This window comes from Zingiber officinale, chromosome 7A, assembly GCF_018446385.1.
Source record: "Zingiber officinale cultivar Zhangliang chromosome 7A, Zo_v1.1, whole genome shotgun sequence".
Taxonomy (NCBI): domain Eukaryota; kingdom Viridiplantae; phylum Streptophyta; class Magnoliopsida; order Zingiberales; family Zingiberaceae; genus Zingiber; species Zingiber officinale.
Window position 1 is genome coordinate 123,965,086 of NC_055998.1, and position 72,089 is coordinate 124,037,174.

At 38.6% G+C, this 72,089-nt stretch overlaps 3 protein-coding genes and 1 long non-coding RNA gene across 9 annotated transcripts; 3 read left to right on the plus strand and 1 right to left on the minus strand.

Moving 5' to 3' along the window:
- Positions 1–5,361: 5,361 nt before the first annotated feature.
- LOC122002360 (cysteine synthase-like) lies at positions 5,362–15,417 on the plus strand. The gene is made up of 10 exons (XM_042557502.1): positions 5,362–5,683; positions 6,367–6,476; positions 6,547–6,604; positions 8,059–8,322; positions 8,409–8,546; positions 8,644–8,695; positions 8,776–8,855; positions 9,728–9,787; positions 14,693–14,773; positions 15,160–15,417. The coding sequence occupies exons 1-10, from the start codon at positions 5,432–5,434 to the stop codon at positions 15,250–15,252; spliced, it is 1,188 nt and encodes a 395-aa protein (XP_042413436.1). The 5' UTR covers positions 5,362–5,431; the 3' UTR covers positions 15,253–15,417.
- Positions 15,418–31,830: 16,413 nt separating this feature from the next.
- LOC121999688 (two-component response regulator ORR41-like) lies at positions 31,831–32,493 on the plus strand. The gene is made up of 4 exons (XM_042554334.1): positions 31,831–31,899; positions 31,993–32,139; positions 32,220–32,339; positions 32,419–32,493. Exons 1-4 carry the CDS (start codon positions 31,831–31,833, stop codon positions 32,491–32,493), a joined length of 411 nt encoding a protein of 136 aa, XP_042410268.1.
- An 803-nt stretch (positions 32,494–33,296) lies between these two features.
- Positions 33,297–36,174, minus strand: LOC122002361. 5 transcript variants are annotated; one of them, XM_042557506.1, is made up of 4 exons: positions 36,088–36,157; positions 35,893–35,923; positions 35,031–35,126; positions 33,297–34,946 (listed from the first exon to the last, which is right to left on the minus strand). In XM_042557506.1, exon 4 carries the CDS (start codon positions 34,921–34,923, stop codon positions 33,712–33,714), a length of 1,212 nt encoding a protein of 403 aa, XP_042413440.1. In that variant the 5' UTR covers positions 34,924–34,946; positions 35,031–35,126; positions 35,893–35,923; positions 36,088–36,157; the 3' UTR covers positions 33,297–33,711. The 5 variants fall into 5 exon arrangements, with proteins under 5 accessions (XP_042413440.1, XP_042413437.1, XP_042413438.1 ...); XM_042557503.1 differs by lacking the exon at positions 35,031–35,126 and having other exon boundaries at positions 36,088–36,166; XM_042557504.1 differs by having other exon boundaries at positions 33,297–35,923; positions 36,088–36,174.
- Positions 36,175–60,455: 24,281 nt separating this feature from the next.
- LOC122002362 lies at positions 60,456–62,713 on the plus strand. 2 transcript variants are annotated; one of them, XR_006117637.1, is made up of 4 exons: positions 60,456–61,028; positions 61,119–61,229; positions 61,420–61,482; positions 62,491–62,713. It is a non-coding gene; the product is annotated as an uncharacterized LOC122002362 (long non-coding RNA). The 2 variants fall into 2 exon arrangements; XR_006117636.1 differs by lacking the exon at positions 61,420–61,482 and having other exon boundaries at positions 60,457–61,028.
- Positions 62,714–72,089: the final 9,376 nt, after the last annotated feature.

The following is a 72,089-nucleotide window of genomic DNA, read 5'->3' on the forward strand; positions in this document are numbered from 1 at the left end:
TTCCACCACCATCATTGTGTCCCAATCCGTCTCAAGGAAGTTCTTCATCTTCACCATCCAAAAGGTGATGTCCCATAAGCTTCCTCCTTCAAACTTCGGCGGTTCAACCAAGCCTGTCATCTTCTTGTATTTGCTCTTCTCAACGATTAGTCCGATGAAGTGCGACCTCAGCTCTGATACACTTGTAAAAGATATCGGTGGCTGGCTTGAAGGGGGGTTGGATAGACGACACCCCCAAATAATTGCTTCCTACACTATTGTTAGCTTGCGCAGCAGAATAATACAAAAACAAACAAGCTAAACACTAAAGGAAAGAAACAAGCAAACCGCTAACACGTTGTTTAACGTGGTTCGGAGATTAGGACTCCTATTCCACGACTGTCCGTAAGGTGGACGATCCTAATCCGTCGGTAGATTAGCCCCCGGCAAACTCTGACTATCTCAAATCGCTTCTTGTGGGTGGAGAAACCTCACCACAACACCAACCAAGACTCTTGAGACTAGTAGACTACTAATTAAGGTTTATCACCACTAATTTTGTCAGGGATAACTAAGGTTCCAAGCCTTGGTTATATAGGTCGCGGGTTGGAAACCTCGCCTACCAGTTAACTGATAAAACCATCAGTCGACTGCCCTCTTGTGGAAATTTGACCGTTACATCCCAACGGCTCAATACCAGTCGACTGGTAAAAGTACTAGTCGACTGCTCCACACTGGTCAAGCGAACAGAAACATTCTGTTCACTCCCAGTCGACTGTACTAATCGACTGGTGAAACTAGTAGTCGACTGGTACTCAAGTACAATCTCTCAACACTCGGACCCTCACCCTTACGACTCATTTGACGCTTCCTTCACAGCCTCGACCTCTTGTCTTCAAACCTACTTCCTTTGGCTCTCGTCCCTCGGATGCATTCAAGCTCGCGGTTCGTCCCCAATGCCATCCTTTGCGTATGCCTCGAAGTCGCTTCCCTCGGTCCTTGTCCTTGCTGCCTTGTCCACGGTCCCTTGGATGCTCCATCCTTCACCGGATCCGAAACCGTTAACCTGAGTCACATGTGTATCCTGCAGACCTGCACACTCACATACACATATCAAATACAAGGGTGAACCTAACTTAAACCCTTTGCCCAAACACCAAAACACATGATCGCACGGACCATTGTGATTGCTCTAACACTGTCCCCCCGAGACCAGGATCTAGTCAAGGTCTCAACTTAGGTTTTCTAAATGGACCTAAGTTGGACCGACGCATACAGTTCCTTTAACTAGGAACACGTTCTCACTAGATCTCTCCTCAGTTGCTTACCTCCACTTACCAACTGCAGTTTCTTGACTTGTCTTTAACCCACCAGGTCTTCCTGCCAGTTGTTAGGATCCTTGGACTCAACTGGACTTCGGTCGGTTGTCAGGTCTCGTGGATCCAACTGGACTTCCAGCCAGATATCAAGTCTCGCGGACCTATTTGAACTTTACACCAACTATCGGGTTCGCAGATCTAGCTGGATTTCAACCTAGTGTTTGGTCTTTCAGACCCATCAACTCCTGCACACTTGGTAAAGTAATTAGACCACAAATACTCTAACTTTAATACACTTGTTATTCATCAAAAGTTGAGTTAGATCATTAGTGTAAATTACACCAACATGTTGATCCTCTCGATCACATACCTCACAATCTTCAAGATTTCGCTTCACCACACCTACACACTGGGTTAAATTTATGACTTGTCTCTGTAAATTCTCAATCCTCAATCATTTTTTATGGTGCTCGGCTTCCCTAATTGAAACTTACCTATTGTTGCAACCACGATTATGACCATGACGACCTTCCATTGAATCTGATACTTGACTTTCTTTATCGAAATCCACCAACTCTGATACCAACTAATGCAGGGCAGGATAGTGATTATTCTGCGACTGATGAGAAGTGGAAATTGAGAAGATAAGAAGAAAATTGTCGTCCTTTAGATTTTCTCGAAAAAATATTATTTAATAATTGAGGATAATTCCTCAAATATCTAAACATATATTATATAGACTCTAGATTCTAAGACTCAAATAAAGAAAAAAAATCCTAATATATAAACTAAGTCCTAACTTATAAAGAAAGGGAATTTTTTTTAAAAGAAAAAATTATTAACATAATCACAATCCTAAAATTCCTAAACCAACTTAAAATACCAAAAAATAAAATAAAAATGACAAAAATGCCTAAAATACAAAAAAATTGAAATTATAAAAAAAACTAAAAATAATAATAAAAATATTCGGATCCTCTTGGATCAATCACCTAAGGTTGAAATAACTCATTCTCAAGTTTAGAATAGTTTTAGGTGGTAGCCAAATGATGAACATATTTGTACTAGAACTAGGACTCTCCCTTCTAGTATGTTGACATTGTATATTAAAAATTTGAAATTTGCTATATCCATTTGTTCAAGATCTTGAGATTTGCTTGACTTTATTTTTTTTTTGTGTTCCATAGCATTAATTTCTTTCTGAAATTGTTCTCTTTAACCTAACTCACAATGATTGATTTTAGTTACCAACCATATATTCACATTTCTGGACAAATTTAATTAGTAAAAAATCTTTGAAATCACTAGTGTAAATCCCATGCAATATCTTGCTTTCAAAGAATGGCGGCGATGCCGGTAATGATAATCACAAGGGTACTCAGGAGGAAGATCTTCTATAATAAATTGAGTACAGCTTGGAAATAGTTGATTCACCTCATCAACTCCGTTATCATTGTAAATTGGTTCGTAAATTTCTTTGGTCTTGCCTTCTAGTTCTTCCTAAGATGGTCTACAATTAGTTGCTTGATATAATTTGATAAAATGTTCAGAATTACCTTGCTGGACAAAACGTGAATTTGGAATGAATAAAGGATCATCATTAAGCACTTCGTTCACTCCATATAATTGTCATATACGACTCGCTAATCACCTCAGTTTCATTTCCAATTTGAGATCGAGATTACTCTTCAATTTCTTCTGGGTCAAATTTCTCATCTAAATCATCTTTGAATCCATCCAGGTCATCTCGAGCGTCGAAGTTATCATCTTCCATGGCGAAACCTAATCATGCCTAGAATGAAGTTTGAATGTACCCAAAAAGAAAAAAGTGATTTTTTTTAATCTTTTTTCTTCATCTTCTCCCCGTTCTTGATATTGGTTTTGCTCTATCTGTCTCATGAGCATAGTAAGTGCTTCCACCATGCCGATGGTCGACCATTGAATTTGATGACAATCAGTTTCACTATGACTATGACCACGACAAGCTTCCATTGGATATGATGCTTGACTTTCTCAATCAAAATCTACCAGCTCTAATACCAATTGACGTCAGATAGGATAATGATTATTCTGCGGCTGATGAGAAGTGGAAATTGAGAAGAAGACAATAAAAGAAAACCGACCTCCTCCAGATTTCCTGAAAAAAAATATTATTTAATAATAAAAAAATAATTCATCAAACACCTAAAGATATATTTATATAGACTACAAATATTAAAACCTAAATAAAAGAAAAAAAATCTTAAAATATGAACTGCAATTAATCCTAATAAAACAAAAAATTATTAATAAAATAATAATCCCAGAATTCCTCTTACAGTTCTTCTTAAATTATATGAAGGGAGATAAATCATATGGTCAACTTATAGCCAACTTCTATTTTTTTTTTTTCAAAAATATACATTGTCAAAAATTAATTTCTTACTTGGTAAATCTCCTACTCTCCAACCAAATGGAATGAATGGACATTCCATGGGGACCTCCGTTATCTTAGGGAGCGTTTGGTTCTCTCCTAGGAATCAGAATGAGAATGAGTATTATAGTATTATGGAATGTGAATGGGTATGAGCTTGAGTATCATTCTTAAAAATGATGTTTGGTTAGTTAAATATTTTCAATCGGAATGAACCTAAATTCCCTTTTTTACCCTTACAGGAAAATAAGAAAAAAAATTAGATGGGAGAGAAAGTTGAATGTGAGAGAAACATATGATGAGAGAGAAAGTGTGATGAGAGAGAATGTATAGAGAGAAAGTATGATGAGAGAAAATGAGGAGAGAGTGCATGATAAGAGAGATTGAGAAGAGAAAAAGTATGATGAGAGAGAAAGTGTGTTGAGAGAGAAAAAGTGATGGGAAAAAATAAAGAGAGAAAAAGTATTATGAGAGAAAATGAAAGAGTGATGAGAGAGAAAGTACAATGAGAGAGAAAATATGTTGAGAGAGAAAGAGTGATGAGAAAAAATGAAGAGTAAAAATATGATGAGAGAAAATGAGAGACTGAGGAGTGAGAAAGTATACTCAGAGAGAAAGAGTGATGGAAAAAATGAAGAAAGAGAAAGTATTATGAGAGAAAATGAAAAAGTGAAGAGAGAGAAAATATGATGAGAGAGAAAGTGAGTTGATAGATAAAGAATGATGGGAAAAAATGAAGAGAGAGAAAGTGTGATGAGAGAAAATGAGAGACCGAGGAGAGAGAAAGTATGATGAGAGAGAAAGTGTGATGAGAAAGAAAGTGTGATTAGAGAAAATAAAGAGAGAGAGCGTGATGAGAGAGAATGAAGAGAGAAACTATGATGAGAGAAAATGAGGAGAGAGAGTATGTTAAGAGAGATTGAGGAGAGAGAAAGTACGATGAGAGATAAAATATGATGAAAAAATAAGAAGAAAGTGTGTAATGGGAGAGAAAGTGTGATGGAAGAGAATGAAGAGAGAGAAAATGAGGAGAGAGAGTGTATGATGAGAGGGAATATAGAGAGAAAATGGTAGAGAATGTGTGATGAGAGAAAATGAGGAGAGAGAAAGTATGTTGAGAGAGAAAGTATGATGATAAAATAAGGAGAGAGAAAATATGATGAGAGAGAACAAAGGAGAGAGAGTGTGAAATTAAAAAAAAATGAACAAATATATTCAGGGTATTTTTGTCTAAAACTTAATTCACATTCCTATTCCATCAAAACCCAAAGGAGGGGGTGTGTTTCATCCATACCCAAGTTTTTGGATTTCATTCCAAAATCTTGATTCCATTCCCATCAACCAAACATAAGATTTAGGAATGAATCCATTCCCTCATTCCCAAACCCATAAATCAAACGCCATCTTGTGCTTGAGGATCAATTCGTTTAGTCTCTTTGGGACGATGCGATGATTAAAATATGGAGTGTTGTTATATGAAATCTTATGCATCAGATTGACTATCTATATTAATAATTAATAATTATTCATAATTTATCTCATTCGTGTTGATATAGAAAAAGATTAGCAGGACGCGGGAGGCGAGGGAATCGCAGCCTTATTTATTCGCAAAATTAATTAATTAATTATTATTACAAAAATCTACTTCATTATCATGAGCGACTTGTACTGAGTTTGATTCGATTTTCTTTGGGCTCCGCCCCTCTCCCTACCCCCCTCCATGGCGTCGGTCTCCAGCCCCATCCCGTCGTCGTTCGCCTCTCACTTACGGACCGCGCACGAATCTCGTCCACTTTCCCAGCCCACCTTCTTAGTGCCCCGATCTTTCTTCGTCAGCCCTGTGTCGGTGTGGAGAAGAAGGATCGCAGTCGCTCCGACCAACCCCCCTCGGCGCCCCTTCGTCTGCGAAGCTGTTTCCGTGAAGCCGCAGACGGAGATCGAAGGTCTCAACATAGCCGAAGATGTGACGCAGGTACTTCGAGATTTATCTTTTTTATTTATTTTATTTTTGGGGGGAGGGATAAGGTCTTTGAGATGGAATCATAAAATAGTTTTCTTTTAAAATTTTCATAGATGGCTTGATATGAATGCAATACTTTTCTGAAAACTTATCACTCTAGTGTAAATCAATTTTTAGAACTGAACATATTTTTAAGTTGAGATTTTGTACAACACTTTTTGATTATTTTTTTTTTCAAATGTTAAACGCTATTTATTTATGGCTATTTTTTATTTTGTTTAGGTTAGTAATTTTGGAGCCTAGCAGCTCTTTTCACAGGAATGCTTGAACGATTTTTTTTTTATGGCTATTGTATTCTAGTTTCCACTTTGCATCAGTTAAGTTGTTTGATATAACTGTATTCATTTGGAGATCTTGTTTAGGCATCACTTCTTGCAATACAATAAGGGAACTAGTTTAACCGGTTAAAGTAAGAAGACACTATTAAATTAAGCAAAATGATTCAAAAGTGTCTCACTAGTAATCTGTAATCGCATTCGTCTCTATTTGGTATTCACAAAGTCATGCTTGTCTGAAATGTTTGTTTATGCTTCTTTTTATATTACAATGTTTTATTGCTTTCTTTTGCAAACCATTAAATTAGAATTTAAATCTTTCTAATCATCCAGCATCTATAATTGGCTGCTTTCTTACAGCTTATAGGTAAGACACCAATGGTGTATCTGAACAATATCATAAAAGGGTGTGTTGCAAACATTGCTGTCAAACTTGAGATAATGGAGCCATGCTGCAGTGTTAAAGATAGGTACGTTTTTTTTAACTGTTAATGTATCTTTAGAACAGGTTATATAATATATTTGCTCCGTTTTTTTCAGGATAGGACACAGTATGATAGCTGATGCTGAACAAAAAGGGCTCATTACACCTGGAAAGGTAATCAAATGGCTTCTTTCACTGTTATTGTTTCCTTCCATTTTTCCATATCAATATATCATAAAATTGTATAGGGGATAGTTTCACTTTGTTCACATAATTTTTTTTCTTTGCAAAATGCCCTTAAACTTTCAAAATCTTAATTCCTTCCTAAGAGAGTTGCTTTTGGTTTAAAGCTCAAGCTAGATTCTGTAATATTATGTAATGGTCAACACCATGTGGCATTCACATAGCAGCTAGGTTGATGCTGCATTTCTAACATATTGGAGATGGTACAAATATTCTATTATAAAGAGAATTTCATTTACTTTTATTTTCCATTTGATTTACTCCTAATGCCTCAACCTGTGACATCTACATGGTGAAAAACTGGATGTGTACGTTGAGCATCTGACACAAAATTCCTTTTATTTTTCTCCTTGGCATGTAGTGCCATATGGCAAGGACATTGACCATTAGTTGACTGAAAACTCGACGTGGTTTTTGTGCACTTGTACAACAAATTGAATGACCTTTGAAAAAGAGATTCTTTGTCTATTGACATCACAGTACATATATGAGGATGATTTGAGGGTTATTCAATAACATTGGCAGTTCCTATTTGTAGGTGTTGAAGTTGAAGAAAGACTTGTAAAGCCAATTCAAATTTAACATTGGTACATATGCTTGATTGTTTTTTTGTTGGGAGTTGTGACATATTTTACAATGTAAAACTTGTGAAATATGTAATTAGAGCCAGAACTTGCCAACACTAGAAATTTGTCTTAACAGGAGTAGATGCTGAACATTGAACAAGGAGATGTAATAAATCTGAAAAAAAATCTAAAAATCCGAAAAGGAAAAAATAAAAGCAAATATTTGTCTACTGATTTATGTCAACTTTGTACAATAATTTTTAAAAAGAAATATACAAAAAAGATATTTGATCTTTGTGAAAGGAAGAACAGAAAAAATACTATAAAAGATCTTTAAAAGTGGATTCATTCATTGAATATTTGCCATAGTTTGACGCTGGCGGGCAACCTAACGCAACCCTCCTCCTTTATCCGGGCTTGGGACCGGCCATGACTGGTCGTCTTGGGCGGAGTTAAAAGATCTTTAAAAGTGAAAACTCAAAAAACTGGATCTAAAACATCCATTGTAATGACAAAAAAGAAACTAATCAATAATGATATACATGAATATAACAGCAATTATTTAGCTAAGTCAATTTAACAATCAAATATAAAATTTAATTGTTGAAATTTTGGTCATGTTGTCTGAAAAAGTGAGTTTCTTGGCTGCTTTAAGTCATAGTAAATGCTTCAATAATGGTGTTAGTTTTTATATAAATATTTGTCTCTTTTGCCCTTTCTGAGGTTTTATTGTACGATCTTATTGTAGTTTACTATATAAATCTTCAATTTCATAGTCATAATTACTTACTAAAAGTTTATTTATTGATGTTTCTAAAGAGTATATTGGTGGAACCAACAAGTGGTAATACGGGGATTGGTCTTGCATTTATTGCTGCTGCCAAAGGCTACAAACTGATTTTGACTATGCCTGCCTCTATGAGCATCGAAAGGCGAGTTCTACTTAAAGCTTTTGGAGCAGAACTTGTCCTTACTGATTCTGCCAAAGGCATGAAGGGAGCAGTTCAAAAGGCAGAAGAAATTGTGAAGAAAACAGCTGGTGCGTACATGCTCCAACAGTTTGACAATCCTGCAAATCCAAAGGTGACATTCTACCAACATAATTCTTCCAAGTTTTCTTGTTCTATTACCAGTGCTATGTTATTCCATCCTATATACTCTTAATGCAGATACACTATGAGACTACTGGTCCTGAAATCTGGGAAGATACTAGAGGGAAGGTTGACATTTTTATTGCTGGAATTGGCACAGGCGGAACTATTTCTGGTGTTGGCCATTATTTAAAGGAAAAGAATCCTAACATTAAGGTTCTTCCTTATGATTCTTCTCCTTATCATTGCCATTTTTTTCTTTTTTCTTTTTTATTTACTGAATTTCAGTCTTGCTATTCTTCCATCACTTCAGGTCATTGGCATTGAGCCTGCTGAAAGCAACATTCTTTCAGGGGGGAAACCTGGTATGAACTGCCATTATATGGTGTTTCTTATTGTGCTTCAACATGCTTTTATCCCCTTAAACAAAATCCTTCACATGTAGGTCCGCACAAGATCCAAGGAATTGGAGCAGGTTTTGTACCCAGGAATTTAGACCTTGAAGTAGTAGACGAGATTTTAGAGGTATGAGCTTGTGAAAATTCTTTGCTTTGGCAGTTTGATTGTGTTATTGATTATTGAATTATTCACTAGTCATCTTCTCATTGCATTTGATGGATAAAGTCTTCTTCATCTGCTAGTAATGCATCTACATAGTACATACCTTTGAGTTTATATCCTATTCAATTATGTTTCTGACCACTTCTCTTTTCAAGTTCTATCTCTCTTGTCAATAGTCTAAAAAATTCGTGCATTTTAAAACTTTACTAAAAATAAAGTTTAAATTGTTCTTCTCTTAAACCTTCATTTTTTGTCAGGTCTGTCTGAATATATGGTTAGCTCAATATTGATGTACACTATCCTTTTCCTACTTTTGATATTCCCACCCTGGATTGTTTAGTTAACTTGGAATGCCATTGTCAATTCCTTTGCCTCCTACTCTTTATGTGTCTCCAGGTGTTGAACAATGTGCCAAATAAATAGGTCTGAATATTCATTATTTAGTGGCAACACCTGCATTTGCAAGTCATGACAATTTTATATGCAACTTAAATTGTGTCAGCTAAGGTACAGCTTCCTAAGGAGAAGACTTTGCATTTTATGTTATATATGGTGAAATTTGATGGCATTGATTTACATAAATGGTGACAACGTTTGCACCTTGTAATCTAATTAGACTGCTTCATTTTTTTTTAAATTTGCTTCTGCAGATTAAACCATTGATGATGCAACAAGATAGATAAATAATTTCATTTTCATTTATGATCTCTGTGGGGGAACTTACTGCAATCTACATTGTATGAATGACATGACAGTTTTTTTTACTACATATGCTGACACATACTGAATCACTCTCGTAATTCACTTTTCATCATCTTCTACTTATTTTGCTGCAGATATCAAGCAATGAAGCTGTTGAAGTTGCAAAACAGTTGGCTCTCCAAGAAGGATTGCTGGTATATATGCCCTCTTTATGACTTTTGGTTTCAAATTTTGCTATCATTGTGTGATATTTTCTTGTCAAATTTACTGAAGAAGAAAACCTAGTTTTTAAGATTTGCCTGTAGTCTTAGTACTTCTAGTTTTTGGAAAAATAACCTGCCCACAGGGCATGTTTCAAACTGATTATTTGCTGTAAAGGTATTCCAAATTTCTTTTGGATGCAAATGCTTTATGAGCTTACCTGCATTACGGTACTAGTCAGTGATGCCTTCCTATGATGTTCTGTTTATTGAATTCTCTGAATTCATAAACTCTTTCTTAATTGTCATTGATTATGTTTAATTCTCTGAATTCATGGACTCTTTCATAATTTTTTGTTGATTATGTTTAATTCCCTGAATTCATGCAACTATTTTGCAATTATATCAATTATCCTTCAATATTGCCATGCGCCCGAGTCAAGCATATCATGATAGATTTCTCTAGATTCTGAGGTTTGGAAAGCATGGTAGTTAATCATCAAAAAAAAGTGTAGGCATCTATTGTTGGTGCAATCAACCTCCAAGGTTTTAATGTCGACAAATATATTTAAGTAAGTTTAATGGAGCTTGATCATGGGAAGTCTTAGTCGTGGCTAGGCAAGGGTGGGGAGTCAACCGAGTGACTAGTCCTAACTGCGATTAAGCAAGGGAAGTCCTAGTTGCATGCTAGGCAAGGAAAATCTCGGTAGATCGTGTTAGATCGAATGGGTGCGATAGAGGGGGGTGAATATCGCGCCTTTTTTAAAACTTCTATTTTTCTTTAAAAGCAGAGTTGTGCATAGCGAAAAGTAAAAGGAAAGACAAGCTTGTTTACTTCGTTCAGAGTCTAGGTCGACTCCTACTCGAAGGCTCGCGATCCTTGATCGCACCGATGGACAATCCACTATAATTCTTCTTTCCGAAATTCTCGGAAAGAAGCAGAACGTACAAAATGAGCAAGATAGTAACAACCTACTATCTTGCTTAAGTTAATTACAATGCAAGCTAATAAAATATACCGACAAGTAATGGAGTTGAAGCTTTGGTTGACACTATCGGACGGAGTGACTTGCAGAGCTGATGAAGACTTGTAGCACGAGCAGCTTGCAGAAGAGAACTTTTGTCAATCAGAAAGTGTTACACAGCCTCAAACCTCGAGCCTCTTTTTATAGGTGTAATGGACGTTCGGTCGACCGATCTCTCTGTTCGGTCGACCGAACCAGCTCCCTTCCTTCCTTCCTGGCTGGAGTCTGACGTTGGCTCGATCTCGGGCATTAATTGCTCATTAAGGGTTCGGTCAACCGATTCCTCTTTTTGGTTGACTGAACAGGCTCCTTCCCTGTTCGTCGAGATTTGCCGTGATCCTCATTTAATGCTGGTTTAATGTTGATTGGTTCGGTCGACCGATCAACCCTTTTTCCTTATCCTTCTGATCGATGCTGGCATTGCTAAGTCATCATGGTTCAGTCGATCGATCTTATTGTTCGGTCGATCGATCAAAGTTTGATCGGGCTCTGATCTGTTATGGTCTGATCTGAACACTGCCTTGATTTCTTCTTGTTCGGTCGACCGATCTAGCCGGACCTACAACACAGTGTTAGACAGAAAAGAATCCTGCAAAACAAATGTTAACACAGTAATAATATTATAATGCATGAGTAATATAAAAGACAGTAGAACTGTCTTGATCTCAACTTTGAAACCTTTTCAGTTTCTTCAGTTGGATCAGCGACCTAAGGTTGTTCCCTTCGGGAATCCGATCTCACTGTCGCTCCTCCAGTTGTTTACCTCAACTTACCTGCCAAACATGGTCCTCCAGACATGTTTGGACTTTGCCTGCTTAGTGTATGATCGCCTGATCCACTAAAACTTTTCCTGCAATACTATATTAGCCAACAACAATAATAGTAATACAGAATATAATGGTAAACCTAATCCTAGATTTATCGAGATCCGCTGGTCCGGTCGATCGCGCGCGGTCGACCGGAAACCATCCGATCAACCTTGCTTGGAGTTCACTCCTCCAAGACTTCTCGTTACGTAAGGTTATCTCTCCCTATGTTTTTCACTACTTGGCTTCACTCACCAAGACACAGTATTCGACTACCCAGGGATCAGGTCCTCCAGACCTATCCTCCTGGCTTCCACGATATACCGAAATTTCCCTTGCCTCAGTATTTGACTACCCAAGGATCAGGTCCTCCAAACCTATCCACCTGGATTCCACGATCTACCGAGATTTCTCTTGCTTAGCTTCCAACTAGGACTTCCCCCTAGCCTACAACTAGGACTTCCCTAGATCAAGCTCCATACTTAAGCATACTTAAACATATTTGTCTAACATTAAAACCTTGGAGGTCGATTGCACCAACAGATCGTGGAAGACAGGTGGATTCGATAGGTCTGGAAGACTTGATCCTTGGGTAGTCGAATACTAAAGCAAGAAAAATCTCAGTAGATTGTGGAAGCCAGGTGGATTCGGTAAGTCTGAAGGACCTGATCCCTGGGTAGTCGAATACTAAGGCAAGGAAAATCTCGGTAGATCCTGGAAGCCAGGTGGATTCGATAGGTCTGGAGGACCTGATCCCTGGGTAGCCGAATAGTGAGTCTTGGCGAGTGAAGCTAGGCGGAGAAAATCCTAGGGGATGGTAACCTTAGGTTCCGGTGAGTGAAGCCAGATGGTGAAAATTCTAGGGGGAGACAACCTTAGGTAGCGAGAAGTCTTGGAGGAGTGAACTCCAAGCAAGGTTGATCGGATGGTTTCCGGTCGACCACGCGCGGTTGATCGGATGGTTTTTGGTCGACCGCGCGCGGTCGACCGGACTAGCGGATCTAGGTAAATCTAAGTTTTGGTTTACTATAGGATTATATATTACTATTATTGATGTTGGCTAATATAGTATTGTCGGAAAAGTCTTAGTGGATCAGGTGATCAGACACTGAGCAGGTAAATTCCAAATAGATCTGGAGGATCAACGTTTGGCAGATAGGTTGAGATACGCAATTAGAGGAGCGATAGTGAAGTCGTGTTCCTGAAAGGAACAACTTAAGGTCGTTGATCCAACTGAAGAAACCTGGAAGGTTTCCAAGCTGAGATCAAGACAGTGGAACTGTCTATTATTATTACTCATGCATTAGATATATTATTACTATGCTAATATTTGTTTTGTAGGATTATTGTGTAACACTGTTTTGCAGGTTCGACTTGATCGGTCGACTGAACCCGATGATCAGTTGACCGAACAAGGTCAACTCAGAGCAGATATCAGTTCAAACCAAAACAGAGCAGGGTCTGATCAAACCTTGATCGGTCGACTGAACCAGAGGATCGGTTGACCGAACCATGATGACTCAGCACAGTTCAGATCGAGCAGAAGCAAAGAAGGAAGAGCGACTGATCGGTCGACCAAATCAGGGGATCGATCGACTGAACAATCATTACTTAATGGCGCATTAATTCCAGATCTCGACGAACAGGGAAGGATCTATGTTCGGTTGACCCAATAAAGGGATCGGTCGATCAAACACTTAATTGTCATTAAATGCTAAAGATCGAATCAATATCAGATCTCAGCAAAGATGGAAGGAAGCTAGTTCGGTCGACCGAACTCAAGGATCGGTTGACCGAACGTCGACGACTCTTATAAGAGTGAGCTCGAGGTCCGAGGTTGGTGAATGAAATCTGATTGGTTCGAAGTTCATCTCTGCGCAAGCTACAAGCTACAAGCTACTGCTCCAAGAAGTGCCGACAAGTTGCATACTCATTCTTAAGTCGGTATAATTTAACTAGCTTGTAATTGTACTTATTTATTAGTAAGATAGTAGGTTGTTACTATCTTACTCATTTGTACACACTGTTTTTTTCCGAGGTTTTCGGAAAGAAGAGGTTCAGTGGATTGTCCATTAGTGCGATCAAGGATCGCGAGTCTTAAAGTAGGAGTCGACCTAGGCTTCGAGAACCAAGTAATCGAATTGTGTTTTCTATTTTCCGCTGCACGATTTTGATTTTAACAAGTAAAAGAATTATTTTTAAAAGCGCCTCTATCACACTCTGTCGATCCTACATCTATCGCTTCTGATGGATGGGAGTGGTTACGTCAAATTTCCTCATAGCTGACTGTAGGAGCCAATTTGCGATATTGCTTTTATGTAAATATGAATAATTGAAGCTACTTAAACCATAATTAATTTCATGCTCCAAATCAACTCTTCTTTTCTGAAACATTAATATCAATAGACTGAAGTATGAAAGCTATGTCAAGTTGAAAAGTAGAAGAGATGATGAAGATTTGGTTCCTATTGTTCATACTTGGGTTCTGTATATTCTTTCTTCTAAAAAATGTCTGACCTTGGCATTGACCAGGTCAACTACCAATGCTTTCTATTTCAACTTTCTAGAAATAGTTGATGTAACTCCTGAAGCTCTTCAAGAGAATTAAATTCATTGAAACATGATTCATACTGCTATTGAATTTTTCCTAGTTAATGCATTCATAGAATTGTAATTACAACTAGAAGTTGATCTGACCTGAAGTCTCTAAATTATCGAAAAAATGAAATAAATGTAAATTTTACACGCATCAAATTTGAATCCTAATTTTAAATATCGAGGTTCCTCTGTTGCTAGGATTTTGATATGAGCATCATATGGTGTGGTTCATTCATTGCAGGATTAAAGTAGGAGGACGGTGGTATTCTATGAATTTTATATTTTTCATAAATATATGATTTGTTATTATTTTTCCATAAACAATAGGAATGTAATTCATTGTATGTGCCACCAAAAACATTAGATGAGATATCAAAGCGTTTTTATCTGTGAGATGCTCCATCTTGCAATGAACTTACAATCAAATTCATTCGGTATGCATGATCCTTAGTATTTTGGATACTCTTCAGGTTGGAATTTCTTCCGGAGCAGCAGCAGCTGCAGCAATAAAGGTTGCAAGTAGACCAGAAAATGCTGGGAAACTTATCGTGGTATGTCACTGCTTACAATTTTTTTTTTCTTTTTTTTATAGACGTTTGTGGAAAATAAAACCAAACTAATAACTTTGTGATCACAATAATATAGCTAGTCAAAGACAAGTACTAACAAAAGAATAAAAATACCTCAACTAATCATACTTGAAATATATGTTCTCTACTAAACTATAAGGAATAGGGAAATATTAGATTCCCTTCTTAGTCGCCTATTCTATAACTGTTTCATGCATCTTTATTGATATTGCATTGTTATATTTTTGTTATTTCTATAGTGTTGATTTTGTTTTTTTTTTTTTTCTTTTTGGTGCTTTCTTTTGAGTTATTTCTTGAGTTCTGCACAAAGCTAAACAAAATTATATAACCGTTTCTTCACTGGTTAGGTTGTGTTCCCTAGCTTTGGTGAGAGATATCTGTCCTCTATCCTTTTCCAATCAATACGAGATGAATGCGAGAAGATGCAACCCGAGCCCTGATGCAAACTTGTAACATCTTCAACTCGTTTTATTCAGCTTGTTGGCAACATCATAAGAATACATGCACAATCTTTTAATGCATAAATTAATTTTGCCATTATCAAAAATATTCTCTGGCTGTTTTGAATAATATTTTAGTTAATGTAAACACGTGGTTTTGTTTTTTTTCTGTGAAAAAAAAGTAAGCAAATGTTGCAAATAACTAATCGCATAGATGATATATTAGTTTCACTTTCTTTGAATATATGTGCTATGCTTTTTTTACTATGCTATGAAACTAAAATGGGGGAAAAAAAATACAAGGTTATTCTTTTGGGCCTTTTCTATTTCCTTTATTTCTTTTTTTTTAAGTAAAAATGCAATTTGAGATTTTAGACAGTGCTAGAAATCTGCACAACGTTTTATTCTACAAGTTTATATTTCTATTATTTGCATAATACAAAAAGTTTAATCTACTCGTTAGTCACCTTTTTGTTTATCTATTCTTTGATTTATCCTTTGTTCAATGCTTTAGAATCCTAGATATTTTATAAGAATTTTTTTGAATACATGTATAGGAGCAATTAATTAATGACATTTGACATTGAGGTTCTAGGAACTCAATCTCATGTATAAGAGGAGTAATGATACACAATCAAATGTGATAATGGTAAGACAGTGAATGCTATTGAAGTTGGATTGCTAATTTGGAGTAATCAAACTATTTTCAACGGTTCATTAATTATAAGAGAGCTTAGTGTTGATAGCTTAATTAGAGGAAGATATCTTTAAATTGAAGTCTATTATTGGATATTTGATGGCCTAGAGAATTAGGTGCTGCCCGCAAACCTTAATCTAATTTCAAGTCCGTTAACAATTTGTTTAAAAGTTTGCAAACAACAACAATATAATCAAGTTTTATCCTATTAAGTGGGGTTGATTCTTCTTCATCACTATTGAACTATCTTTTATATGTATATATAATCTTACTTTATTATTACTAACTAAATTTTTTTAATTTTATTTTGACTCATTTGATATGCATATTTCTTATAATTTTATATTGTCTAATTGAAATATTTATTAGTCGTCTAAGTATATGTCTCGTATTTAAAAAAATATTATTTTTTAAAATTTGCACACAACAAAAGACAACTAAATATTATCCAACTAGGCGGGGTCGATTATATGGATATTTTTACACCATTGAACTCTATCTCCTATTATATCATCCTCTATACTTAAATAAATTTTATTTTATTTTATTTAATTATTGCTAATCAAGTTTTTTTTAATTTTCCTCTTCCTCGTTTGATATATGTGTTTATCATAGTTTCATATCGCCTAATTGAACATTTATTGGATGTTTAAGTACATGCTCATACTATCTTACATGTGTTTAGAAGTTTTCCCTCAATAGATGCAACTTCGACTTTCTCTCTAATGCTTTTATTTCTTATTCTGTCCATCCTCGTATGTCCATACATCTATCTTAACATCCTCATCTTTACAACTATCATCTTTTGCTCATGTGCTTGAGCCATAATCCAACATTCAGCTTCATATAACATAGTAGGTTTAATTGCAATTTTGTAGAACTTTCTTTTAAGTTTTAGAGGTACTTTACGGTCATATAAAACATTCGATGTTCTGCTCTATTTCAACCATCATGCTTGTATTTTATGTAAGACATCTCTTTCAATCCCTCAATCGTTTTGTATAAATGATCATAAATATTTAAACTTCTCGGTTCTGGGTAACTCATCATCTCCTATCTTAACAATTGTCTCATTACGTCTAATATTGCTAAACTTAAATTCCATATATTCTATCTTTATTCTATTTAGACTAAAACATTTCTCTTATAGTATTTCTTGTCAAGATTTTAGTTTAGCATTTTTTCCTTCACATGTTTTATGTACCAAAATAATATCATCTGCACACAACATGCACTATGGTACTGTGTCTTGAATGTGTGCAGTGCGTTTGCCCATAATTAGTGTAAAAAGATAAGGACTTAGAACTAATCCTTGATGTAATTCTATCTTTATTGGAAATGCTTCAGTTACTCTTCCTGAAATCTTTACTCTAGCTCGTGCATATTCTTAATTAGTTTAATATATGTTGCGCTAACACCTCTCTTTTCTAGAACTCTCCATATAATTTCTCTTGAGACCTAACTCTATCATAAGATTTTTCTAAGTCAATGAATATCATGTATAGATCTTATTTTTACTCCCGATATTTTTTAATTAGTTGTCTAAGAAGATGTATAACTTTTATTGTCAAGCTTCTAGGCATAAATCCAAATTGATTTTCGGTCACTGTGGTCTCCTTATTTTTATTATTATTTTTTTTTCAAAAGTTTCATTATATGACTCATTATTTCAATCCCCCTATAGTTTACACAATTTTATGTCTCTCTTGTTCTTATATAACGGAACTAGAGTACATACCATCCATTGATCGGGTATTTTTTTTTTTTCAATATCATATTAAATAATTTTTAAATAATTTTGTAAGTCATTCAATATCTTATTTCCTAGGCACTTCTATATCTCTATCGGAATATTATCTGGTCCAACGACTTTTTCATTGTGCATTTCATTTAAAGCTTGTTTTATTTCTCTTTTGACCTACTTAAATTACCTAAGTTAAGTTTGTCACCTAAATCTTGATTAAAAAGTTCATGAAAATACCTCCCATCGCTCTTTTATTTCTTCATCATTTATTAGTACCTATTATATTTATTTTTAATATATTTTATTTGGATAAGATCTTTTGTCTTCCTTTTTCTCACTTTAGCTATTCTATAAATGTCTCTTTCCCTTTCTTTTATATTCAATTTGTGATATAATCGTTCAAAAGTTTGATTTTTTTGCTTTATTCACTACTTTCTTAATCTCTTTTTTTGCTATTATATATATATTTTTAAGATTTTCTCGTTCTTACAAATATATAATTCCTTGTAAGCGGTTCATTTTTTCTTTCATTTTCTCTTATACTTTCTCATTCCACCTCCAAGATTTCTTACTTAGTGGTGTATGTCCTTTTGACTCGCCAAGTACACTCTTAGCTACTATTTTTGTCATGCCTCGAGGAGTTCCAGCCAGAGAAAAATCCGACAGCACCTCTCCTTTACCAGTGACAATCTGAATCATTTCTACATCCACATATATACATCAGCCACACACGGCTGGAATATATACACAACCACACAGTTAATATCAATATAGGTATAATCGACAATACGCCTCAAACAATACTCACATAACATATATACACATATGTCAAGAGTATAATCAACGTAATACTTCCAACAAATTATAATAGACACGAGGGTACACACAGAACATATATAATCAACAAGATACCTCCCATAATACACCAAACACATGTACACATATCACAATACAGATTAAATCGACAAGATACCTCCAATAATACAATCAGACACGTACACCTAACCACATATGTATAATCCACAAGAAACCTATAATACATACGAATCATGTGTACACACAACATAGATATGCATAATCAACATATTAACCCAATCAATCAGACAAAACCCTATGTTACCTACTCTCATGGGTTAGTGGTATACCTAAAAAATCAAGCATAAGTATCAAGCAGGAAAAATAATAATCATAGATAATCCAAGGTATGACAGCCTAATCATCCAGTAATAACCATGCTCTAAGTTCAAACAAACAAATATAGGCCAAGAAAGAAATACTCGCCATGGTTTAACATTGCACATCTATGTCGTACCACTATAGAGACTATATCTAATGGTTCACTCAACCTCCTAACTAGGAGTCTACCTATCAACAGTGTATTTCTAGAACTCTCATAGTCGTGACTGTAAATATCCTTCGTCAAATGTCGACAAAAGGTCGAACACTATCTGATTTGACATATAGACCTCAAGACCTTTGTACATGATCACGTGATCAATGCCTTAAGCTACTTGATAGAGACAATATTAGTTGAATCATCTAACCATTGTGTTGCAGTACTTCATGCTACGGTTGCTCTACCTGAGGTTCAGTAACCTCTAGAGGCGAGCAATGCACACAAGATAGAGAAACACTATAACTAAATAGCTAGTCAAAATATCTGCCAATTGACATTCTACCCCTCATAGATCATCATATGATATTTCCATTCGGAATAGTGGATCTCATAGGTGTTAATCAACTAACACATTGGTAACAGTTATATCTCCTAAGTGTTAAGCAATTAGCTCTACAGCTTCTTACATCAGTGGGGGTCATCTAGCCAAATGTACCTTCTAAGTTATCTAACTAGGTACATACAGTCTAAGATTAAAGCCCTCATGGAATATGATACATCGATTCTCTATAGACTGACCAAGCCGACAATGACATGCGGCTAATTCAGTCTTTTCCACGTCGATACAAGTCATGTACTCAAATGTGCTTACAATATCTAACTAAGCACGAGTAACTTCAAGATCAACATCTCTATAAAATAGAGTAAGTCGATCCCCTGCTGATCGGACCAGCCAAAAATTAGATCGATCATCTACTAACTAAATCTAACAAGAGTACATTAATCCTCTACAAGCAACTAAGGTAAATCGATCCACGACTACCCAAGTCGACAAGCGTAAATCAGTCTTCTACTGATTGATCAAACAAGAGTAAATTAATTATCTACTGACGAAACTAACTAAGTTAAATCGGTACTCTACTTCTATTACTCAGCTAATAATAACAGGAATTGGTATGTGCCTCCAACTCCTAACCAACTAGTAGTAAAAGAAGCTAAAACTACCAGTGGTATGATATGAAAAATCACCTGAGATTGTAATCCTTGATCTCTATTAAGGTTGACCATGATCAGTGGTTGACCCAATACATATAATATATGCTATAACAACTAGACATGTACTAACAAAGAGTACTAATACATGTCATAACTATCATAGTCAGCAATGCATATACTAACAAAAATGTATGATAACAATATACTAACATACCTCCTATAGCTTGGAGATGTCCTACTACTGCCGGGTCCCAAAATCCAAAAAAATCATATCGAGAAAATAAAAACACGAAATCCAAAATACAAGAAAGTAGGCATCGTAAACCTGTGGCTCTGATACCAAATAAATTATCACGCCCCGAGGAGTCCCAGCCAGAGAAAAATCTTATAGCATCTCCCTTGTACTAGTGACAATCTGAATCATTTCTACATCCACAAATATACATCAGCTACACACGGCTAGGGGTGAACATTCGGTTAATTTGATATTAATTTTGTATAAATTCTTTTTATTGTTATTTTAAACAAATTTAGTTAATTCAGTGTTAACTGAAATAACTATAATTCAGTTTTAGTAAAACTTTGATTTGATTTGGTTAGTCAACACTAAATCGATTTTCGGTTAATTCGGTTAATTTATGGACCGAATTAACCGAATGCTCACCCCTACACACGACTGGAATATATACACAACCACGCAGTTTATATTCAGTCCATTCGGCTATAACAACAACAAATACAATCACACAGTTATATATATATCTAACAGCTCACTTGACTGGATCAAAATACCAAAAACAAGACTGCTAGCCGGCTAGGCTTACACAACACAACAATCAAACAAAAGTACCATATAATAACACTCCGAAACCAAAACCTAAATTTACATTGCTAAGTAAACCAAAAACATAGACCAAATAAAGTATAAATGAAAAATAGAAACAAGTCTTCAGATGTGATGTGGGAATCGGCAGACAGGATACTCCAAGCGACTCCAAAAATCTACCTGCTACCTGAAATAGAAATAGCTCAACGGTGTCAGTTCAAAGAACTTAACGGATATCAAGCTGACATGCCTAGTCAGATATAATTATCAGTAATAATCATGGAGTATAGTTTTCTGATTAATAATAAGAAATGCAAATTGAAAAGATAACAGAAGAAGAACTGTACTCACCAGAATCGCCTATCCAGATGTAAGGGTCGTCAGACCAGATATATATGTCTCCTGTATGCATGCCAATCATATGCAACCATCAAAATGCAGCAGACAAAGTACAACAATCACAAACAATAAATGAAATCAATGCATATGATGCAAAAATGACATGTGTCACCCCTGACGCCAGCCAGACATCTCACACGCGATGGTGAGACCGAGTGGGTAGGGCTATGACAACTGTGCACTCTGCTATTATTACTCCTGAGTGATCGAGTGGACAGGATGTTGTCGGAGTACACTTATCCTCCTACTCCAAACAGAGTGGGGGAGCGCAATGCTCTCATCTCCCTGAGACAGTCCAGAGGAGGGATCCCTGCCGGCTACCATGCTGCGTCATCACTACCCATGAGCGAACCAACGGAGCTTAACAGAGCAAACTGCTATACACCTTGCCTGATATACCACTGACCCATGAGTAGTTGTGTGCAGATCATGTAACTGGCGATGTGCTCAACAATAATGGAACCGATAATCGCACAGCATGCAATCATGCAAGATGATGCATGACACTAAGCATGTAAATCCTAACCATAATTACCTCCACATAATATGTACCAAATAGGAAAATAAATCATACCACGACCTAAGTATCACAGATCTAAGTACATATGCCAAATAATTAAATCCGGAAAACTAGTCCTATACTCAGTGAAGTCTAGTATGTCACTTCCTCTAGGAACTAAGGTACACATGACAATAGTCAAGAGATATAAACATGGATACATAATAAGCAACAATCAGAACATACAATAGGTATTAAATAGCGACATACCAAGGGCAAATATAAGCATGATCATTGTTACTAGCTATAATTTATTATGCGTATCAAAGTGACAATATCATAAAAGATAAGTCAAGAAATACCCACCTTTAACTGTAGATCGCGCTGAACAATCTAACGTCGAGACACTCTTCTCGAATCGAAGCCCTACAAATCAAACATAAATTTAGCTACTCCAATATGTATATAATAGCTAAACCAACTTCCTAATTCAATTAGGAATTCTAATTATCTTCATTAAATCCATCCATTATCTCTTAACACCTTAATTTATTAAGCATCATGAATCATTTACCAAATCTAAAGCAGGGATAAAATCAACTCTAAAACTCACCCAATTCTAGTGCACACTACTGTTGCCTCGCGACCGGAGCATCCTTCTATCGGTAACAGTGGTTAGGACCAAGTGAAGCTGTTGTCCAACCAATCCAATGCCCCAAAACCAACATTAACCATAGATATACATCCAAATCATCCACTAGTAATAAGTAGTTACCTCCAATGTGATCGTCGGTAGCAAGTTACTCCGCTGAGGACTCACAACTAGAAAAGCTTGCTATCGGGAACTTGGCTGGAGGGTCTTACTGTCGGAACCTGTTGTCGGAGTAAGGTGGAGTTGCTGATTTCCCAAATCAATACCCTAAAACACCATCAATGCATTTACAACTGAGCATTAGACCCAAATCTAACTCCATAGCCATTACATAAGAGATCTTACCCTCAATTGACCTCTAAATTCTGTTCAGATCAATAACACCCGCAAGGATCCTGGCCAGGATAGCAACTCTGTCGGGAGCCTCACTTCGGAGCAGAGGGAGAGATCAAGGGTGGAGAAAGCGCTCAGATTCGGTTGCCTGTGGTGAATCGGGGTAGAGGGGCGGCGACGACATTAGGGCATCGGGAAGTGGCCACGGTAGGGCGGCAGTGAACTTACCGGTGGCGCGACAAATCAGCGACGTCGATCCGTCGGGTGATCAAGATAGCGCGATGATGAGGGTTCTCGAGCGGTGGCTGGCTTGATTTTGCAGCACGGGCGACGGCGATGGTGAATGGATTCGCTTAGGGTTCGCAAGAAGAGGGAAACCAGTAACCTTTTTGCTGATGGTCGGAGAGGGATTAGTGGCGACATGAGAGGGAGAGGGAGGTCGCCGATGTCTTGCTTGCGAAGATCAGGAGGAAGGGATGCGACGGTTGCTGGATCGGGAAGCAGGAAGAAAAGAATCGGCGAAGGGAAGAAAAGAAACGAGGAAATAAAAGAGAAAGAAAATCTAGGTTTTTAATAGAAAACATAAGTTTATTATCTTAATCAACTCCTAACTTAAATGGGATATCCAAACAGGCTTTCTACGAGCCTATTAATTCATCCTCGTAAATTCGTCATACGAGCTCCAATTAATTTTTCAGAAAATTTCTAAAAATTCCCTTAATGTTATTCGTCCATAAAACTTTATTATTTTATTATTATTTGTTTACGGTATTTTATAATTTTCAACTTTGATACCATCTTATCCTATGTCATATTAGAGTTACCATATATTTCACCTAATGCTTGTACCTCTCTACCTTCTCCTTAAATATATTTTGCTTCATATCTTTTTAACTTCTATCACTTAATTATAGGAGTTGTATATATTTTCTTTCTATTGATATTATGTTTGAAGCGTATATCCAACACTATTAACCTATGCTTGGTAGTTAAGCTTTCTTCAGGGATAACCTTACAATTTTTACAAATCTTTCTATCCTTCTCCTAACCATAAGAAAGTCAATTTACAATTTATTATTTCCACTTTTGAACGTAACTAAATATTTTTCTCTTTTCTTAAAAAATATATTAGTTAATATAAGGTCATATACTATGTTAGAATCTAATATAGTTTTTTCTTTCTTCATTTCTCATTCCAAACCCGCAGCCCCCATGTATACTTTCATATTTCTTATTTTCACTCTAACATGCTCATTTAGATCTCTTATTAAAATTATTTCATTTGGCGGAATGTTGTGTAATACTTCATCTAAGTCGTCCCAAAATTTTGATTTGGTAGTTTCATCTAATTATATTTGCGGTGTATATACGTAAGTTATGTTTATATTTTCTTTTGTCACTATTATTTAAGGGTTATAATTCTATCTTCTATTTTAACTACTCCTACAACTTCAGCTTTTAACGAATTATCTACAACAATATCCTCCGCATTTTTTTCTTTACTTTTTTTATTTGTGTACCATAACTTAAAACCCGAGTTCTCTATCATCTTTGCATTCTCGCATATCCATTTTATCTCTTATACACATAAAATACTAATTATTCTGTTAATCATCATATCTATTACCTCCATTGATTTACCAGTGAGAGTTCCTATGTTCAATGCTTCAAATATTAGACTATTAGTTTTTCTATCATATTTATTTTTATTCAATCTATGGTATGAGAACTCTTGTTTATTTAACACTATACCTAAGTTCTCATGGAGATGTAGCGGTTCTTGCCGATACGTTACAGTCGGATCCTGTAATGTGAATTCTTGCATATTTAGTACTACCACTACAAGAAAAATGTTTTTTGGCGACGAAATTTTTCGTTGCTAAGTCATGTATTTTCGTCGCTAAAGTAAAATAGCAGCGATAAATATTTGTCGTTAATATCGTCGCTATAAGCTTGTCGTAAACGATATTTAGCGACAATTTGTAATATTTCTTTGCTAATATTACCAACGTATCATAATACGTTGCTAACACAAACATAGTCGCCGCTAAAAGACACCTGGATTAGCGACAAAATATTGCTAAATCGTCACTAACATTTGTTGTAATTAGCGATGGGTTTAGCTAAAATCGTCGCTAATTGATTTCTGAAAAATGTTGGATGGCACGATAGGTTTTGATGTGGTATGGTTGTTAGCGATGAATTTGAGCCAATTTCGTCACTAATAGTGAATTCTTAGCGAGAAATTTGATCAAATTTGCCGCTAACAGTTAGACGTAGCGACAAATTTTGGCCTAATTCATCACTAATAGTTAGGCTTAGTGACGATTTTGGTCCTAATTATCGCTAACAGATAAGGATTAGCAATGAACTTGGCCAAATTCGCCGCTAACCATATTTAATGATAAAAAAACGTTTTTTATTTACATTAATATCCTGTATATAGATTTACAAAATGATAAGCAAACTCATACACAACTCATACTTTAACATCATCAAGTTCACAAAACATGTACAACTCTAATAACATTCAAACTCATACAACTCTAACAAGTCTAACAAGTAACTCATACAACTCTAACAAGTTCACAAATCTTACATCATCAAGTTCACAACAATAAGTAGTAACACAACAAATAAAGTTCACAACATCAAGTTAACATCCAAATTCACAACTCTACCAAAAGTTCTCACAACATCAAAGTCTAAGATTAAAGAGGAGGTGGAGCTGCAGATGAATTATGGATCAAGGATTGTAATGCTCCAGGTGCCAACCGGTTCAGAATTTGCATTAATGTCAACTCATCTTGAGTACTTGCTAATTGAACTTGGGTGTTTGTCAGCTTTTCTTCTATGTCTACTAGCCGTTGGTGGATTCTAGCATTTCACTCATGGTGCATTAGTTAATATAGATGAGGTGACATAAGTGGACCTAACTGGCTTTGACCCACTTCCAAATCCTCAGATATATTTAGAATGAGTACTGAGGACTTAATGTAGTTTGACAATAAAAATACCAAGTTATGAAAATGACCAAGATGGAACAACCAAGATAGATATATGAACAAGAACTCAAAGCGAATCTGTGAATCATTGTGAGCTGATACTAAATACACATTGTCACTATATGAACTTTGAAATCAATGACAAAGCTAGAATCATAAAGAAATACAAGGTTTCATAAGTACCAATAGATGCCAACTATCTTTCATAGAGAAATACAAAGATAGATAACTACCAATGTCATACTAGACGTCAACTTTGTTCTTTCAAAAAAGAAATACATGGAAGATAACTACCAACGCTATAGTAATCTTACGTTAAGTCATTTTCCTCCAAAAGGAAAAAATTTATAAATAAAGAAGTTTTGATATATGAATAAAGAATTTAAAGTATATCAAATTGTGACAAACATGACAAGTAAATAACAGAACAAGTATTGTAGATCTGATCACAAACTATATCTGCAACTTGAACTGTATCAATATTATTTTTTATATTTTCTTGTGTTTAAACATACTCATCATGTTTCATCATATCATTCTAGAAATAACAAACATGTTAAAGATATCATAAAAGGTAATTATGCAAGTTAAAAACAAGTTCACTAAATAAGGTCATAACATATGTATGCAGTTTTGACCATCTGCCCAATTCACCCTTTTGAAGATAGTAATATGATCTTTTTTTTGTGATTGATCGCTCTGAAAAAATTAATGTGTTAATATTTTAATTAACAATATATGATAACTATAAAATTAATTAGCACTTACATTGTCATAACTATATTGAATGAATGATTTAAAACCTTCGCGATAATTATATGAGAGTTTCCCTCGATTTTCAGCATTTGTTGCATATCGTTTCTACAACACAAAATTTTGTATAAATTAAAAATTAGTTAGAAAACAAATAATTATATATTTATATCAAAAATATATTTGTTATAGAATGAGGTATCAAAAATATCTCTGATTCAAATAGAGCACAATAGTCCCAGTCATCTTATGTCACAAAACTCGATCGACATCTGTTGTCGGCGCTCAACAGGAGGAAGGTGTAATAACTTCTTATAATGACTATGCATTTTAGATCTATTGTCTCTATACCTTGCATTCATTAATAGGTCAGTCTCTTTTTTATTGATTACGAACTCTCCTGAAAATTGATATCAAAAACAATTTGAAAAAAAAATTTATTTTGTATGTGTTAGTAATAAAGGAGTGGTTATAAATATGTTGAATTACTTGTACTTACTGATCTATCATATATCATCCTGTTATTATCAGTGGGGGTGTGCTTCCAACTTTTAGCTTGTAAGGGAGCAAACTTCTTTACTGATAGACCTAACTCGGTCATAAATGAAATCACATTTAGGCCAATCGGATGTCCATCACTCTGACAAAAAATAATGAATAATTTACCCCATTCATTGATCTGGCGTCTTAGTCGATCGAAATGTGTGCCGCGTGTTTCCTATATAACAGTCGACCTGTAAATGCAAAGGTGTTAACAATTAACAAATGAAATACTTAAATAAATAATAAACTAATAAAACTAACCATTATGAGAACTATCAACATTAGGTGTCTACATAATTGGTAGATGCTCAATCCTCTTGGGTAGTAGGACTGTCACATATTCATGATATATAGATCAACATATATAGGTATCTATGAGTAATGAAACTTTATGTGATATAGATGAATTAAAATAAAGAAAAACATAATTACCATGTAAATAAAAATTAACATAGATCATCATATTCTGAAATAGATAATTGATCATCTACATCACTATCAATTTAGTAACTCCATCTTCAGCATTAAGAAAATTTTGAACATCCCTAGCCCACTCGTGCATTTGACATATTTAAGCTTCATTAGATGAAATATCTTGGTTAGTCTCAATATTGAAATTATATCCGGATTTAATTTCTTCGGATACTTAATCAACTTCAGTTACTTCTTATTTTTCTCGGTGTTGAACCTTTGGTACTACCTTTCATAGACATCCACACTTTATATCATTTAAATAATAAAATTAGTTTGCTTGGTTGACCAAAATGAATGGATCATCAGCGTACCATGTTTTATAAGTGTCAATATATAAAAGACCGAACTTTTCAACTATTGATTTTTTTTTGATTCAATTGGAATAATTCACACCAGAATAATTATACTTTATACTTGAAAGAGTAAAACAGTTGAATAATATCTTTCAACACTCCAAAGAAATCCAAATTATCACCATCATCGGATGATGGTACACTAACTCCACTATTTTGAGTAGTTCTGCGAGAATCACGGGACCTCCTATGGTATTGAATACTATTTAAAATGCATGCATCGTATAGTTGAACTTCAACATCAAGTCTCATTGCTAAATAGTACAATTCGTTTGTGATTTTTGAATTTGTTAAATTTTTTAATTTTATCATTTTATTCCTAAACCATGGTGGAAAATTTCTCCTGATATTATAGAAGTTGATTTGAATGAACTTCATGTGACAGAAATTGTAGATATTCACTACATAATTAAATATTTAAATTACAATTTCATAATGAAATATAAACAATAAAATTACATAATGTAAAAACTTACTTCCAATATTAGTCAACTTTACAATTGTTGAGAATACATCAGTGTGCTTTCTTATACAAAGTCAAAGACAATTTCAAATTATGTAGGTTGCCAAACACTCTTATTTGTTGTGAGAAAATACTTAAATTGCATGTTACTGGTTGAACATTTTTATTTCGTTCTAACCTACTAAATCTTATCTCAATTTAACACAATCAGTAAATATGTCTTCAAAATCATCTTCTTCAAAATTATAATCTTGTTCCTCTTCATTGACAATATTTATATTAATAAATGATGTAGCAGATTCTCAATGAAAGTTTTAGACTTTATATAATTTATCAAATACCCCCTTATAAAGATGTCCTCGAATATAATCAAAGTCATATTTAAATAAATTGTCACACATTCGATATGGACAATAAATTTTGGATAAATTTAAATTTATCATATAATTCTCTGCCCCCTTCAAACACTAATTCAACCTATTTATATATTCAGAACTAATCTAATTCTTAATTATTATTCAACTTTTATCTATATTTATAAAACCTAAATAAATATAAAAAAATCATATTATTTAATAAATAGCTCTTATACATAAGGTTGATGATAAATTTCAATGAAATTAATTAAGCAACTTACATTAAATAACTTAAATTAATTAATCATATTAAAAAATCAAAAATTATCATCTAAGTATCAAAATAATCCTAAAATTATCACCTAAATATCAAAATATCCATAAAATTATTATCTAAGTATCAAAATAACCCTAAAGTTATGATTACAATTTTGAAAATACTAGAAGAAGAATAATTCTAAAATTATTATCTAAGCATCAAAATAATCTAAAATAACGAAAGCTCATTAAGTTCAAACAATGGATTCCATATATATATATATATATATATATATATATATATATATAATCAATCATCAGTGCATTGGGCGAGAAGTGATTGAATAATTCTACTGCTTGCTATCTAGAATCACAATTTGTCACTACTTAGCTTCCAAGAGAAGTTCAAGAGCAATTGGTTAAACACGCATTTGAAAACATTTATACAGTTTAAACATGATCCATCGAGGCAAAATAAGTACATACAAACTATAGTTATCCAAGTACAATAAAAGTTGAATTACATGACAAGACCGCATTGAGTTCATAAAAGAGCAATCTAAGCTCGGATAGCAATCTAAAGAGCATTGCAGGACTCAGAATAGAGCATTGCAGCAAAAAAAAAAAAAGAAAAAAAGAAAAAAAGAAAAAAAGAAAGAAACACGGTGACAAGCGACTAGAATATCAGACAGCATTGGGTGTATCTCGGATAGCAATCTAAGCTCGTGTTTAATTTAAGTTTTGCAGGAGTCACCAGAGTCGGAGTAGGAGAGAAGGAAGATTCATCGGAACAAGTATCTGGAGTTGTTTGAGGAGAAGAAGAGCGGGTTGCGGCGGAGAAGAAGTGGAGGAGAAAGCTGATCACAGCAGAGGAGAAGCAAAGGAGAAAGCTGATCGCGATAGAGGAGAAGAAACGGATGATCACTGGGGAGGAGAAGCAGCGGGTGACCGCGACAGCGTCGGGAGCTATGGTTATGCACGTATTTTAGTGACAAATTTGGAACATTCGTCGCTAAGATAGGGTATTAGTGGTGAAATTTCAGAATTTTGCCGCTAATATTTATTAAGTCACTGGGCCCGCAGAAGAAAAATTAACGATGAAAACCTAATTCATCGCTAATACTAAAAATTCGTCGCTAATAATTTGATTTTTCAAAAAAAAATTATTTTTCAAATATTATAATTTGTGATGAACTTATATTTCATCGCTAATAATACAATTTAGCAGCGAACTACTATTTCATCGCTAATATTTCATCGCTATTTTACTGATTTCTTGTAATGTACACTCGAGTTCTGGAAATATATCGATCTTTACCGAGACTACAGTTAAATTCTACATGTTTTTTTTTGAAAAATAATTTAGCATTAGCATAATAATTTAATAGATCTATTTATTGAATATTTATCATAATTTTAACACGGGATGACATTCATATTATTTTTTTTTAAAAAACTATTATTTTCATTTTCTATTGAAATCCAAATCAGATGTAACCGATTTGAAAGGTTCGATTGATTTTGCAAGCATACGGATTTCAAATTGGTTGACTTTTGTATTAAAAATAATTGCCTTCACTGATTTCATTTGATTAGAAAATTCTCTTATAAATTAATATATATAAACTGAATTGCCTCACTCCTTATTTGCGATAGGCAATCCATCAATTTATTTAAAATCTTTTTAAAATATATTAAAATATAACCTCTCTTATAATTTTATAAAACCATCATTAAAAAAAATACTCAATGACACCTACGTGAAAGCTCAACATTTCAGCAAATCTCACATGCGTGAATAGGAGACGCTTAAACAATATTGAAATGTTCCAGTCACTGGCGTTAAGGAAGATCATGACAATCTGCAACATGTATATCATAATGTTCCCTCTGCCTCCTTCACGTACAGTATGATATTAATTCTCATCTCCTATCCTTTATAGCATGCTCTTCTTCACCTTGCCATTGCCATTGCCATTGCAATTGCCATCCATGAAGCATAATTGGATCCCTTGTCGAAATCAATCAACGACTCCACCCTCTTCGTCCTCGAAACACACCAACTTCCTCAACTACCCTGTTAAGAATTCTCACTCTCCAACTCGATTGACTCCGATACAGAATCGTCGATCGCTTTGTCTTGCCATAACCACCCCTCTTCGTTGTCATGCATGCTCAATGCCACACAACGCGGGCCGTTGCCAACCAAGAACCTATGGATCGGATCTTCTATCTGCCACGAATTACTTATGGCTGCCTGCGTAGATACGCTTACGTAATTCCTTTCGATAGTAAAAATTCGGCGGCAGTTAATGATTCCGATCTTAACCATTACAAGGAGGAGATGCAATGGCAGGCTACAGGTGGCGGTGCAAATAGATTTAATTAATTACTGGTAGTTGAGTGCCTGCTAAATTTGCTAATGGCTCCTTTAATCGTAAGCCCACTCCTCTCCTTTTAGCACGGTACCGAACGTGTCAGTGGAGCCGCCGGCCGGCCGTCTAGCGGTATCCTCACCGCCACTGCTCACGGGCAACGTTTAGGCCCGGGAGAGGGAAGCTCTAGCTAGTCAGCGATATCGATCCCGGGGCGACCGGAGCGGCAGGTCAGCTCGCGCGCGGTGACCGCACCGCCGCGGGAGCATTAATGCAGCGAGCAGTAGCCAGTAGGATGGTCGCTGGATTGCCATAACCGGCCTCTGCACCAGCGCGCGCTGCCCGCGTGGGACACAACGCCGCCCGGGCACGCACGGGCCCGCCCACGATCCTGCAGGAATATAATCCACGCACATTTATTTTAGTTACTATATATCTATGCACGGCGCCCTCCTCTTCTCCTCTCTATCTAGCTCTCTTCTCTCTCTCTCTCCAATTCGCTTCCCTCCTCCTCCGATGGCGGCCTTGGCGATCTCCTCCTGCGGCCGGAGAGCTCTCCTTGTCGACGACAACGTCATCAACCGAGTAATTCATTAATTGCATTTGCACCGGAAGTAACTGATTAATAATTAATTAATTATATTATATATTGGGTGGGTGCGTCATGCGTGCGTGCAGATGGTGGTGAGGAAGCTGATGGAGGAGCAGGGGATTGCCTTGGAGGAGGCGGAGAACGGGAAGAAGGCGGTGGAGCTGGTCAAGGAAGGCAGGGTCTTCGATCTCATCCTCATGGATCGGGAAATGCTCGTCATGGATGGCCCTCAGGTAATTAAAACTGCTGGATGCATGCATGCATGCATGCAACTCCTTATACACACGCATGATCTTCACAGAGAATTTCACAGGCCACTAAGCAGCTGCGGTCGCTGGGAGTGACGACCCCCATCGTAGCTCTCTCGGCCGACGCCATGCAGTCCGACAAGGATTCTTTCCTTCAAGCCGGCGCTGACGACTTCGTAGAGAAGGTATATATTTGAAGTTAAGTATTTTTGACAGACAAGGAAATCAATTGAATCTGTAACCGTGGATGTGTTTGGTTTGCAGCCTCTAAGTATAGATAAGTTTGCTTTGGTTCTCACGAAGTATGGCCTTCAGGATGGCCAAGCTGCAGATCAGTAGCTAGCTGTTTCTTCATCTCTGCATGGCGCATGCAGCCACGTTATGTCAGTAAGGACATAAATTATTGATCGTATTATATATGAAGCTGGACGTAAATTAGTATATATATGTGTGTAAATATCACTACTGGTGGGTTCCTGATTAGGTCAGTTCCAGATCGTATTATGAAGCTTAGATATCATTCGAGTGAGTCTAAATATGCTATAATTTGTTCCATTATTAATGCAGTTTCTAATTCCTTTTATTTTATTTTTTACTCTTAGCAAACGGGCTTCAGATAAATAAGAAAAAATAGAGAAAACAATGAAGAAATCAGAGGCTAATCATGTTCATTTCTCCTTTTATGCAACGACGTGGGACCCCCACCAGAGCCAAGTGGTGGCAGTTTCTTCATCTATCTATAGATATATATGGGGACCACAGGGACCTACAGGCACGTGGCAAAACGGATCATGCATTCAGGCCGTTGGCTATTTAGCCTGATTAACACCTTTATAGTGAAAACCGAATAATTAATAAATTTTAAGCTTTTTATAAAACACCTCCCTTTTTAAAATATATCGAATTTATTGCTTGTATATAATTTCAGTATAACTCTATAGATAGACTATACGTCTGGGACTCTACTATATATAGTTCCAACACTTTAGAGTTGTTTTCCCTTGATACCCCAGTCGATTCACAAAAAGGGAACAAAAAAAAATATTTTAAACACAAACTACATAACTCATTGAATTGGTGAGTCTTAAGATTAAACTATTTCAATAGGATTCTTAACAATAGGCAAAAGATTATTAGTTAAGCCAATTATTGAGAAAACAAAAAAAACGTGCAACAAAAGTTCAAACTCTCTTGGGACACAATATTACAGGTAAGTTCACTTTGAGCACTACTTTTAGTTCAGCAGGTGCCAAATACTGATCGATCTCATCGTTTGGCCGAGAATTTTACATAAGTTTGTCGATATTATGAATTCAATATATAGCCCTTCAGATACAGTAATGCTTTTGAGGAACTAAGTTAACTGAGTACCATTCCCTGCATCATGTCCTCCTCAAACCATGACAGTTAAAGATTCTTTCTGTGTTCAGGGAACAATTCAAGCTTGAGATTAATACTGAATATCGATAACTTGGTTGAACTTTCCCTTATTATGTTGCATGGCAGTTCTTATATGATCTAAACAATGGCAATGTTCATGCTTGTTACTTACGACCCCTACCGCCCTTTGATGAACTCAGCGTCCAGCGGAATTAGGCCTCCGCAAGGAGATAAAAGAAGTGTAAGTTGTTCCCCAAGATTAGCATCAATCCCTTCATGGCCGTCGAACTCGTTTAAACCAATTAAGTCTTCAATTGATCCCCTTTCCAACATGCAATCAAATAGCTCAGCTTCCTTTGAAAGTAGATTCACTGGTTCACTACTATCATAGTCTTCTTCCCTTGCCACCTCTATCTTCAACTGAGGCTTTCCTCTTCTCTTGGAGATATTGCAAGGATGACGAGGAGAAGTAGTTCTTGTAGATATGCCTAACATAGACGGCATCGAAGTAGTCTTTGGAGCTCCATTGCCCCGAACTTTTGAATCACATTTAGTAGCAGAATTCAGTGGGATCCTTCTTCTAAATCCTCGATCATCCTTCTTGTTGGCTTGTGGACTGTTCTGATGGATTCCCAACTTAGCCAGCTTTGACAAAGGAATTCTTGCAGTCGTGACACTTTTATCTTCCTTGCCACAGGGAGATGGGCATAGGAACTTCTCAAAGTCCAGGAAGTAGTACAAGCTGTGGTCGAGTGGCCAAAAAAGTGGTTCATCTGAATCAGTGCTTGTCGAACTGACTTCATCCTCTTGACCAACAGATGCTAAGGGTCTACTCGACGGCCAAGGTTTAAAGTCTCTCACAGCACTTAAGGCGCTGAAAGAAGGGCTGAGAAGATCAGAATCAAAGATGTCGAGTGCTGTTTCTCCACCCTGTACAAGCTCAGATGAATCCTTCCTCTCCAGATTCAACGAAGATATGCAAATGTCTATTCTTTCAAAATCCCATGATGACGTATCTGAACTTATACTGCTGCCCACTGAATTCTCAATTTGGTAACAATTGCAACCCTCTTGACAGGCAACTGAAATCTCTTTCCCTTCATCTCCGACGACACCTGCTTGTAGTCCCTCCTCATATTTTCCCTCAGAAATATCTCCCTTGTCTAAAGAAACAAGGGGGATTGTCGACAATGGCATTGAGGAGAATTGACTTTGCAGTGAGAGTCTAAAGCTATCGCACCGCGTAACATCTTGTGACCCATCAGAGCTTAGGATAGAAGAAGACAAGCTATCTGAAGATATCGACATATGCTCACTTTCTTCAGAGAAAATACCAGTGAAGTTAATTGGATCATCCACATCAATGATCCTTGGTTCACATTCAGTCATTTTTTAACAGTCATTGCTGCCAGCTAGATAACAAAGAAAATCATTATGCAGGACTTATACTCCAATGTTGGATAACTGCTACAAAAGGAAAGGCTAAGAAGTACTACATTGAACAAATCAACTATGCATATGCTTTGGATCAATTATGCTTGTGAAATCGTCCTATAAACCCAACAGCAATGCCCTGAGGATCCATTTGCTTGCTGGAAAATAACAATGCCCAAGTTACCACAAGTGGTCACTGGTAATTGATCGATAGTGGCAAATGCTCTATCCACATATCCGTGAGGATCAGCAGAATGAATAATGAGAGAAATAGGAAAAGAGACCAAGTTGTTCTACAGGAAAGTATGTTACAAACCAAGCTTCACATAGAGGTTGCAAGGAAAATTCTGTGCTTCTTTCTATCTCCAATATTTCATCCGTGTATCAGCTACTAGAGTAAATCTACTTGAGAAAGATCATTCTACAGTGAAACTTATTTTCATTGTTCCTTAAAGGTAATAAAATAAGTTTCAAACATTAGATTACATTTACTAATGCACCGAATGCCATCTTGATGCTTCAATAAACTAAAATGGAAAGAAAATGAGGGAAACATGGTAGATGGCCTTCTTTAAACAAATCAGTTTGAAAGATTTCCAATATCAAAACATGGATCTATTTTCTTCTCTCCATCAATTAGCATCTTTACAAATGATAACAAACAAACAAACAAAGAAGCAAACTGAACTCTATATAAGAACACTGGTAGAGGCATTATGAGATCATCCCCTGTTACAGGCACAGTCTTCTACCAATTATGATTCACCATGTCGTGCAAAAGTAAGATTCTAAAAACAAATCAAACACATAAGACCCAATAGAAAGAGCATGTATAAACTATCTACAAAAGAAATAATGAACTCATTTTCTTACATAAGAGATCATGATCATCGACAAAAAAGAGAAGAAAGAAACACTACAAACCTCAATTGCTCTACTACAGAGTCCTTTCTACCTGAACAAAAAAGACATATATATGATACAATTAAATGGCAATTATATTCTCACAAAAATTAACACCCCAAAAAGATGACTTTCTTATCCCAAAAAAAAAAAAAACACAGGAAAAAGATCAGATCATAGCGAAAGAGCTAGTGGTGAATCATCGTCAGAGATTACCATTGCCAACAGCAAAGTCATCACCTCAGTTGATCTCGTCGTCAAGGAGCGAGCGTGCGCCAGAAAGCAGGGTATCTCCTTCCCGCGTCTGAAACAGACACCGTCTACCCCGTCAATGCACGCCTTTTGATGCATTTAATCCAATTTCGTCGGTCTGATTACGATCAGACGGTGATCAGAGCAGTTACATCATGGGCAAGGTAGACATTTCATTTGCTGCTTCGTGGAGGCAGTGTAGCTCGGGAGTTGGGAAAAACGAAAAGGTTAAACGTTACTTCAAATAACGGAGGTCCGTCATTTACCGTTAGATCAAAATCGTACGTTCGATATGAGAGGTGATATATAAACGCCGTCAGTAAAAGATGACGGCCACGGACCGTCGTAGGATAGTGGGAGTTGGTTTTCCCCGCGCCAAAATTCTTCCTCACACGCCGTTCTTCACAGTCAACATGTACCCCTCTTTCTATTGATCAGACATTTGGGGCCATGCCACTTTGGCTAATTGTACCAATGGTAATTTAGGTGTCAGAAGCGAACGTTGATCAAACGGGTAATCGGAAAGTGATTTCTGGAGTCCGTTGCATCTTTTGACCGAAAGCTCGTTTTGGTTGGATGACGTGGCAGTTTTTTTTCTCGTTGGGTTGAAACTGGAAACCTCACTGCCGGCAGGAGTGTGCATCGACCCGACCGGTTCAATCTACCAGGTCAAAAGTGACATCAGCATGACGAGAGCAAATCTTTGATTCCTTGCTATTGTTTTGGTAATTTTATGAGTGTTTATTTTCTACAACGGGGAGTTGTACGGAAAAATAGAAAAATCCAAGTCTTCGAGAGCATTTGCTATTTTATTTGAGAAAATGTATTTCAGTCTTCTTCTATAACTTAAAATAAAATCCAAGTCTTTTAACTTCAATTGCTAAAGTCTAGTCTTCATTCAAATCATGTTATTCACTATTCGAAAAATTATATTTTGCGATTGAAATATAGATCTACTATATTAATAATCCACTTAATACTAATTTTATGGATATGAAGGGAGATACATGTAGGTATACAGACGTCAGATACATGATGGGATAAATTCTAAATCATCAATTCCTGAGAATTGATCTCTGACCATTACGCCAAAGATATTATGCGTCCACCATCTGTGCTACGCCCTAAGTACTATATTTTGTGACTTAAATTTCAGCCACTAATTACATTTAACAGCCGATTAATAGAAGCTTATTTTCTTTGCTAAAATAGTAATGGATTAAAATTCTATTGCTATTTTAGCTTAAAACTTAGTAATATTTCTTTAATTGTGAGATTTAAATCAGGCATACATCTAGATTCAATTTAACATTAAAAAATTCATTCATTACCTTCAACATCGTACACCATCATCATTTACAAACCATCATCATTTACAAACCATGATACATTACAAACCATTCATGATATATTCAATAATTACAAACCATGATATATTCAACATTCACAAACTCATTCATTTATCAGCAAATCAACATTCATCTTTAACAATAAAACAATATTTAAAACATCGTACATAGTTTAAAAATAATACATTAATTACTTCCATCACAAAAATAAACACATATAATTCAAATCCATATCTAAACCCTAAAACCCTCAAAAACTAGTATAATCATCATATCATTATGTAATAAGTACAATACGGTAAGTAATTAAAAAAAATAAACATATAGTTCAAACTTCACTAATTTTTTTATTTTGAAAAAAATCCTACTCATATATGAATCTAAAGTTATAATAGATATACATAAAGTGAAAACTACTTAGTAGAAGAATGTACAAACTGATAAACATAAATTTAACATGCTTCAAAAGAAGATATACCTTAATGATAGTATCAAATCCATTGAGATATAAATTCTTATATTTGTCACTCTACTACTGTCTTATCCCAATTTTCCATCGACTGCTCACTGATCTGAGACTAGGGGCAGATTACATTAGGATCCGAGGGGGCGATGCCCCCTCCCAAATTTTTAAATAACATTATTTTTATATAGATTTTTTTTATTCTCTTATTATATATATTATTTGGTCCCTTTAAAATAAATATGTATAGTTGGTCTAATGATAAGTTTGGATTTGTTTTAAACACAAATTTTCTCCTTCATTTTTCACATTCCAACTAAATATATATTATTCATAAAAGTTTAGAGAAATCATTATAATATAATGCGTTTAATAATTATTTTTATTTTTTAATATACACCCCCACAACCTAAAATCCTATATCTGCCCTTGCTTGAGATTGCTTTAATGTTGTGATTTAATCCCTTAATTTCTGATTTTCTTGTCTTAACACTTGCACTTTAGTTGATGAAGAATTGGAATAACCCTAAGCCTAGCAGAAATCATCCATGATCATATGCAACTTTTGCCTAGGAGTCAAGGCTATAGAGGGAGTTTTTTTTTTACTTCAACCAACAATCTCATAATATATATTATTTAAAGCATCGTGTGATAGTCATGGCCTAAAAGACTCCAATCTATACAGAAATTTATAGAAATTATATAATTTAGAATTATGTATCATTTTGTGATGGTCATGACCTAAAAGACCCCAATTTGATTGGATATTGTGTTGTAATTCATAATACGGTCTGCGTGTCGTCATGTGATTGTGCGTGTTGTATATTTGATACGCGACCTGCACGTCGTGCCTTTCTATTTATTTATTCCTGTTGTAAATAGTTTAGACTCGAATGTAACTCGAGTTTCACCTTTTGTAATGTACAAAATGAGGCGGTGGAAGGTTCACTCGAGACGTAGTTACGAGGAGGGTGCGAGCAACATAAGGTGGTCACCGGAAGGAGCTTGAGAAGCTGTTGACCTTAGGTTGACCATCCGATCTTCTCATTGGCTTGAGAAGATAGTAGTAGGGCCATGACTAATCACAAAATTAATTAATTGCTTGTGTGTGTATATGTGATGCATGCTAGATTAGTAATTAATTAGTGCCTTAACGATTAGATTAGATCTAAGTCGCGCACATGATGCACCTCCACGATTAGATTAGATCTAAATCGAGTATATGATATGCATCGTCGATTAGATTAGATCTCAATCGCGTCAACTCAAAAATGCCTACCATGCCGTGATACCTATCACTACCTCGATCACATGTTGTTGTTGAATCTGCCAAAGCAGAGCAACGCATATTATCTTGGTAGGGTATGGAGGGATAATCTTGGTCCCGCCTATCAACGCATGAGTGAGTAAAAACTCAATTAGATTGAGTACAACTAGTTAAATCAAGTTTAACTGTAGGCATTTATCCAATAGTTGGAAGATGGAACAAAATCACGTTTATATTAACTCTTGGGCGTATTAGCCAAAGCTAACTCGAGTTTTAATAATTAGATGATTAATAGAATATGATATTTATTTTTCTGCATTTTTCTGTGTAGATAACTATGACATCAAATACCAACTCTTTATTCCTGCGTTCCGTCTTTGAGAAGGACAAGCTCAACGGAGCTAATTTCCTGGACTGGTACAGGAACCTGAGAATCATTCTCACACAGGAACGAAAACTGTACGTCCTGGAGCAGCCCATTCCCGAGGCACCTCCTGCCACTGCCACGCGTGCTAATCGTGATGCTTACAAGAAGAATAAAGATGATGCATTAGATGTGTCATGTCTTATGCTCGCGACCATGAACTCTGAGCTTCAGAAGCAACACGAGTTGATGGACACTTATGATATGGTTGAACATCTTCGTCAACTATATCAAGGACAAGCGAGGCACGAGAGATTCGAGATCTCTAAGGCACTGTTTCAGTGCAAGATGTAAGATGGGACTTCCGTAGGCCCATATGTACTCAAAATGATTGGGTACATAGAAAACCTACAGAGGTTGGGATTCCCACTTGGCCAAGAGCTGGCCACTGACCTGATCTTGCAATCCTTACTAGATAGATATAGTCAATTCGTTCTAAATTATAACATGAATGAAATTGACAAGCCACTGTCTGAGCTTCTGAGTATGTTTAGAACTGCTGAGATCAACCTTAAGAAGGTTAAGCCCAACTCCATTTTGATGGTGCAAAAGGGCAAAGACAAGGGCAAGCCTAAAGGTAAGGGAAAGTCCCAAGCCAAGGGCAAAGGCAATGCACTGAAACCCAAAGGAGGGGTCGCCAAGGATGCTACCTGCTTCCACTGTGGTCAGACAGGGCACTGGAAGAGGAATTACAAAGTTTACCTGGAAGATCTTAAGAAGAAGAGAAGTGAGACTTCCACTTCAGGTATATGTGTTATAGAAGTCAATCTATCTATTTCTTCATAATGGGTATTAGATACCGGATGTGCTTCTCACATTTGTACTAATGTGCAGGCGCTGAGAAATAGCAGAGCATTGACGAAGGGTGAGGTGTACCTACGTGTAGGCAATGGAGCATGGGTTGCTGCTGTTACTGTAGGAACTTATCATCTATCTCTACCTTCTGGGCTTGTATTAGAATTAGATTAATATTGTTATGTTCCTGCTTTAACTAAGAACATAATTTCAGTTTCTTATTTGGACAAGAAAGGTTTTTCATTTATAATAAAGAACAAATGTTGTTCAGTTTATTTAAATGATATGTTCTATTGTAGTGCATCTCTGATGAAAGAACTCTATATTCTAGACCTTGAGAACCCTATCTATAACATAAGTACCAAGAGGTTCAAGTCAAATGACATGAACCAAACCTATCTCTGGCACTGTCGCTTAGGTTATATAAATGACAAACGCTTATCCCAGTTCCATAAAGATGGTTTGCTGGACTCATTTGATTTTGAATCATATGAGACATGTGAGTCATGTCTTCTAGGCAAGATGACCAAGACTCCCTTTAGTTGACACAGTGAGAGAGCGACTGACTTGTTAGGTCTTATACATAGTGATGTATGTGACCCTTTCAATGCCACTGCTAGAGGTGGTTATAGGTACTTCATTACATTTACTGATGACTTCAGTAGATATGGTTGTATGTATATGATGACACATAAGTCAGAATCCTTTGAAAAGTTCAAAGAATCCAAGAATGAAGTACAAAACCAGCTTGACAAGAGTATTAAGATACTTCGATCAGATCGAGGTGGTGAATACCTTAGCCATGAATTTCGTGACTATCTAGCTGAGTGTGGGATTCTATCTCAACTCACTCCTCCTGGAACACCACAGTGGAATGGTGTATCCGAAAGGAGGAATCGTACCTTATTATATATGGTACGATCTATGATGAGTCACACAGATCTTCCCATGTATCTTTGGGGCTATGCTCTAGACACAGCAGCCTTCATACTCAACCGAGTTCCATCCAAGGCTGTAATTAAGACACCATATAGGATATGGACTGGGAAAGATGCCCAGGTGTCTTTTATGAGGATTTGGGGTTGTGAGGCTTACGTTAGACGTCAAGTCTCGGACAAACTGGGACCCAAATCTGATAAGTGCTATTTCATTAGATATCCCAAGGAAACGAAGGGATATTACTTCTACATTCCCAGTCAACACAAGGTAGTTGTGGCTAAGATTGGAGTATTTTTAGAAAAGGACTTTGTTTCTAGAAAGACTAGTGGGAGTACGTTCGATCTTGAAGAAGTTCAAGATGTGGACCATAGCACTGAAGCCTCGATGGAAGTTGAACTGGAACCACAAAGTGTTGTGGATGATATTGTTCCACAAGGAGTTGAGGAACCATAACCAGTTCAAGTAGACCTACCTCTTCGCAGATCTGATAGGGTACGTCGTCAGCCTGAGAGATACTCATTTCTCTTGTCTGGCCATGATGACGTTATGCTCATTGAGGATGAGCCTACCTCCTATCAGGAAGCTATGATGAGACCAGATTCCGAGAAATGGCTAGAGGCCATGAGATCCGAGATGGAATCCATGTACACTAACCAAGTATGGACTTTGGTTGATCCACCTGAAGGGGTCCATTGGGTGTAAGTGGGTCTTTAAGAGAAAGACTGACATGGATGGACTTATTTATAAGGGTCGCTTGGTAGCTAAAGGTTTCAAGCAAATTCATGGTATTGACTATGATGAAACTTTTTCTCCAGTAGCGATGTTTAAGTCCATTCGGATCATGCTTGCTATTACAGCGTACCACGATTATGAGATCTGGCAGATGGATGTCAAAACCGCGTTTCTGAATGGAAACCTGCTCGAGCATGTGTACATGACACAACCTGAGGGTTTTGAAGATCCACAGCATACTGGCAGAGTATGCAAGCTGCATAGGTCCATTTATGGACTAAAGCAAGCTTCTCGGAGCTGGAATCTTCTATTCGATGATGCAATCAAATAGTTTGGTTTCATCAAGAATGAAGATGAACCTTGTGTCTACAAGAAGGTTGTAGGGAACACAGTTGTCTTCCTTATATTGTATGTGGATGACATACTACTCATTGGGAAAGACATCCCTTTGCTGCAGTCTGTCAAGACTTGGCTAGGGACTTATTTCTCAATAAAGGACTTAGATAAAGCATCCCACATTCTTGGCATACATATCTATAGAGATAGATCTAAAAGATTGTTTGGCCTAAGTCAGAGTACATACATTGACAAGGTATTACTTCGGTTTGCCATGCAGAACTCCAAGAAGGGATTTCTGCCGATGTCACATGGTGTGAGTCTTTCGAAGACTCAAAGTCCTTCTTCTAGAAAGGAGAGAGACCGCATGGATCAGATCCCTTATGTTTCAGCCATAGGATTTATCATGTACGCCATGCTATGTACTCGTCCTGATGTCTCGTATACTTTGAGCATGACGAGTATATACTAGTCAGATCCAGGTGAAAGTCACTGGATAGCGTTCAAGAATATTCTTAAGTACTTGAGAAGGACTAAAGAATATTTCTTGATATATGGAGGCGATAACGAGCTAGCTGTAAAGGGTTATAGTGATGCTAGCTTCCAAACTGACCAGGATGATAATCGATCGTAGTCGGGGTTCGTGTTTTGCATAAATGGTGGTGCTGTGAGCTAGAAGAGTTCGAAGCAGGACACAATAGCTGATTCTACAACAAAGGCCGAGTATATTGCTGCATCAGAGCAGCAAAGGAGGCAGTTTGGATCCGCAAGTTCATTACTGAGCTTGGGGTGGTTCCTAGCATAGTTGATCCCATAGAGCTCTATTGTGACAACAATGGAGCAATAGCACAGGCTAAGGAATCTCGCTCACACCAGCGGACCAAACACATACTACGGCGCTTCCATCTCATTCGAGAGATCATAGATAGAGGAGATGTGATGATTTGCAGAGTACCCACTGAGACTAACATCACAGATCCCTTGACCAAGGCTTTGGCACAGAGAAAGCATGATGGTCACACTAGGTCTTTGGGCCTTATAGCCTATACTGATTGGCACTAGTGCTAGTGGGAGATTGTTAGTTAGAGCCCTAGAACCAATCATTTGATGATTGTTGTATGGACTCGCTGTATCATATTCTTATATATATAAAGACATTTGTTTATGGTTATTATGCTTACTTGTATTGGTGCCAAATAACTAAGTATAATAGCGTCCTTGAGTAGAAGGTTTTTACCTATATCAATCGGTTAGTTGAATCGATAGTGAGATGATATAGGGAACACTACTCTTAATCATTCCTAGTCAAGTATTAGCATTCAAGGACAATGTTAATGCGACGAGACTAGCATGTAGGTCAACTCGATGACTTGATCTCATAAGTCATGGATATGGAGATATCAAGTTGACACATGTGTATGCATTGGAGAATGTATACTGAATGACCCACCATGAGAAAGTATCATGGATCGTTATATGAGTGTCATATACTTTCTCATGTGGCTATTAGTATGACTATTAGTCCTTGGACCTGAAGTCACCATGGTTCCCTACATAAGGAGTTGCATACTTTGGCTTCGTCAAACGTCACCCGTAACTGGGTGGACTATAAAGGCGATTACTGGGTATGTAACAAATTATGCGGAGAGATGTGAGTGATGTAGATGAGATCTATTCCTCATATATGACGGGAGTGACATCGATATTCTTGATAGAGTGAGACCACTAAGTGCATGGCCATGCCCAAATGAGTTAATATGAGATGTTGAGCTCATTTGATTGAGTGAGTCTACTTGGGATTCAAGATTTAGATTGATTAGAGGATGACACGGTCTATGCCTCACATTGATCAATCTAGATATCAAGGATAGAAGGACACTTGTCATATATTGTGAAGAGTCACAATTAGTAGTCACAAGGTGATGTTGGATCTCAACATTCTTATAACTTGGGTAGTAATGATGTGTTGCTAGATACCGCTCATTACTTATACTTCTAAATGGGTTTAGGAGCATTGCTAATGTTATAAAAACCTATAGGGTCACACACAAAGGGCAATTAGATGGAGATTAGGTTCATTTGATGAACCTAAAGGATTAGATCCCTGTGATGAACTAAATTGGATTAATAGTAATCCAAATTAGGCTAATTGAGTTAGACTCAATTTGGTTCATGTGTTAGATGAGTCTAATTTGGACTTAGACTCATTGATTCAATTTAATTCAATGAATAGAGGTTCATTAAATTAAAATTGACTTGAGCCAATGGTTAGATTTGATCAACCATGGGAGAGAAGTGGTCAAGTTTGACTTGACTTGAGAGAAAGATGAAGGGTCAAGTTTGAATTGACCATTTGCCACCTCATTGATGAGTTGGCAAAGAGTGGGCCAATGATGATGCTCCACATCATCATGATTGCTTAAGTGGGATGTCATCTCATGGGAGTTACTAAGAGTTGTGACTCTTGGTATTCCATGGAGGTTATTAACCTCATTCATTGGGTGAGTTTCATTTCTTTTGTGTAACTCTCATCTTCTTCCTCAAGCTCTCTCTTCTCTCCCTCTCCTCCACCTTGGCCGAACCTTTCAAAGGTGCTAGCACACCTTTTGTTTGGTTTCTCCATCTCTTGCTTGTGTGGATACACATAGAGGAGTATCTACTTTGATACTCTCGAGATCCAGCGAACCTTGGACGAGCGGGATTAGCGAAGGGCATCGCATCAAGGGTAAAACTCTTCTCCTTTGTAGATCTAGTTTAGATCTAGACTAGAAACTCATACTCGAAGTTTTACGTAACTTTTATTTCTTCGCACGGATCCGGTAGTGGGGTTTCGGGGTTTCCACAACACAAAAAGCGATTTTTATGGCCCGAAAAACCCAACACCCAATGCGTCGATCCCCTTTCATCGAGTGCTGTTCCAGACTCTATTAGAGGAACGGGGCAGAGAGAACAAGGACCAAGGGTCTTCCTCGGATGATGCACCTATTTGAGACGCATGAAAAGGGAAGGCACCAAGGGAAGATGATTCGCTTGAGCGGATCAATCAACAATTCTCGCAGGGGATTCTGAACGACCCTTTGCCGAGCCACTACACCCCGCTGGCGATCGGGGAATACAACAGAATTACCAATCCGGATGACCACTTGGTCAAGTTCGACAACGTGGCCACACTTCTTTAGTATACCGATGGGGTGAAGTGTTAGGTCTTTCTCACCATCCTCTCTGGATTAACACAACGTTGATTTAAGAGATTGTCGAATGGATCAATCCACAGCTGCATGATTTTCGAGCGGTGTTCCTACACCACTTTACTAGTAGTCACCGTCGCCAAAAGACAAGCTTCAATTTGTTCTCCTTGAAGCAAGGGCCCAAGGAAGCGCTGAGGGCCTACATCCAGTGCTTCAACCAGGTGACCATGGATATTCCCTCGATCTCTATAGAAGTATTGGTGAACGCCTTCTCCCAAGGCCTCACCCGAGGGGGGGGGGTTCTTCTAATCACTCATCCGGAAGCCATTGAGGGATTTCGACTACCTGCTCAAGAGGGCTATGGAATACATAAACGTTGAGAAAGCCCAAGTGATTTGAAGAAAGGAGGCACCTACGAAGCCCATGTTAGTGCCCGAGCGACGACCATCGAGTAGCCATCAACCCATAAAGGGGCCTCGATCGGGAGGAGCCCAGCAATACCAGGAGCCAAGGATACATGTCGTACAACATGTAGCAGCCGGTCGACCAAAGGCTGCAAGAGGCAAGGTATGGACGCCACTATTCTGCTCCTTCCATTAGTCGGCATGCACAACATGCACGACTGTTATGATCTGACTTCGATTGCAAGCCGACCGACTCCACGAGGATATCGTCATCGGTCTCCATCACCCAATTGGCATCATAGATGTCGGTCAACCGACCGGAAGGAGGAAAAGAGAGGGGTGTCTAAGCGGCGACATCATCAACCCCAACGAAGGAACAACACGAGTCCCGCCCTAGCTTCTACTGAGCGGAATAGACACTCGGTTCGAGAGGAATAAAATAGGAGCAACATCGGTCAGGGAGAAATTGGAATGATTGAGGGTGGGCCGATCGGTGGTGATTCCAACCAAGCGAGGAAATTGCATGCTCGGTGACTGGAGATCCACATTGTGGGGTATAACAAGGAGAAGGCTGAAGGACCTAAAATAAGGTTGAGCCTGAGACTTAGAGGGAGTGGAGATCCCTCACGATGACGTCCTGATCATCTAAGTGGTAATCACTAATTATACTATTCACCAAATCATTGTTGATACAAGGAGCTCGGTGAATATTATATTCAAGAAGACGTTTAACCAACTGTAAATTGATTGGAGTGACTTGCAGCCAATGAGGATCCTACTCTATGGCTTCACAGGCAACGAAGTGTTGCTGATCGGCCAGGCACGGCTGACCATTTCGCTCGGCGAGGAGTCGCTAAAGAGGACAAGGACCACAAACTTCATTGTGGTTGACGCCCCATCCGCCTACAATGTAATACTAGGTCAACCGACCCTCAACGTGTTTCGAGCGGTGGTGTCCACCTTCTGCCAGAAGATTAAGTTTTCGGTGGACAATGAGGTGGGCGAAGACAAAGACGATCAATTGGTCGTTCGACAATTCTACGTCGAGATGGTCAAGTCTGAAGCAAGGGATACTCAAAAGAACCCGCACTTGGAGGTGAATGCTATCAGGGAGGAACCTCTTTCATTAGTCTATGAAGAAAAGGAGGAGATTCAAATCCACTCGAACCGGTCGGAGCAAGGTGCGTGAATAAATCTAGATATACTTGTATAAGTGTATGTCTTGTAGATGCAGGAAGAAAATGAATAAAAATCCAAGTATTCCAGACTCTTGTATCGATTGGCTAAGTTAAAAGTCAAGCGGTAACTATAAACCCTAATCTACACCAATAGTCAAACAACGACTTTTAACCCTTGTCTACTCAAATCAATCATCGAGTCACGACGTTAAACCCTAGTCTTCGCCAACCATTGAGCGGCAATGTTAAATCCTGATCTTCCTCAATCGTCGAGCGACGATGTTAAACCCTGGTCTTCTCCAACTGTTGAGCGGCGATGTTAAACTCTGGTCGTCGTCAATCATCGAGTGGCGACATTAAACCCTGACCTTCGTCAACCGTCGAACGACGACATTAAACCCAAGTTTTTGACAACAGTTGAGTGGTGACTTTAAACCTAAGTCTTTGTCAATAGTTGAGCGATGACTTTATGTAATACCCCGGTTCTGAGATTCTGGTTAAGTACGACTTAAAAGGTTAGATGGTACTATCCATACCACCAAGGTGCACCTTCCTTTTCAAAAGCCCAAACTCAAAGAACTCAAAAGTTAAGCGTGCTTGTCTTGGAGAAATCTGAGGATGGGTGACCTCCTAGGAAGTTTTTCAGGGTGCGTGCGAGTGAGGACAAAGCACGCTGAAAGGACCTCCGGTGGTCTGTGGAGCTAGTCGTCAACCCGATGGGCAATTCAGGTAGTGTTCCCGGTTCGGTTCGGGTGGGGCCCGCCTGAGCCGGGGCGTTACAGATGGTATCAGAGCGACCTTGCGACCGTGAGTGCGCCTGTGGTAGGAGCACCCAGGGCACCACCTAGCGAGGGAGATTCTGGGATTTGTTTGTGGTGTGATTTGTGGTTACACAACGAGGACGTTGTGTCTTTAAGTGGGGGTGATTGTAATACCCCGGTTCTGAGATTCTGGTTAAGTATGACTTAAAAGGTTAGATGGTACTATCCATATCACCAAGGTGCACCTTCCTTTTCGGAAGCCCAAACTTAAGAACTCCAAAGTTAAGCGTGCTTGGCTTGGAGAAATCTGAGGATGGGTGACCTCCTGGGAAGTTTTCCAGGGTGTGTGCGAGTGAGGACAAAGCACACTGAAAGGACCTCCGGTGGTCTGTGGAGCTAGTCATCAAACTGATAGGTAATTCTGGTGTCGTTCCTGGTTCGGTCCGGGTGGGGCTTGCCCGGGCTGGGGCATTACACTTTAAACTCAAGTCTTCGTCAACAGTCGAGTGGCGACTTTAAACCCAAGTCTTCGTCAACAGTTGAGCAGCAACTTTAAACCCGAGTCTTCATCAACAGTTGAGCGGCGATTTTAAACGCAAATCTTCGTCAACAATCGAACAACGACTTTAAACCCGAGTCTTCATTAACAGTTGAGTGATGACTTTAAACTCAAGTCTGCACCTTCAATAACCAAGTGAGGGATATAAACCCGAGTCTACAACGAATAACGACTGATTGGCTGCTCTAAAACCAAGTCTACGACAAATGAAGAGGATCGACGAATATATAAGACGAGAATAAGGCTAACCAAGAAATGTACTACAACAAGAAGCAATAGTTTTCACTAAAATAAGGTCATTCGACTGGTCACATCGATGATCGAGAGGACATGGAACCACACTTAAAAAGTTTTCGCAAAAAGGTAAGTGGTTCATAGTCCTACTCGAGCTGAGCGACGAAGCATGCAGGAGCAAGAGCGATAATCAACAAAGTAAAGAAAGGTTGAACGGCAGTACATAATGAAATACAAAATCAAATAAACAAAGATACGCCGAATGGACAATAATGCATTAAAACTTGGAAAATTTTTATAAGTTGGTGAGTGGTAGTACAAAAGGAGGCCAATTTCGCAGGGGGCGGGTTCACTCCAAGTAATCCAGCACATCATTGGACAGTAACTCGGTCAGCTTGTCCCAACTGATGATCTTGTTGGTCAATACGGATGGAATATAGCTGCTGTCCTTTAGCTGGTCGAGCATCCCATCAATGGTGAGGTTAAAGAGATAGAGCACCCGGTTGATGAGCCGGTAATTGAAAGGGTTCGAGCGGAGGTATTCTTGCTTCAGAATCTCGAACTGGCTTGCCTCGATGCCTTGATAAATTTCCAATGCTGTTCGAGAAGCCTCCAGCTCAGCCTTCAAAGTAGTTATCTCGGCATCCTTAATGGTGAGCTGTACTTCCACCACTTCTTATTCAGCTGATCGACTCTCCTGTTCGATATTCAAAGCCGTCTCCACCTCCTTCAGGTTTTGAGCCAGGATCCGAGCCTCTTTATTCTTGATCTCCAGGTCTTCAATGGCTTGGAGCTTCCTGGTATTGGCCAAATGGATCTTCACCTCAAATAACTTGGCATGTTTATTGAGCCTCGCCAGTTGCGAAGCTTGCTCGGCACTCTTGCCCCTCTCTGCCTCTAGCAGCTCGGTGCTCTTTTACAGATCGACCTTTAGTTGAGTCGCGTTGGCAGTCAGCTGCTCCAAGCTCGGCTCATAAGCCGCTGACTGGCCGCTCGGAGTGTGCAGCTGCTAGACTTTATGTTCGAAAAATGCAAGCTTCTACCACATGGCCAAATTCTCGACCTAGTATTGCAACAACAGGGAAATTGTTAGGGTTGAGTGGGAAAAAAGAAGTAAGTACAAAGGTAACATACATACCCCAGTGGATATCTAGGTATAGCTATTTGCAAACTCCCCTGGAGAGATGACCATCGTACGGGCTCGGGCATCGGATCATATTTGTGCAAGCGACCCTTGGAACCGTATCTGGTGCTCAGGGTGTGGGACACAATGTTGTCCGGATTGTGCCACTCCTTGGTTGGCAAATGGATAATTGTCGTTATTTGTCTTTGGTCGCTCGGACCAGAGAGTTCTGAGGTCGCTTTGCCCATAGACTGGGGCGTTGGGACTAGTTGGATGCAGGAGACTTAGGCCACTGGCAAGGATTAAGGTGGCATGAAGGTGATCGGTGCTGCACAAATTGTCCCCAGCGGTAGATCGGACAATGACGGTGTCCGAACGGATGACATGGAGGTGTGGAGCATTGCGACTTCCTGCTCGAGAGTAGGCATGGATGCCTCACCCCGCTAGGAGGATGGTCGTGAGGCATCTTGGGCCGGAGTTTGGAGGGCCGAAGTAGCAAAGCGAGAGGACCCTTCCGCGCAGCGCCTCCTGCATCGTACTAGAGGTTCACCAGAAGTGGCCGACTCAGAAACCACCGCGATTGGTAGCATCAAGGGTCGTTCGGGAGGAAGGTCCGCTGTAGCGGTTGCTGTATCACTAGTTGCAGTCTGACTTCTTCCACCCTTATTGACTGGTACTTGCGTTCCTTCGGTATCGCCGAGCGGACCCTCGTGGGAGCTAACCGGCTATAGGCCTCGACTCTCTAGTTTGGCCACAGTCACAACATTAATTTATGCATCAGCGAGTTTGCACTTGCCGGCCAGACATGCCCTTAACATGATGCAAGCTGCAAAAAAAGAAAGAAAAATAAGATAGATTCGAGGATGAAGAGAATAAAGAACATACCTAAGCAGGACGAAAGTCGTGTGCAGATCGGGCTCAAGTCGAACACGTAAAGGACGCCCTCTAGTAGCAACAGGTGAATGTGGTATTTTTAACCAGCCAAACTGGAAAATGCCTAGAGAAAGTTTGATTGGCTTTTGTACTTCCCGAGCGATGGGGGATTTGTCACCTCTATCTACCAGCCGATCGAGAAGTCTGGCCGCTCGAAAAAATAGAGAAAAAAGTAATGGTCCCTCCAATGCTTATTGAAGGACGACATCTTATCAAAGCCTACTCGGGTTTGGAACAAGAAGGTCCCCATCTTGGACAATTTAGGGTAATAAAAATAATAGAAGAGCCGAGGAGTCAAAGGAATGTCGTGCAGGCAAAACAAAGTTACAATACCACACAACAGTCTAAAGGAGTTCGACACAAGCTGATTAAGGGAAATATGAAAATATTTACAAATAGTGGAAAAGAATGGATGAGTGGGGAATCGAAGGCCGACGGTAAACTGATCCTTAAAAAACACAAAAAAATCCACTGGTGGTTCATGTCGTCGGTCATATGGAGACGAAATGGCAATTTAGTAATCAGATGGGAAGTGGTAGGCGGATTTCAGATTTTCAATATCGTCCCCGTCAAACCTGAACTCAGTGGAAGTATACCAAAGCCTGGGGATGGGACGAGGGTTGCGAAGAACCGGCCATCGAAAATAAAGGATTTGAGAAAGAGCAACGAACGAATGCATATAAGGAAAAAATGAAGAAGCTTACAATAAACGATTGCTGGAGAAGAAGAAGAAGAGATAAAGCATCACAGAGAAGGCTTGAAGATGAAAGCGCAAGGAATGAAGGTGACGCCGACACGAAGTAAGGTTTATAAACCTCGCGGCCAATCACCTTGAGCCGTCCGATCTAGGGTTCGAAAAACCAGGAGAAGATCCAACTGTAGAATTTGAAAAGGCACCTTTCACATCGCTAGTGGATATCCACCTATCACGTCAAACGTGCAGCGACAGAAAGTGGGGTCCATGACATTAAGATAGCAGAAGATATTAATGAGGCTTAATTAAAAGGTATGGCTGTGTGCTCAACAATAATGATAAAAAATTTACACGGTCTTCGAGAAATTTGGATGATGTCAGCTACTATGAAAGGGCGCTCATCCGAGGGAGCGCAGGGAAAGGAGAAATTTTACCAAGTGTTGTCGACCATCGTCCCGATCGGCACAAAGAGTGGGTTTTCACGCAGTCGAGCGGCCGATGCACCATCTGCCTTGGCAGAATGATCCGAGCGGAGCTACAAACCTAAACCAGTGAAAGGAAGCCGAACGGTGAAGACATGTGACCCGATCAGAAACTTGGGGTGTATATGGTTTGATCGGACGTGGAAATAACCGAAGACTCTACTGGTATAGTAACTCGAACTTGCAGCCTCCTTCGACTAGAGTTGAGGGAGAGGCTTGTGATGCGGCGATAAAGGGGGACCCACCCGACGTGGGTCAAATGCCGAGATGGAGGTCAAAGTCAAGGTAGTCAATGAAAGTGTGTCAAAAGGCTCACCTACAGTGTCTGAGCGGAGGTCGACTACAACGGACGGTCGGGGCAATTAGTGTCCGATCAGCAAGAGACTACAATAGTTAGCCGGGTTAATTAGTGTCCGAGCGAGCCAACCGTCCAGCTCAGGATTATGATATACGGGAATATGTAAAAAAAAAGGGTTAAAGGAAATAACCTTATCATAATTTATGAGAATTTTTAGACATTTTTCTGGAATTATTTGGAGGCCGTATGGTAGAGTTTAAGGGGATAAATGGTTAAGCATAAGGTGGTAATGAAAATTATCATTTGAGGAGGGTTAATTAAGGAGTAATGATAACACAACTTAATCAACCTTACCTCTATAAGAAGCTACAGTACCGAAGCCCTAAAACACTGACTTCCCCTTTTCGTGCCATTTCCTCCCGAACTCGCCGATGCACAGCCAAGAGCGACCACGCCTCAGCACCCGATCGTCGGCGCCAAGTCGCAAGACAAGTATCCGATCTCCTCTACTCTGTAACGAAGGTCGCGACGGTGTAGTCTTCTCCGAAGAGTAGCCTCACACAAGGGATCTTTGGCCGGGCGAGGGGATTTGAGCTTCAGAGTCGCTGTGGTGGAATCGTCGGTCCCAAGGGCCCGATCTTGGTGGAGAGGGTGCGCTACAAACGGCGGTTTCGTCTTCCCGAGCCCTAAAGCCGAGTTTCTCCGTCCGGTTCCCTTCGCCGCTTGAGGCATTTTCTATCATCGAGGTAAAATGAGATACGAATTGTTCGATTAGGGTTCTTTAGCTATGGAATATGTGATTTGATGCCAGGATGGGAGGTCGGGCTAACTGAAGTCTGTGTTTTGGCAGTGGCTCACTGTAAAGGATTGGGCCATAAACCTCCAGCAGCAAATCTGGTCGGTGGGGGTTCTCAATAGCTGTTTTTTCGGTAGTGAATCATTAGGTAAGGCCTCTACAACTTCAGATGTTAGGTCTGTAGATTTAGGTGTTGGATTCAGTTTGAATTGTGTGTTGATTAGTGTGATTGCAACAGTTTGTAGCTTTGTAGAAGCGCTGGTTGTGGATCTGTGGTAGCGGGCAGCACCACTGTACTTGTGCCAGCGATTTCACCGCCTGGTAGTGGGTCAACAGAGGTGAGTTTATGGTAAGACTAATGGTGGTGGTGTATGCTGGGATTATGTGAATTGAGAACTTAAGTTAGAGTTTGGATTGTTTGTGTAGATTGGTAATGGGGATTAGTAGAGGATAATGATTGAACTCGGATTAATTTGTCCGTCTTATATATTGGTTTAGTTATTCAGTTTCATACGTATTTGGTTAAAATTGATATGTTGACGCAGGACTTTGATCAAGGCGGGGGGTCGTGACGAAGTGGACATCGGATTCAGACTACATGTTGAGGCGGGTAGTTCTTGATTTGCTTCTTTAGTTATTGATCTTAGTGCATGAGTTAGTTTCGGATAAATGTAGTATTTACCTTAACTCCACTCGTATTATCTTCTTGTGCTTGATACTTTATCCACTCGATCTTCGAGATGCTCAAATTCGTATCTATATAGTCTCACGTCATCATCCCTGATAATTAGCAGATACTAGACACTATGTTTACCTATTTTGACTACTGTTTATTTATGTTTCGTATTGAGCATGCGGCTTCATGTAGCATACCTAATTTCTATTATATATATATATATATATATATTACATTGTTCGCATCATGTCATTGCCTGCATGTCAGTGACCATGCCTGCCTTGTGGTTGAGAGGGTCGTTGGCCAGGGCGGCATACTCGACCACTCATGGGTAGTGGTAGCTGGAGTGTGTCGCTTGTCCTGACGTGCTCCCACTCGCTCACTCATGGGGTAGTGATAGCTGGAGTTGCGAGCAATAGGGACCCCCGTCGCAGACGTAGTTAGTTAGCTATTATGCAACTGTCCCCTCAGCCACTCAAGAGTAGTGGTAGCTGGAGTGGTATACAGTCTGTCATTGTCCCAACCTCTGGACCATACTGGGGTCATGGTACCAGAGGGGCGGGCGGGAGTGACCATCCGTGCATACGATGTTTCTGTGATATTTGCTTATGTTGTTGTGTGTTTACTTATGCAGTTTTGTTATCATATACCTGTTATATATGCTTAGACACTGGTTTCTTTGACAGTATACCTTACATGTGATCCTGGTAGTTATGGGCAGTATTATAGCAGTTTTGTGTTACTTCTGACCTTATACTACTAGCCTAGGATATGGTATCAGGTATGGACATATACCATGTTTTTACAATAGTATCTGCTATTTATCTCTCCGAAATTGTATACTGTTGTATTCTTGGTTCATTATATTACTCATGCACTATCCATCTATTACTCGCTGAGACTTAATTCTCACCACCCCATAAACTGGTTATTTCGCCAAGTAGCCAGTAGTTGATGCCAGTACACTTGGAGGAGGATTCCTGACTGCTGATCCCACGTCGCTCCCAAGGAAGGATTTCTCGTTTTGTTTATCATTTTGGTTATGAGTTGAACTTGTGAACTTGGTATTGTAATAACCTGTTGTGGACTTGACGTTATTTTATATTTAGCTTTGTTTTGTCGAAGAGTCAAGCCGGGTCGACCCACGGTGAGTAGTTTTGCTATTTTATGCTTGTTATCTGCTTCCGCTGTGTTTTATTCAGCTGAGTGGGTTGCATATTATCTGCGTGATTATGGTTTATTCCAGCCGTTGGCTGTGTTTTGCATATGAGTAATCGTTGGCTATGTATACTGATTCCATATGTCTTTGCTACAGGGGAGGTGTTGTCCGATTTTTGTCGGGCAACCTTACTCTCAAGGCATGATAATTTATTGGAATTAGAGCCATAAGTTTACGATGCCTATTTCACAAGTTTTGGATTTTTTTTTCATGATTTAAATCCTCGAAGTGACTTTTTGGTATTTGGGACCAGGCAATGGAGGAACACCTCCAAGTTATAGGATGTAAGTGTTATAAGTATGATTACATGTTGTTGGTAGTACTTATTGGTTATTGATACCAGGTATGAGACGAGGTCAGTTGGCAGCCGATCATCGCCATGGTCCGGGACGACCACGGAAACAACCTACCGAGTTTGAGGAGCCGGAACTAGTGACCCAGGAGGCGAATTCTTCTAAGGATCCAACTGATGTTGAGACGGTTAGCCGGAGACAGGCCCATCCGACTCCTAATAGAGAGCAGGGATGTTAGCCTCAGGAAATTCCTTCTATTGTACCACCTGAGGGGGATCAGGGATTTCAGCCACAGGGGATTCCTTCTATGGTACCATCAGTAGATCCTGCACTTGCTACTACCGGCTGGATGAGGGATAGAGCTCGTATACAGTTGCTCACGAGATCATTCAAGGACCGATTTACTTTATACTAGGGCGGAGCAAATCCTTGCGATGCTCGTAGTTGGTTGAAGAATTTAGAGAGCACCTTCGGGTACATGAGTTGTAAGGATGAGGAGAAAGTGGAACTGGCTGCGTATCACCTCCAGGATCAGGCGGTCACATGGTGGGGCATGCAGAAGATGATCTTTGGGGAGCAGCGTATCACATGGTCGATGTTCTGAGATGCTTTTGAGTGACAGTATTTTCTAGCTACATTCTGTCTAGCTCGACGCTAGGAATTCCTGAATCTCAAGCAGGGCTACCATTTAGTAATGGAGTACAATGCAGAATTCTATAGACTAGCAGAATTTTGTCCTCACTTGGTGGCACAGGATTATGATCGTATGCAGCAGTTTAATCAAGGTCTTGTAGCATATATTCGGCTCAGGATGTCTGGATTTCCGAGCAGCTCCTATCGAGAGGTTTTGGATTGTGCACTATTTATCGAGATGACTTAACAACAGGTGACTCAAGAGAAAGGTAATGATAAACAGTTGTCTCATAAGAGAGGGAATAGGAGCCAGGGTCTCGGGCTACTTCCGGAGGACCATGTGTTTTCAGTGTGGTTCCAAGAGTCATACCAAGAACAACTGTCCATTGGATCATTCGATATGCTTCTATTGTAAACTTCCAGAGCATGAGAGTCGGAATTGTACTTTGAAGGCACAGTTGGAGGCTACTAAAGTTACATCGTAAGGGGAATAACCCTCACAGTCATGACCATAGAGAAGATCTCAGAAGACTCAGGGTGCCCAACGTCAGCAGCGATCACTGCCTTCTCAGGGGCAGATATATCATATCTAGGGTCAGGAAACAACGACTACGCAGTATTCTGCCACAACATCTTCTCATCAGGCATTTCTAGTACAGCAAGATTTTCATCCACCTCATCCTTATTCAGCATATCAACAGCAGCCTCAGTCTCAGTATCAACAGTCGGCTCCAGCACCTCTGATTCCAGCGTACACCACCCCAGGGATGCCACAGTCGAGCTCAGAGGTGGGTCGCGTTTATGCTGTCACACGGGAGGAGGCACAACGGGTTGAAGGATCGGTTTTTCGAGGTACTATTACAGTTTATACATTTACTACAGATCTATTGATAGATACTAGTAGTTCCCATTCATTCATATCTTGGGTGTTTGTGGGTAAAATCGAGAGGCTGCCTACTCGTCGGACTCATGGGTTAACAGTATCTCTACCATCTGGTGAGGTACTAAGTATTAGTTTGGAAGTCAAAGGATATCCTTTAGACTTCAATGGTCAGACTCTTATGGTGGATTTGTAGGTATTAGAAATGGTGGAATTTGATATTATATTGGGCATGAATTGGCTGGCCATGAATCATGCTACAGTCGATTGCGGAGCGAGAGTAGTCACATTCTGACCTCTCGGTCTACCATCATGGGTATTCATCGAAACCGGGGGTGATGGGATATCATTCATTTCAGCAATGCAAGCGAGGAGATTACTGTCTCAAGGTTGTTAGGGATATTTGCTATCCATGATTGAAGATGGTTCGGATGGATTACCATAGCTCTCAAAGGTTTCGATTGTTCGAGAATTTCCAGATGTGTTTCCAGAAGAACTTTCTGGCTTGCCTCCTAGAAGGCAAGTCGAGCTTATGATTGAGATGGTTCCGAGAACCGCACTGGTATCCAAGACCCCCTATCGCATGGCACCAAAAGAATTAGAGGAGCTGAAGGTTCAGTTGCAGGAGCTGTTGGACAGAGGATTCATCTGTCCCAGTGTTTCTCCGTGGGGAGCGCCAGTACTCTTCGTTAAGAAGAAGGATGGATCACTGAGATTATGTATTGATTACCGACAGTTGAATGCGATGACTATTAAGAATAAATATCCATTACCACATATAGAAGATTTATTTGATCAACTAAAGGATACCTGTGTATATTCCAAGGTTGATTTACACTCAAGCTACCATCAACTCAGGGTTAGAGATATAGATATTCCGAAGACAACGTTTCACACTTGTTATGGTCACTATGAGTTCTTGGTAATGCCATTTACCAATGCTCTAGCAGTATTTATGGATCTTATGAACAGAGTGTTCCTTGAGTACCTGGATTAGTTTGTCATTGTGTTCATTGACAATATTCTGATATACTCTCGATCTGAGGAGGAACACAAGCGACACCTTCGCATAGTTTTGGAGACGCTACGACGAGAACACCTTTATGCGAAGTTTAGTAAATGTGCATTCTGGTTACCTTCGGTGGGATTTCTTGGACACATTGTTTCTAGCAGAGGTATATCAGTTGATCCACAGAAGATAGAGGTCATCACTAGCTGGGAGCAACCGAGGACAGTGCAAGAGATTCGTAGCTTCTTGGGTTTGACCGGGTATTATCGGAGGTTCGTCGAAGGTTTCTCCAGCATAGCTCTACCATTGACACGATTGACCCGAAAGGGAGAGAAATTTAGCTGGATAGAATCTTGTGAGAAGAGTTTCCAGGAGCTTAAGAAAAGACTCATTACGGCACCAGTACTAGTACTTCCCTCTGGCATGGGTGGATTTGTTCTTTTCACTAACGCATCATATCAGGGATTGGGGGCAGTACTTATGCAGCATGACCGTGTGGTATCCTATGCCTTACGTCAACTAAAAGATCATGAGAGGAACTATCTAGTCCATGATTTGGAGTTGACAGCTATCATTTTTACACGAAAAATTTGGCGATATCATTTATATGGGACCACCTTTGGGATTTACATAGATCATAAGAGCCTCAAGTATTTGTTTACCCAGAAGGAACTGAACCTATGACAGAGAAGATGGATGGAATTCTTGAAAGATTATGACTGTATAATTAATTATCACTCGAGAAAAGCCAATGTAGTGGCCGATGCCTTGAGTAGGAAATCCCGAGGAGTTTTGGCTTGCCACCGAGTGATGATTACAGAATTAATACAGAGCTTCTCTGAGTTGGGATTGATGGAGCAAGGACAGACAGAGTGAGGCATTCTAGTTTCCATGGTTGCCCAGTCACCTATTGTGGAGCTTATTAAAGAGGCTCAGACTACAGATCAACATCTGCAGTTTTTACATAGCAGAGTTATCTCTAGATAGCAGACAGAGTTTACCTGTGATAATAGTGGAATTCTGTATTTCCATGGAAGATTATGTGTTCTCGAGTCGCATCCTGTTCAGGAGGACTTGCTACGGGAAGCATATTGATCTAGATTTGTGATTCATCCTGGAGGTACTTGCATGTATAGGGATCTGAAACGATCCTACTAGTGGAATGACATGAAGAAAGACATTGCGACATTTGTGGCACAATGCTTGGTTTGTCAGCAGATAAAGACGGAGCATCAGAGGCCAGCTATTTTACTGCAGAAGATAGAAATACTGGAATGAAAATGAGAGCATATCACGATGAATTTTGTGGTAGGGCTACCCCGGACCTGGAAGGGACATGATGCAATTTGGGTAATCGTTGATCAGTTAACCAAATCTGCACACTTTTTACCGATCCGTAAGATAGAATCGTTGGATCGGTTGGCAGAGATATACTACAGAGAGATCATCAGATTGCATGGTATACCTCTGAGTATTATATCAATAGGGATCCATGATTTACTTCTCGATTTTGGTGAAGTCTTCAGCATGCCATGGGTACAGAACTCCGTTTTAGTATAACATTTCACCCTCAGACTGATGGACAGTCAGAACATACTATATAGACATTGGAGGATCTACTGAGATCTTGTGTTATGGATTTCGGTGGTAGTTGGGAGGATCATCTGCACTTGGTGGAGTTTGCATATAACAACAGTTATCACTCAGCGATTCAGATGACACTATTTGAGGCATTGTATGGCAGAGCATGTAGATCTCCTACTTTATGGGAAGAGGTTGGAGAATCACAAATCTTGGGCCCGCAGCGTATTCAGTGAGATGCAGAGTTGGTTAGCACCATTAGATGTAGAATGTCAGAAGCCCAGGATCGACAGAAAAGTTATGCTGATCAGAGATGAAGACCTTTAGAGTTTTCTGTGGACGATCAAGTGTTCCTGCGAGTGTCTCCTACCAAAAGAGTTAGGAGGTTTGGATTGAAAGGGAAGTTAGTTCTTCGTTACATCAGACCCTTTTTAGATACTTGAGAGGATTGGTGAGGTAGCTTATCGATTGACGCTGCCACCATCACTTGTTGGGGTGCATGATATATTTTACGTATCAGTTGAGGAAGTACGTGCCACACCCTATGCATATTTTGACAGATGTAGCGATCATACTTCAGCCAGATGTAACATATGAGGATATTCCAGTATGGATATTGGACCACAAGGAACGACGACTACGAAATAAAGTAATCCAACTCATCAAAGTTGGATGGGAGCATCATTTGGATGACGAAGCAACTTGGGAGATGGAGGATAAGATCTGAGCGCTATATCCACATTTGTTTAATGAAGGTATGTAAAGTTATTTAATTAGTGGTGTTGATTACACATGCTATTTATTGTTTAATGCAATTATGTCGTAAATTTGGGGACCAAATTTTTGTTAGAGGGGGAGAATGTGAGATACGGGAATAAGTAATAAAAAGGGTTATAGGAAAATAACCTTATCATAATTTATGAGAATTTTTAGATATTTTTTTAGAATTATTTGGAGGTCGTATGGTAGAGTTTAAGGGGATAAATGATTAAGCATAAGGTGGTAATGGAAATTATCATTTGAGGAGGGTTAATTAAGGAGTAATGATAACACAACTTAATCAACCTTACCTCTATAAGAAGCTATAGTACTGAAGCCCTAAAACATCGACTTCCCCTTTTCGTGCCACTTCCTCCCGTACTCGTCGACTCACAGCCAAGAGTGACCATGCCTTAGGACCCGATCGTCGGCGCCAAGTCGCAAGACAAGTCTCCGATCTCCTCTACTCCGTAACGGAGGTCACGACGGTGGAGTCTTCTCCGGAGAGAAGCCTCGCGCAAGGGATCTTTGGCTGGGAGAGGGGATCTGAGCTTCGAAGTCGTTGTGGTGGAATCGCCGGTCCCAAGGGCCCAATCTTGGTGGAGAGGGTGTGCTACAAACGGTGGTTTCGTCTTCCCAAGCCCTAAAGCCGAGTTTCTCCGTCGGTTCCCTTCACCGCTTGAGGCGTTTTCTGTCATTGAGATAAAATGAGATGTGGATTGTTCGATTAGGGTTATTTAGCTATGGAATCTATGATTTGATGCCAGGATGGGAGGTCGGGCTAACTGAGGTCTGTGTTTTTGGCAGTGGCTCACTGTAAAGGATTGGGCCACAAACCTCTAGCAGCAAATCTGGTCGATGGGGGTTCTTAGTAGCTGTTTTCCGGCAATGAATCATTAGGTAAGGCCTCTACAACTTCAGATGTTAGGTCTGTAGATCTAGGTGTTAGATTTAGTTTGAATTGTGTGCTGATGAGTGTGATTACAATAGTTTGTAGCTTTGTAGAAGCGCTGGTTGTGGATCTGTGGTAGCGAGCAACACCACTGTACTTGTGCCAGCGATTTCACCGCCTAGTAGTGGGTCAACAGAGGTGAATTTATGGTAAGACTAATGGTGGTGGTGTATGCTGGGATTATGTGAATTGAGAACTTAAATTAGAGTTTGGATTGTTTGAGTAGATCGGTAATGGGGATTAGTAGAGGATAATGATTGAACTTGGATTAATTTTTTATATATTGGTTTAGTTATTTAGTTTCATACGTATTTGGTTAAAATTGATATGTTGACGTAGGACTTTGATCCGGGGGGGGGGGGTCATGACGAAGTGGACATTGGATTCAGACTACATTTAGAGGTGGGTACTTCTTGACTTGCTTCTTTAGTTATTAATCTTAGTGCATGAGTTAGTTTCGGATAAATGTAATATTTACCTTGACTCCACTCGTATTATCTTCTTGTGCTTGATACTTTATCCACTCGATCTTCGAGATGCTCAAATTCGTATCTATATAGTTTCACGTCGTCATCCCTGATAATTAGCAGATACTAGACACCATGTTTACCTGTTTTGACTACTGTTTATTTATGTTTCGTATTGAGCATGCGGCTTCATATAGCATACCTGATTTCTGTTATATATATATGATGACTGTTGCATTGTTCGCATCATGTCATTGCATGCATGTCGACGACCATGTCTCCCTTGTGGTTGATAGGGTCGTTGGCCAGGGCCGCATACTCGACCACTCATGGGTAGTGGTAGCTGGAGCGTGCCGCTTGTCCTGACGTGCTCGTACTCGCTCACTCATGGGGTAGTGATAGCTAGAGTTGCGAGCAACAGGGACCCCCATCGCAGACGTAGCTAGTTAGCTACTATGCAACTGTCCCCTCGGCCACTCGAGAGTAGTGGCAGCTGGAGTGGTGTACTGTCTATCATTGTTCCGGCCTCTCGACCATACCGGAGTCATGATACCAGAGGGGTGGGCGGGAGTGACCATCCGTGCATACGCTGTTTCAGTGATATTTGCTTATGCTGTTATTTGTTTACTTATGCAATTCTGTTATCATATACCTGTTATATATGCTTGGACACTAGTTTCTTTGATAGTATACCTTACATGTGATCCTGGTAGTTATGAGCAGTACTGTAGCAGTTTTTTTGTTACTTCTGACCTTATACTACTTACCTACGATATGGTATTAGGTATGAACATATACCATATTTTCATAGTAGTATCTGCTATTTATCTTTCTGAAACTATATACTGTTGTATTCTTGGTTCATTATATCACTCATGCACTATCCATCTATTACCCGTTGAGACTTAATTCTCACCACCCTATAAAATGGTTATTTCGCCAGGTAGCCAGTAGTTGATGCCAGTACACTTGGAGGAGGAATCCTGACTGCTGGTCCCACGTCGCTCCTGAGGATGGATTTCTGGTTTTATTTATCGTTTTAGTTATGAGTTGAACTTGTGAACTTGGTATTGTAATAACTCGTTGTGGACTTGACATTATTTTGTATTTGGCTTTGTTTTGTTGAAGAGTCAAGCCGGGTCGGCCCGCGGTGAGTATTTTTGCTATTTTATGCTTGTTATCTGTTTTCGCTGTGTTTTATTCAGTCGAGTGAGTTGCATATTATCTATGTGGTTATGGTTTATTCCAGCTGTGTTGGTTGTGTTTTGCATATGAGTAATCATTGGCTATGTATACTGGTTCCATATGTCTCTGCTACAGGGGAGATGTTGTCTGATTTTCGTCGGACAACCTTACTCTCGGGGCGTGACAGGGATAATGCGGTAAGATAGCCAGACGCTCAGTGCGGAGCGATAGGATGCTGAGGAGACCGAAGAGCTTGTCCAATCAGGAGGGACAAGCTACTACGCTCAGTTATCGCCAGGAAGAGCAGTTGAGGCCGACAGAGCGGAGGAGTACGCGTTATCATTGTTTGCGCTTGTGTTACTGTTGCTCTGCTTTCCTCTACAGTTCCGGTGACTGACTTGAGCGTCGGAGGACCAATGTCGAGGACCCCTTCTCTGGCTTAATACTGATGTTGCTTGTTTTGTAGAGCGGGACGCGGTCTACAGCCAGTCAGCGCAGCAGCCACATCCCTAGCTTTCCACCTCTCGATTTTCGGATAGGATCATTAGGATTTAGACGTCTATGTGCATGTACCTTGGATGATGAAAAGGCTACCTTTTACAAGGAGATGCTAGATTTTTTCCTTCCATTTTGATCTTCACGTTATCATTATTTAATTCCTTAAATAATCCAAGACTTATTCACGCCGTTGTTTCTTTCCTAAAGTAATTCAAGATTTGTGCAATAATGATTGTTTTCCTAAAATAATTCGAGATTTACACGATGGTTATTCTTTTTCTAAAATGGTCTTGTATTCTGAGTCGAGTCACCAAGGAGACGAGAGACCATGGATTAGGGACACTAAGGAGATGAGGTACACCCAAGAAGTCGAGGTAAAACTAATAAGTCAGGGTGTGTCACAAAAGTTAGGGTGAATCACCAGTTTTTCCTTTGCTGGAACCACCATCTCAGCAAGGTCTCCAACTTCTCTTATTCACATGGTGCTCATTAATTACCCTCCAGATAAATTAATATTAACATTTTGTCAGTATTTATCACTAGACTTTATTAGTATATCAAGCTCCTTACTACAAGTAATTGAGATGTGTATTTAATTTGTGAATCAACTAAATGTATCTCCACTTTCTCATTTTGAATGCATCATGATTTTGGGTCATGATGCAATTTGACATTTCTATAATTGAACGAGACTTCATTCGACAAACTACTAACCATTCATTAGATTTTCTTCTCTTCGTCGAGCATTCAATATAGAAAACTTGACCAACTTATATCATGAAAATGAAAGGTACAAACTTATTAAATTTTTTATTTGCATTAACTTAACTAAATTGTAGTTTGAATGTATACTAGTACATGTTCTTGTAGTAGGATCATATCGTAAACATTTGAATAATACACACATTTTTATGGGTAAAGTAGAATATTCAACCTTAATGAGTTCATCAAGTCTATCATAATAATCCAATTCAGTATTAGTGTTGTTGATAGATCACGCAAACACCCGAATTATATGTTGGTGTATGTGAATCAAGTTGTGTCATATGAAATTTGAAGTTATTAACATAGTAACTAGAGTAGAACCTTATATTATAGAGATATTCTGATACAAGATCAATTATCCTTTCATCTTGAACATTTGATCTACAAAACTTCACCTAGAAAAGTAGTTATGATATAAATTATCGATTATATAATATATTTAAATATTATAATTTAGTCTTTAACTTACATAGATTTCAAATTATAATGCAAATTCTATCTTTAACTTTTTCTCTCCTTCATTTGCACCTTTTGATGGATTTTGTAGTTATTGTTCGTACAAGCTGTCAAGGAAGATAATTTTAAGACATATAAAATAACAAACAAACATAAGGGAATAAACATTTGAATATAGAAGTTAACTCAATTTATGTAGGGTTTGACCTCGTCATAGTTCAAGAGTATGTATGTTCTTGCTACATGGTATTTTTTTTAATTTAACTATCTATAAATAGATACACCCATTAGCTTACCAGGAATATTAAAAATAGAAAGCACTTCTAGGTCTATCAGTTGACTATCATCATATTTTTAAAGACACTTGCAATGTTTGATTTTATATTATTAACGAAATAATATGAGGAGAAAGGAAATACTTTTTTAACCATATATGTATTATATATTGACCCCTCAACTCTTACTTTATTATAAATATTATTCTTTAATTTTCTTAAAAATCATTCAAATGGATACATCCATATGTATTGCATATGACCAGCTAGTTGTGCCTTGTAAGGTAAATGAACTGATAGATGTTCCATTAAATAAAAAAAATGGGTGGAAATATATGCTCAATTTTACATAGTATAAGAGGAATGCCTATTTTTAACCAAAGCATATAAGCCATCATAATAATCCTTTATGTCAAATCTCTAAAAAAATAGACTCAATTCTGTAAATGCTTATCAAATATTATTAAGAAGTAGGTCATGTAAAGTTATTGAAATAAATCTTTGCATGAAAATATGACAACTACTCTTCATTCTAAATATTTTTAATTTATTCATATCTACACATCAAGCTATATTCGAAACATACCCATTAGAGAATTTTATTTGTTTCAACCAACTAAGTAATGTTTGCTTACTTTATTTGTCCAATGTATAACAAGTCTTTGGAAATTTATTAGTTGCTTTATTCTGATGCAACTCAGATCTATTAACTAATTCTTTCAATTGTTAATGTGATTTTGCTATGTTTTTAGTTTTTCTTGAAACATTTATCATAGTCTTGAAAGTATTGTTAAAAAAATTTCTCTCAATATGCATCACATCTAAATTATGTTTAATGAGAAGATACTTCTAATATGACAACTCCTAAAATATGCTATATTTCTTCCAACCATACTTTCACACCCTAATAATATATTTATTTAAATCATCAGAACTCATCTATTTCCTCAAGGATTTCTTTTCCTGACTTGATTACTAGCAGAAGTTTTCTGACCACTTCATTCTTTATGAACTCTTTCTGATTTCACTTGAAAAGATGCTCTTTTGGCAAAAAATTATGATGATTATCAACCAAGATATCTTCCACTGTAAAGTAATGAAAATGTATTAGACTCTGTCATGCAATGTGGATATGCTAACTTACCAGTTATGTTTCATCCTAACAATATTGAGTATGCTGAAAAATTACTAATCATCCAATAAAGAGGCATGCAAGGTAAAATAAGTTTTACATGTAATATCATAAGTCTTTGACCCTACATTATATAATTCTTTCAGCTAGGTAATCAGAGGTTGTAAAAAAAAACTATATTCTCTTTCAAATTATTGGACCTAGAATAAGCATAGTAAGGAACATGTATTTGTCTTTTATACATATCTATGGTGGCAAGTTATGTGGTGTTAATATGACTAGCCAAAATAAATATTATTATCCAGATTAACCAAATGGCTAAACTTTATCTGTTGGAAATCTCAATCTTAGATTACATGGTTCCATTGCAAGGGAGAAAAATATTGTATCAAGATGTTTCTCTATATGGGAGTCAGAAAGATGACACATTATATCTCCTTCAGGGGCATGCTTATGATGTCACCTCATGTGGCTTGCTATTACGACAGATACATGCAATCTTTGAAGTCTAGCAGTTAACGGGAAGTAATAAATAACTTTCCATAATAAATTATTTTTTTTCTTCCCTAATATGCAACTACGCTGCTTATAACTAGGGTGATTACACATTCTATATTTAATAAGTCCATCGTCTTTATTGACAATACCATGCAGTTATTTATATAACAATCAATTTTTTTCCATAGACAAACCTAAATCCTTAATCAATTTCTTTGTACTATATAAATTATCTGTCATTATGTTATCAACATATAACAACTTTAATATTAATTGACAAATGCCATTGTAATATTGTTTTGAGAAATGATACTCTGCCTTGATGTTTAATAGCCTTGCAATATCTGATTGTTGAGAATAACTAGAAGGAATGTGTTCACATACTTTTCTTTCACTATCCTTTAACTTGTCATATAGTTTCTGAACTTTAGGTATTGGTATTTCATCTATATTCAAATGATTGACTATATTCATCCCTGTTGGTGCAATTTCCAGTAGGTCAAGGTTGACCTAGTTGACCTAGTTGACCAAGCGTAAACCTTGGTCATGGTTTCGATGTTTGACAATACAGAAAGACATGTAGACATGGACAATGCAGGAGCAGTTGTCCATGCGGAGAGATACTGATCAGGGTCTGATCAGGTTGGATGAAGAAGAGTCAAGTAGGTCAAGGTTGACCGGATACTTGACTGGGAAGTCCTAACTGGGATGTTAGGCAGTTCGGGAAATCCTGGTGAGTGAAGCCAGGTGAAAATCCTAGTGAGTGAAGCTAGGTGAAAGTGAAAGTCCTGGTGAGTGAAGCCAGGCAGTTGGAAATCCTGGTGAGTGAAGTTAGTGATGGGAAATCAAGAGCGAAGCTAAAAAGACTCAGTGGAGGAAGCTAGGCATTTTAAAAGTCCCCTGAGTAAGCCAAAAGGGAAATCTAACTGCGTGATTTGTTCAGCTGGATTCATCTGATTCATCCCTTCAGTTGGTCATTAGTGTACCCAAAAGCGCCCGATGCGCGCGCTCGATTGAAGCCCTGATTGAGAGTAGATTTTTTTATGTTCACTTTAATAATGATCTACTCAAATTATAATTTCAACGGGCCACCACGTTTACCTAGTGAGTTCTCATCACCACCACTGCAGGTTATTTACCGCAAGTGATCACCGAGGTTCCACCGCCGGATCATCAGCATCTGATCGGCCCGCGACCATGTCTGACCAGATTTCGATCGATCGATAGCATGCATTATTTTAAAAGCAGCTAGCCCATAATACATGCGTGCGTGAAGTGGTCGATACCAATCCAGTCAATCTTTAAAAGCAAAAGAAGTGGGACTAGATTCCCTTAATCTAGCTCCTTCTCATCCATCAAAACGCTGCTTCTTCTTCCCGCCGAGCTCTCGCTCGCCGAAGCTTCGGGTGAGCTTCCTGCTGGTTTTCTAGCTGAGCTTGGATCCGAGAAGTTGCTGCTTCATCAGGATTCCAGTCGGCAACGAGAAGGCAAGCAAAGGGTTTTACATTTCGATTGTTCTTGTTTGCTTTCTCTACTGTTGTACTCCTTATTGCTATTGCAAAGAGATTGTGGCGAGGTTTCTCCACCCACAAGGAGTATTTATTAGCCGGTTTTCCGGGGACTCATCCACCGACGGATTGATAGAGCTCGTCCACCTTACGGACACGCTGAGGAGTAGGAGTTTATCTCCGAACCTCATTACATCAACGCGTTGAGGTTTAATCTTATTGTTTTCGTTTCTTGTTCTTATTTCCGCTGCGCTAACCCTAGTTTGTAGAAAGAAACGCGAAGAATTTGGGATCGGCTATTCACACCCCCCTCTCTAGCCGCGACCATCGATCCTAACAAGTGGTATCAGAGCGAGGTCGCTCTTCGCCGGATTAACAACCGAGGGAGCACAAGCTAGAGATGGATCAACTCGGAGAAGACATCACAATTCCACCCTTCTACGATCGCGACGACTTCGCGTTTTGGAAGGTAAGAATGAGGTATTTTCTTATGACTAACCTTGAAAATTGGAGTTGTGTTCAATTAGGTTTCAAGCTTCCGATGGACAAGAAAGGAGAAACCCTAGAGAAGAAGGAGTAGACCAAGGAACAAGTCCACCAATCCCTAGTCAACGATGAGGTATTGAAAATTTTTGAATTTTCTTTACCTAATGATATTCTATGTAAGATAGGTGGATACAACAATGCCAAGGAGTTGTGGAACAACTTGGCTAAGTTCCATGAGGGGAACTCCACTTCAAGCCATGAAGAGGAGTCAAGTGAGCCAAGTAGCTCACATCATGGAGGAGAGGATTTAGAAGTTGAGGGCCACTCAACATCTAAAGAAGAAGAGGAGGAGAGTTCTTCTTCAAGTTCAGAGCAAGAAGAAGAAGCTTCTACCTCCGGAAGGGATGAAGGAGAGAGCGTTCATCCATCCTCAACTCTAGGTAACTCAAGCCATTTAGTTTCTAGCAAATTACACATAATGTGCTTTGAGTGTAAGGAATTTGGACATTACAAGAGTAAATGTCCAAAGAGGGTTAGAAAGACTCCACCGGCGCCAAAGGTCAAGGAAGCCGGAGTCCCAACACGCAAGGGCAAGGAGCACGTGGTGTGCTTCCAATGCAAGCGAAGAGGACACTATAGGAGTCAATGTCCGAGGGGGAGGCAACCTCACAAGGACAAGAAGACGAGCACATCAATAGGGGGAGCGAAGGCAAGCCCTAAGGTAACATTTAAGTCTCACTCTTGCAATAAGACACATGCTAGTAGCCTTATTGCTATTGTTAATAATGGTAAGCATGATAACATTAGAAATCGATACACATGCTTAGGTGCCAAACATGTGAGCCTAGATAAGGATAACACTAGGAAAGCCAACCCTAGAATTAACCCATCTAAGGCTAAGGAAAATCTAGGTAGAAATTCAAAATCATCTAGACATATGCCTAGGAATACCTCAAAGAAAAATGATAAATTAAAGCTTGAGGTATTAGAGAAAGAAAATCAAGTCTTGAGGTCAAGACTTGACTCTCTAGAAAAGGCTCTTGAGGATTTGACTCTAGAGTCTAGGGGTCAAAAACCCAAGTCCAAGGACAAGAAAGGTTTGGGTCACAAACCTAAGTCCCAAGTGGTCAAGCCCACTTATCACAATGTTCCATTCGATTATGGAACAAGACCTAGGGCTAGAAAGATCATCGCCAAGGTCACAAGGGGAGTCACCCCTAGAGTTGATCTTGATGAGTCCCAAATGACCAAGGCTTTAAAGCCTAGGAGGGTCATTAGGAGGGTTGCTAGGGAAGTCATCCCTAGTGAATATTTAGTGAACCCAATGAGCTCCAATAGGTATTGGGTTCCTAGGAGCGTGATTCCATCACGCTAGATGGATTAGAGTATGCCAACCTTATTTGGATAGATAGTTAATCTATTCATAGCAAAAGGTGGCATTTGAGGAATTTTCAAGGGGTAATCAAGCCTTGAAAATAAAATTAACAATTATTCCTAAGGTGATTAGAATGTACCAACCACATTTGAGGAATTTTCTAGAGTAAATCTAGTTGGCACACAGTGATCTAAAAGTCTTGAGGATATGATTTTAGGTCTATTACACTTAGGAATATAGAATTTATGGCAAAATGATCAAAATTATCAAAAATGGCAACTAAGGCTAGAATTAGGTATTTTCTATACCTTGACATGTTATTTGCCATATATTGTTTGCCATATGCCATGTCATGACATCATATTTATTTTATGATCATTTAAAATGTCATGATAATGCTTAGGATAGTTAAATGTCATGCTTTATTTAAGTTTCATACTTTATGCTATGACATCATGACATTGGCACATGTTTCACTTATGATATCATTATATGCCATGTCATCATCTTTTGCATTTATAATCAATTAATTTGATTTAAGGACAAAAACACAATTTGATATGGAGATCAAATTGTTGTTTAGAAAATGCATGAGAACTTAGGCTAAGATGACCTAAACCCATATCTCACATCAAAATTGACTTGGATGTATTTGATACACCTTAGATGTGTGTGAGATATTAGGATTGTGAGTTAGGATCAAGGTACATAGTTCTTGTACCTAGATGAGCCTAATTCAAAATTGGGGATCATAGGGAAAGCTTATGTACAAGTCATGTACATTTAGCCCTAAGATTGTGGTCCCAAATTAAAGGGTTTAAAATTATTTCAAAATTGATTTAAAAAACCTTGATGAAGCTTTTCTAGTGATAGCATTCATCATTGAGCAAAGTGATACAAAGATGAGTTAACTTTGAGCTATTTCAAAGACTTGTGAACTTTGTATCAAGATTGAAAAATGGAAGTTATTTTCATAGAAAACTATTTTTCCTTGATAGTATATGTTATGAGGAGTGTATCCTCAAAATTTCACAATTTTTGAAATTTTCTGTAATTTTCTAGAGGTTTCTGAATTTCGTGGAGAGAAATCAGAACTTATCAGACCTTTATCAGGTTTGTGGACCGATCAGAAGGGTTTCTGATCGGTCGAGCCTGATCGGTCTGGTGACCGATCAGGGCGTGCCAACCTGCTGAATTTCGACTGTTTGTCTGAAATTGCAGCTATGGAAGTGGTGTTTTAGAGTTCTAAAGGTTTAAAACTCTCCAAGACATTGTTGGTGCAATGGTCAAGGGGGAGTTGACCTTTAGGGGGAGTTTTACCTTGACTTAGGAGTTGACTTTTAGGGGGAGTTTTTACTCGTCGAAATTTTTGAGGATGAGTGATATGGGATTATCACTAAATTGATTGTTGAATTTAGTATCAAGGGGGAAATTAAGGGTTTCAATGAAAGGTATGAGACTTTCATTAGGGAGAAACTCTTGACCTTGATTCACTCCTTTTGATGTGTGTCAAAAAGGGGAAGAATGTCTAGAGAATGTTCAAGGAAGAACATTGGAGTTAGTGGGAGAGTTTGTTGATCACGACGAGTGAAGTTGTGAACAACGATAACTTACTCTTCAGGGGGAGAGTTTGTTGATGTGTGCCAATAGGGGGAGAATGAAGGGTTTAAGTTAGGCCTTCATTATCTAAGAAGGAGGTTGCCTTCTTAGAAGGAGAATGTAAGGTTGTAACTTATGTTTCATTACCTAGTGGCATGAGGAAAGTTGAGGCTATTGGATTAGCCTAACTTAAAGGTATTGTCAAACATCAAAAAGGGGGAGATTGTTGGTGCAATTTCCAGTAGGTCAAGGTTGACCTAGTTGACCTAGTTGACCAAGCGTAAACCTTGGTCATGGTTTCGATGTTTGACAATACAGAAAGACACGTAGACATGGACAATGCAGGTGCAGTTGTCCATGCGGAGAGATACTGATCAGGGTCTGATTAGGTTGGATGAAGAAGAGTCAAGTAGGTCAAGGTTGACCGGATACTTGACTGGGAAGTCCTAACTGGGATGTTAGGCAGTCGGGAAATCCTGGTGAGTGAAGCCAGGTGAAAATCCTAGTGAGTGAAGCTAGGTGAAAGTGAAAGTCCTGGTGAGTGAAGCCAGGCAGTTCGGAAAGTCCTGGTGAGTGAAGCCAGGCAGTCGGGAAATCCTGGTGAGTGAAGCCAGGCGGGTAAAGACCTAGTGAGTGAAGCTAGGCTTTGGAAGTCCCGTGAGTGAAGCGAGCAAGGAAATCCAAATGGGTCAAGGTTGACCAGACACTTGTGAAAAGTCCAAGCAGGAGCTTGCACGGGAAAAGTCCAAGTATGGAGACTTGGCA

Bases quoted from the DNA above. Each gene is read 5' to 3' on its own strand.
- LOC122002360 (XM_042557502.1), top strand. From the start codon at position 5,432: ATGGCGTCGGTCTCCAGCCCCATCCCGTCGTCGTTCGCCTCTCACTTA. The intron at 5,684-6,366 runs GTACTTCGAGAT...GCTTTCTTACAG, and splicing joins TAGCCGAAGATGTGACGCAG to CTTATAGGTAAGACACCAAT. The intron at 6,605-8,058 runs GTAATCAAATGG...ATGTTTCTAAAG, and splicing joins GGCTCATTACACCTGGAAAG to AGTATATTGGTGGAACCAAC.
- LOC121999688 (XM_042554334.1), top strand. From the start codon at position 31,831: ATGGCGGCCTTGGCGATCTCCTCCTGCGGCCGGAGAGCTCTCCTTGTC. The intron at 32,140-32,219 runs GTAATTAAAACT...AGAATTTCACAG, and splicing joins TCGTCATGGATGGCCCTCAG to GCCACTAAGCAGCTGCGGTC. The intron at 32,340-32,418 runs GTATATATTTGA...TTTGGTTTGCAG, and splicing joins CTGACGACTTCGTAGAGAAG to CCTCTAAGTATAGATAAGTT.
- LOC122002361 (XM_042557504.1), bottom strand. From the start codon at position 34,923: ATGACTGAATGTGAACCAAGGATCATTGATGTGGATGATCCAATTAAC.